We start from the raw sequence: 71,871 nt of genomic DNA on the forward strand, positions 1-71,871 counted from the left end.
CTGGACCGTTAGGGGTGAGGACAGCAAGCTTGGAAGCTTGACTCGAGACTCACAGTTTTGGATCGGTCTGCAGACCGATCCGGGCACACACGGTTGATCGGCCTGCAGATCGATTCAGTTCTGATCGATGCGGGGACCGATCGAGCAACACTCAGCACATCGAGTGTATCGATCGTCCGGGACCGATCGATAACACTCGAAGCACATCGAGTGTATATCGATCGGGACCGATCAGATAACACTCGAGCACATCGTGGATACCGATCGGTCCGGGACCGATCGATGATCCTCGATGGCCGGTGGATACTGATCGGTCTTACGGACCGATCGGTGAGAATCCTGATCGGTCCCCGACCGATCAGATCCGCTGACCGATTCGCGTGAAGGGGTGGATTGGTCTTGGGACCGATCGAGACAGCACTGATCGGTCCCCGCACCGATCGGTGGCGATAAATAGCGTGGATCGGCGACCGATCCACAAGATGGCTTGTTTTGCATGCGCTTTCTCTTATTGTTTCTGATTCGCAATTGCTTTTACCTATTTCGTTTCTAACCATCTGCTGCAAGTTTTCTCGAAGTTTCAGGTTACAGATTACGATGTTGGGTGAATTCAAATTAAGGATCATTAGTAGAAGGCAACAAAAATCTTTTGCTGGGTCTCGCTGCGGACAAACCAGTTTTGGTAGCAACGTCTCGTTTGCGATCTGGTGGCAGCCGTTTGGTCGAAATCAGCTTGACTTGTGCTGATAGGTTCAAGCTCGGAGGTACCAGTGGAAACGAGGATGCCATTGGTGGGGGCGGAGACAATCAGACAAGGAAGAAGTGTGATTGGCGACGTCGTGGACGGTTGTAGGGATTTGCTGCAGGTTTGGCAGAGATCCGTTACAGAGCAGAGAGGCATATGAAGGTGGAGAGGAGAGGCTCTCATAACAATGCTTTTTGTGCTCTTGCTGTGAAAAACACTGCGGAGAAAAACTCTCTGGAAGATTGAAGCAGTGTGCTTGTTCTTCGCTGATTGTGGCTGTGAGCTTCCTTTGATCATTTCACTTGAGCCACTACTGTAAGTCTTGTGCTTAAGTTCTTACTGCTGTTAAAGACTTTGTGGGGAGGTTACTCCATCGAGAAGGAGAATCCTTTAGCCGGATAGCTTCCGGGGTGTGATCTACCGAAAGATCAAGAGGATTCGTCCACCTTACGGACACGCCGAGGAGTAGGGGCAAGTTATCCCCGAACCTCGTAAATCTCTGAGTTAGTGTGCTGTGCTTTCTTGTTTAGTTTTCTAATTCCGCTGTGCTAACAAAGTTCTTGAAGAAATTGTTGTTTAGTAGTTTTCAAAGAGGCTATTCACCCCCCTCTAGCCATCTAAGGTCCCAACAAGTGGTATCAGAGCCTGGTGCTCTTCATTTCGGCTTAACAACCCGAAGAGCAAAACAATGGCCATGAGGGAGGGATTTAGCACCAACCGTCCACCTTACTTCGAAGGAGCAGATTTTCAATATTGGAAGGGCCGCATGGAGTACTACCTCAAAACCGACATAGCCATGTGGTTCTCAGTCAAGGAAGGTTTCACACCACCAAAGGATGAAGAAGGTAAGGAACTCGAGTCGTCAAAGTGGTCTACCGAACAACTCCGCAAAGCACAAGCCGATGCCAAGGCTATGGTCACCTTGCAATGTGGAATCGCCAAGGACCAACTCGTCAAGGTAGGTCCGTTCTCAAGTGCAAGAGACCTATGGAACAAACTCATCGAGCTCCAAGAGGGAACTCGAGATTCTCGGATTGCCAAGAGGGACCTATTCTTGAATCAGCTCCAAAATCTAACCATGAAGGACAATGAAACGGTGAGTGAACTTCATGGGAGATTCAAGGAGATCATCAATGGTCTCCACTCCGTGGATGAACGGGTAGAAAATCGTGACCTAGTAAGGTACGCTCTTAAATCTTTTCCTAGGAATGCCTTGTGGTCATCCATGGTAGATGCCTACAAGGTATCCAAGGATCTTTCCATTGTTAAACTAGATGAATTTTTCTGTGAGATGGAACTTCATGAGCTTGCTAACAAAGGTCAAAAAGAGAAGGGTATTGCTTTATTTGCAGGACCAAAGAGCAAGGATGGAAGAAGGAAGAAGGAAAAGAAGAAAGAAAAGGAGATTTCCTCATCCACCTCTTCTTCCGAATCCGATGATGAAAATGGATCATCATCAAGTGAGATGGCGAACTTCGTAAGGAGGATTATGAGAAGAGGCCGAAGATACAAAGGAAAAGGTAAAACTAATGATCAAAATTTTGATAAATCTAATGTTACATGTTATGAGTGTAGCAAGAAAGGACACATTCGGAGCGAGTGTCCGAAACTAAAGAGGAAGGAGGAGCGAGCCAAAAGGAAGGAGGAAAGAGCCAAGAAGAAGAAGGCTCTCAAGGCCACTTGGGATGAGTCCTCATCAAGCTCATCGGAGGAAGAAGAGAAGATTGAAAAGAGCACTCGGCAATTGGCACTCATGGCAAGGGAAGAGTCAGAATCCGAGAGTGATGACTCAAGCGCTTCAACCACGGCTTCATCATCTTCGGATGATGAAGAGGTAACCTCTTCTCATATAGAAAAGTGTTATAAAACTATCACTCACTTATCTACATTGCTTAAAAAGTCAAAAACAGAAAATAAATTGTTGAAAGAAGAAGTAAAAACCTTAAGGACCCTTAGGGAAGATGAGGTCGATGACCTACATCTAGAAGTCCTTGAGGATGAGAACAAGGCCTTGAAGGGTGAAATTGAGAAGCTCAAGAAAATGCTTGAGAAATTCTCAACCAGCTCTAAGACCTTAGACATGATTCTAAATGCCCAAAGGGCGGTCTACAACAAGGCTGGATTAGGATACCAACCTAAGGAGTCTAGTTTTATTTCGTTAGTGTCAAGAACCCAATTTCATAGATCGCATGCTTCTAGGGTTCATGAGACTAGGAAGAAGGTAACAAAGGCATGGGTGCCTAAGTCTTTCATTGTAGATGCATTAGGTCCCAAGATTTGGGTACCTAAAACATCTATCTTTCGTGTCTTGTAGGCATTGGTAAAGGGGGAGCGTCTGTCAACTTGGTTTGTTGATAGTGGATGCTCCAAGCACATGACCGGGGACAAGTCACTATTTTCTACCATTCAAAACAAAAGTAGAGGTAATGTGTCTTTTGGTAATAATGGTAGCCTTAAGGTTGTAGGAATTGGAGACATTCATATATCCGAGTGTCTTCATATCAAGAATGTCCTTCTAGTCAAGGGGATGACTTTTAATCTCCTAAGTGTCAACCAATTGTGTGATACGGGTTACACAATTGAATTTCATTCAAGTCAATGTTTGGTTAAACACATTGACACACTTGACACTGTACTAGTAGGCACAAGGGTTGACAATATTTATCAAGTATCATTTAAAAGTGCTACTAATGCTGTGATTAAGTGTTTCATGTCGAAAGAAGAAGAGTCTTGGTTATGGCATAGAAGATTGGCACATGTAAACATGAAGAACATCTGGAAGTTGGCCAACCAAGGATTAGTGCGAGGCTTACCAAGCATCAAGTTCCACAAGACCAAACTATGTGATGCATGTCAAAAGGGTAAGCAAACAAAAGCTGTCCATAAAGGTAAAAGCAATGTAAGTACATCTACTGCTTTAGATTTATTGCACATGGACCTATTTGATTGCAGTAGTGTAATATCATTGAATGGAAGTAGATATTGTTTGGTAATCGTTGATGATTTTACTAGATACACATGGACTTTCTTCTTGAAACATAAGGACCAAACTATAGATATTTTATTTCCTTTTGTAGAAGAACTGAAAATGAAAATCGACAACAATTAAAACCATTAGAAGTGATCATGGTGGGGAATTTCAAAATCATAGGTTTTTAGAGTTTTGTCAAGAAAAGGGATATAGGCATGAGTTCTCTACTCCAAGGACCCCACAGCAAAATGGGGTTGTGGAGAGAAAGAACCGAGTCTTACAAGAGGCTGCACGAAGCATGCTTCATGAGTACTCCCTACCGAGCTACTTATGGGCTGAAGCTGTGAATACAGCTTGCTATGTGCAAAACCGAATTCTGATACATAGGTTTTTAGGAAAGACTCCCCATGAACTTTGGTTTGGGAAACCGCCTACAATTAAACATCTTAGGGTGTTTGGTTGTAAGGTGTTCATTTTAAATACCAAGGACCATCTTGGAAAATTTTCGGCCAAGGCTGATGAGGGGATACTGGTTGGGTACTCGCTCACCAGCAAAGCCTATCGAGTCTACAACAATAGGACTAAATTGATTGAAGAGTCCTCTGATGTAGCTTTTGAAGAAATCCCTAACTCAAATGATCAATCAAGGGCTATAGGAGAAATTCAATTTGAACTTAGAAATCTAAGTTTGAATGATCAAAATGAAGAACAAGTCGAAGTTGACTCTGATGTTGATGAGCAAAGACAACAAAGAACTCAATCTGATCCTTTGCCAGATATTGAGTCCTTGCCTGTGCCTAGTGAGACCACTCATGAGGCACCATCAACACCAAGACAATCTAGGATAGCCTCTAGTCATCCCCAAGATCAAATTGTGGGAGACATTCAACAAGGGGTTAGGACTAGGTCATTCTTCAGAAATGAGTCTAATGAAGTCGCTTTGATTTCAGAGATTGAACCAAAATTAATTGATGAGGCATTGCACGATCCTGATTGGATCATAGCTATGCAAGACGAGTTAGGTCAATTTGAAAGAAGCCAAGTGTGGGACTTGGTTCCTAGACCTAAGAAGACCACCATTATTGGAACTAAATGGGTCTTCAAAAATAAGTTAAACCAAAAGGGAGAGGTAGTAAGAAACAAGGCAAGACTAGTAGCCAAGGGCTATAGTCAAGTTGAAGGCCTCGATTATGATGAGACCTATGCTCCTGTGGCACGATTGGAGTCCATTCGTTCAATGCTAGCTTTTGCTGCACATAGAGGTTTCAAGCTCTATCAAATGGACGTTAAATCGGCCTTCTTAAATGGTTTCATTAAAGAAGAAGTCTACGTTGAACAACCACCGGGGTTTGTGAATACCGAAGCTCCAAACCACGTGTTCAAGCTCAAGAAAGCTCTTTATGGGCTAAAACAAGCACCTCGAGCTTGGTACGAAAGGTTGTCGACTTATCTATTAGAAAAGGGTTTTGTAAGGGGTCAAATAGACCCAACACTATTTCTTCGTCGAGATGGTGAAAATATTTTTGTAGCCCAAGTATATGTCGATGACATAATTTGTGGCTCAAATAACAAGGGCTATTTAAATGAATTTATCACTCACATGGAAAGTGAGTTTGAAATGAGTCTTGTGGGAGAATTGACATTCTTCCTTGGACTAGAAATCAAACAAACTAGAGATGGCATTTATGTCCATCAAGCAAAATACACTCAAGAGATGCTTAAGAAATTCAAAATGAGTGATTCTAAGGAAGTATCCACTCCTATGGCGACGAGCACTCGTCTTGACAATGATGAGAGTGGAAAATCAGTTGATCTAACGCAATATAGAAGCATGATCGGTAGTCTTCTATATCTCACAGCTAGTCGACCGGACATACTCTTTGCTGTGGGCATGTGCGCTAGGTATCAAGTCTGTGCCAAGGAATCTCACTTAATTGCAGTTAAGAGAATTCTGAGATACCTTAAAGGCACAATTAGAGTAGGTCTTTGGTACCCTCGTACTGAATCATTTGACTTGATAGGTTATACCGACTCCGATTATGCTGGGTGCAAATTGGATCGGAAAAGTACGAGTGGGGGTTGCCAATTTTTAGGTTCATGTTTAGTTAGTTGGTCAAGTCGGAAGCAACATTGTGTTGCTCTCTCCACGACCGAGGCTGAATATATTGCCATGGGAGAGAGTGTATCACAGTTGTTGTGGATGATACACACCCTAGAGGATTATGGACTTTCTTATAAGGGTGTACAAGTGCTATGTGACAACATTAGCACGATCAACCTAACTAAAAATCCAGTCCATCATTCTAGGACCAAGCACATTGAAGTGCGTCATCACTTCATTAGAGATCACGTAGCTAGGGGTGACATTGTGCTCACATATGTGGAGTCAAAGTCAAACCTAGCCGATATCTTCACAAAACCCCTTCCGGAGAATGAATTTAGTCATTTAAGGAGGGAGTTGGGAATGTGTTTGGCTCCTTAGGTCATTAGAACTTCACCATGATCAATGAGGACTATTAAAATGACAAGAGTAATTGGGAAACTGATTTGGGCAATTTGGGGACATCTCACACAAACGATAAGGTTTAACAAATTGTTTTTGTTTGCTAGAAATGGGGTGAGATGCTAGGAACAACCAATTTATTCAAAATGTACTATGCATCCCTTGAATAAGTAGGTTGAAGAGACATAAATTGAGTATGGGGAAGGTCATTACATAATTCATGTGTATTTGACTCCTAGATCTTACTCATATATTCCAACCAAGGAATCTTGGTTGGACTTTTGTCTAGAAATTATCTAATCATGATTGATGTGTTGATTGATACTTTGGATTGGTATCTTTAATGATAAGATGAGTTGATAATGTAAGAATAGTAATTTAGGATATATTTTGACAAATTTGAAACTAAACATGACAGGGTTGGATATTTCAGGTTTTGAAACTCTGAAATGTCTGAAACTAACTTGTAACTTAATAAAAAAAAACTAGAATGTTAGGACTTTCAGAGCTTGCAATTAGGAAATGTTCTTGTTCGTAGATGTTTAGGTTCCGTATTACGAATTTGAGAAGTTCTGAATTTTCAGAATTCTCGAGAGAAACGACTGCGAAATCAGTTGCTCGAATTCAGATATCAGAAATCTAAATTATCAGACACTGATCGGTCTCACGACCGATCAGGAGACTCTCTGATCGGTCCAGGGACCGATCAGGAGGATCTCACGCGACGATTCACATCTGATCGGTCCAGGGACCGATCGGGAGAGTCTCAACCACTTCAACCTCTCTGTTCGATCTCTGATCGGTCCAAGGACCGATCAGCTCTCTATGGTTCGCAGGAAGGCCCCTGATCGATCCGAGCACCGATCAGAGGGTTTCCTGATCGGTCAAGGGGACCGATCAGACCCTTGTTGTGTGCGTTAAAATCGATCCTGATCGGACAGCCGTCCGATCAGATTACACTGTGCGCTACCCCTCATTAAATCCTCCTGATCTCCTCTCTTCCCGATCTACTTCTTTCTCACAACCCTAGCCGACCGACGCCCCGACGCCCCCTTCTTCCTCCCGTATTCTCGACCCATCGTCTTCTAAAAGCCGAAGGTCAAAATGGCACCGAGGTAATCTCTCGATCTCTACTTGTCTTTGGCAGTTCACGTTATCATGTTTCTTACGGTGACTGTGGTTTGTATTTGGTGGTTTGCCCATGGCCGGTGCTCTCTCTTTGTTTCTCATTGTCCAAATGGTTAGGAAGAAACCCACTAGTGGTGAGGGTACCTCTAAGGAACCAACCGAGAAATCCAAATCCAAGTCCAAAGCTCCTGCTACCTCCCGACCTCAACCAGCTAGTTCGGGGAGATTCCCCAACCAACAATTTGAAAAATCATTTAAGGAGAGGACTTTCAAATTACTCCCTTGTCGATCTGTTGATAAGAAGTTCATGCAGGAATCTTGTCCCTCTATTTTAGAAACCATTGCCTACTACAAGCTCGATTCTTTGGTGTTTCTAGAAAGGGACATCAACTTTGATCTAGTATCTAAATTCTATAACAACCTTCATCAGACTCCTGATGGTAGTCATAGAACAAGAGTGGCTAAGCAAAACATTGATCTCGACATAATTGCCTTCTTTGGGTATTTAGGTTGTCGTTTGTGTTCGGGGACGGTGTTCTCCATCTATCCTGTTTTGCCTGAACCCGTACCTCATCCTCTTAATGTCTCTTCTGACTCAATCTATGAGTACTTCTTTGGTCATCCGAGACTGGATGGTTTAGATGAGTTAGATGACGACTTTCCTACATTTGCAGCCCTTAGACTCTCTGCTCCTGACTACATTCTTTTCAAAATTGTCACACAATGTCTTCTACCTATCACCTCTAAACCGTTGGCAGAAATTCGACCATATCACTGTCTGATGCTTTATGGGTTACGTCGACGTCTAGATTTTGATATTATGTCGAGTGTCTATATGTCTATCATTTCCCATAGCGAACCGAGCGGCGACAACATCTATATGCCTTTTGGGCATATAATTACTGATTGGCTCGAGTCCATGGGTATTGACGTCTCTAGGGGGAGGATAGTGAAGATGGTCAGGCAGGATTGTCGACTTGGGAAACGTGCGTTTTCCAAGTCCGGAATCCTAAGTCAGGATGGGACGGTTAGGTGGAAGGATGGGAGGGCACTGGGTGAGCTACCACTTCCACGACAGGTTGCTCGTCCTCCTGCTGCTGCATATGGCGAGGAGGATCCAGATCTGCGCTGGCAGATCGCTGAGCTGGAGAGCCGGTTTGACCGCCACGAGGAGATGGTGGCTGCAGAGTTCGATGGCCTGCGCCTCCAGATTGATCAGCGCTTCGATACTCTACAGAGACAGCAGTTGGCGACACATCAGGCATTTCTAGGATGGATGGCCGGCCATCCACCTCCTCAGCACTCTGCGGGCGAGCTACCCTCAGGCAGCAGCATGCCTCTTCAGGATTCCACTCTTCCAGCTGATGCTGCAGATGATCCTCTTGATGAGGATGTTGGCTGACATTCTCTATGTTTTGATTGTTTTGTTGATACTATGTCTTTGATACATTTATCTGAACTAGATGTTAGCTGTGTTTCTTATATTCATGCTATTTATGATGCTTCACTATTCATGATACACTTATGATGTTTCATATGCCATTGTTTTTCATATACCGTTTTTTTTGTGTGGATTAAGATTGAGGCGTTATTGGTTAAAAGGGGGAGGTGCTTGTCAGTCTTATTCATTATTTTACACCTTTTCGGTGTTTGACAAAGGGGGAGAAAATAATTAAGTTTAGAGACGATTTGACCTCTTTGAATCAATAAAGAAAAAAAGAGAAAGTAACTGAGTTATATCCATCTTAGGGGGAGATCTTAATTTCCCTGAAATTATGGATATGAGAATTTTTCTGATCTAAACTTAAATTGTGTTGTCAAACAACAAAAAGGGGGAGATTGTTTGACCTGGATGTTGTTTTGATGTTGACACTGATTTAAGTTTGAATCAGATATTAAATTAACTCAGACTAATTACTAATCAAGGTTGACTTGGTTAACCTGATTGACCTGATTGGGAAAAGTCCAAGCGAGGAGCTTGGCACGGGAAAGTCCTGGTGAGTGAAGCCAGGCAGTGGGAAAGTCCTAACTGAGATGTTAGGCATTTGGAAAGTCCTGGTGAGTGAAACCAGGCAATTGGGAAGTCCAAGTGTGGAAGCTTGGCATGTATGGTCGGAGAGGGTTCGGTAGCACGCTCTCTGGACCGTCAGGGGTGAGGGCAGCAAGCTTGGAAGCTTGACTCGAGACTCACGATTTTGGATCGATCTGCGACCGATCCGACTAATGCGGTTGATCGGTGCGAGGCCGATCCGGTTCTGATCGATGCAGGGACCGATCGGGCACTCGAGTGTATCTTGTCGATCAGGGGACCGATCGAGATAACACTCGTAGCACATCGAGTGTATCTTGTCGATCGGGGACCGATCAGATAACTCGATGCACAGTGGATACCGATCGGTCGGGGACCGATCGGATGATCTCGATGGCGAGTGGATCTTGATCGGTCTTACGGACCGATCCAGCTGAGTTCTGATCCCCGGACCGATCGGGCTTCGTTACCAGATTCGCGTGAAGGGGTGGATCGGTCTTGGGACCGATCGATAAGCACCTGATCGGTCCCCGGACCGATCGGTGACGATAAATAGAAGCGTGGATCGTGTCTGACCGATCCACAGTATGGCTTGTTTTGCATGCGCTTTCTCTTATTGTTTCTGATTCGCAATTGCTTTTACCTATTTCGTTTCTAACCATCTGCTGCAAGTTTTCTCGAAGTTTCAGGTTACAGATTACGATGTTGGGTGAATTCAAATTAAGGATCATTAGTAGAAGGCAACAAAAAGCTTTTGCTGGGTCTCGCTGCGGACAAACCAGTTTTGGTAGCAACGTCTCGTTTGCGATCTGCTGGCAGCCGTTTGGTCGAAATCAGCTTGACTTGTGCTGATAGGTTCAAGCTCAGAGGTACCAGTGGAAACGAGGATGCCATTGGTGGGAGCTGAGACAATCAGACAAGGAAGAAGTGTGATTGGCGACGTCGTGGACGGTTGCAGGGATTTGCAGGGATTTGCTGCAGGTTTGGCAGAGATCCGTTACAGAGCAGAGAGGCATATGAAGGTGGAGAGGAGAGGCTCTCGAAACAATGCTTAGTGTGCTCTTGCTGTGAAAAACTGTGGAGAAAAACTCTCTGGAAGATTGAAGCAGTGTGCTTGTTCTTCGCTGATTGTGGCTGTGAGCTTCCTTTGATCATTTTCACTTGAGCCACTACTGTAAGTCTTGTGCTTAATTTCTTACTGCTGTTAAAGACTTTGTGGAGAGGTTACTCCACCGAGAAGGAGAATCCTTTAGCCGGATAGCTTCCGGGGTGTGATCTACCGAAAGATCAAGAGGATTCGTCCACCTTACGGACACGCCGAGGAGTAGGGGCAAGTTATCCCCGAACCTCGTAAATCTCTGAGTTAGTGTGCTGTGCTTTCTTGTTTAGTTTTCTAATTCCGCTGTGCTAACAAAGTTCTTGAAGAAATTGTTGTTTAGTAGTTTTCAAAGAGGCTATTCACCCCCCTCTAGCCATCTAAGGTCCCAACACAAATTTCCTGGACTGGTACAGGAACCTAAGAATCGTTCTCACACAAGAACGTAAACTGTACGTTCTGGAGCAGCTTATTCCGGAGGCACCTCCTGCCACTTCCACGCGAGCTGACCGTAATGCTTACAAGAAGCATCAAGATGACACATTAAATGTGTCATGTCTTATGCTCCCGACCATGAACTCTGAGCTTCAGAAGCAGCATGAGTTGATTGGCGCTTATGATATGGTTGAACATCTTCATCAACTATATCAAGGACAAGCGAGGCACGAGAGATTCGAGATCTCTAAGGCACTGTTTCAGTGCAAGATGCAAGATGGGACTCCCGTAGGCCCATATGTACTCAAAATAATTGGGTACATAGAAAACCTACAGAGGTTGGGATTCCCACTTGGCGAAGAGCTGGCCACTGATCTGATCTTGCAATCCTTGCCAGATAGCTATAGTCAATTTGTTCTAAATTATAACATGAACGAAATTGACAAGCCACTGCCCGAGCTGCTTAGCATATTAAGAACTGCTGAAATCAACCTTAAGAAGGTTAAGCCCAACTCCATTTTGATTGTGCAAAAGGGCAAAGGCAAGGGCAAGCCTAAAGGTAAGGGAAAGTCCCAAGCCAAGGGCAAAGGCAAGGCACTGAAACTCAAAGGAGGGGTCGCCAAGGATGCTACCTGCTTCCACTGCGGTCAGACCGAGCACTGGAAGAGGAACTGCAAAGTGTACCTGGAAGATCTTAAGAAGAAGAGAAGTGAGACTTCCACTTCAGGTATCTATGTTATAGAAGTCAATCTATCATTTCTTTATCATGGGTATTAGATACCGGATGTGCTTCTCACATTTGTACTAATGTGCAGGCGCTGAGAAATAGCAAGGCATTGACAAAGGGCGAGGTGGACCTACGCGTAGGTAATGGAGCACGTGTTGCTGCTGTTGCTATAGGAACTTATCATCTATCTCTGCCTTCTGGGCTTGCATTAGAATTAGATGAATGTTGTTATGTATCTACTTTAACTAAGAACATAATTTCAGTTTCTTGTTTGGACAAGAAAGGTTTTTCATTTATAATAAAGAACAAATGTTGTTCAGTTTATTTAAATGATATATTATATTGTAGTGCACCTCTGATGAATGAACTCTATATTCTAGACCTTGAGAACCCTATCTATAACATAAGTACCAAGAGATTCAAGTCAAATGACATGAACCAAACCTATCTCTGGCACTATCACTTAGGTCATAAAATGATAAATGTTTATCCCAGCTCCATAAAGATGGTTTGCTGGACTCATTTGATTTTGAATCATATGAGACATGCGAGTCATGCCTTCTAGGCAAGTTGATCAAGACTCCCTTTAGTGGACACAGTGAGAGAGTGACTGACTTGTTAGGTCTTATACATAGTGATGCACGTGTCCCTTTCAATGTCACTGTTAGAGGTGATTATAGGTACTTCATTACATTTACTGATGACTTCAGTAAATATGGTTATGTGTACCTGATGACACATAAGTCAGAATCCTTTGAAAAGTTCAAAGAATTCAAGAATGAAGTACAAAACCAGCTTGGCAAAAGTATTAAGATACTTCGATCAGATCGAGGTGGTGAATACCTTAGCCATGAGTTTCGTGACTATCTAGCTGAGTGTGGGATTCTATCTCAACTCACTCCTCCTGGAACACCATAGTGGAATGGTGTATCCGAAAGGAGGAATCGTACCTTATTAGATATGGTACGATCTATGATGAGTCACACAGATCTTCCTATGTATCTTTGGGACTATGCTCTAGACACAGCAGCCTTCATTCTCAATCGAGTTCCATCTAAGGCTGTAATAAAGACACCATATAGGATATGGACTGAGAGAGATGCCCAGGTGTCTTTTATGAGGATTTGGGGTTGTGAGGCTTACGTTAGACGTCAAGTCTTAGACAAATTGGGACCCAAATCCGACAAGTGTTAATTCATTAGATATCCTAATGAAACGAAGGGATATTACTTCTACATTCCCAGTCAACACAAGGTAGTTGTGGTTAAGACTGGGGTATTTTTAGAAAGGGACTTTGTTTCTAGAAAGACTAGTGGGAGTACGTTCGATCTTGAAGAAGTTCAAGATGTGGACCATAGCACTAAAGCCTCGATGGAAGTTGAACTGGAACCACAAAGTATTGTGGATGATGTTGTTCCACAAAGAGTTGAGGAACCACAACCAGTTCAAGTAGACCTATATCTTCGCAGATCTGATAGGGTACGTCGTCAGCCTGAGAGATATTTATTTCTCTTATCTGACCATGATGAGGTTGTGCTCATTGAGGATGAGCCTACCTCCTATCAGGAAGCTGTGATGAGACCAGATTTCGAGAAATGGCTAGAGGCCATGAGATCCGAGATGGAATCCATGTACACTAACCAAGTATGAACTTTGGTTGATCCACCTGAAGGGGTCAAACCTATTGGGTGTAAGTGGGTCTTTAAGAGAAAGACTGACATGGATGGACTTATTTATAAGGGTCGCTTGGTAGCTAAAGGTTTCAAGCAAATTCATAGTATTGACTATAATGAAACTTTTTCTCCAGTAGCGATGTTTAAGTCCATTAGGATCATGTTTGTTATTGCAGCGTACCACGATTATGAGATCTGGCAGATGGATGTCAAAACCGCGTTTCTGAATGGAAACCTGCTCGAGGATGTGTACATGACACAACCTGAGGGTTTTGTAGATCCACAGCATACTGGCAGAGTATGCAAGCTGCATAGGTCCATTTATGGACTAAAGCAAGCTTCTCGGAGCTGGAATCTTCGATTCGATGATGCAATCAAACAGTTTAGTTTCATCAAGAATGAAGATGAACCTTGTGTCTACAAGAAGGTTGTAGGGAACACAGTTGTCTTCCTTATATTGTATATGGATGACATACTACTCATTGGGAAAGACATTCCTTTGCTGCAGTCTGTCAAGACTTGGCTAGGGACTTGTTTCTCAATGAAGGACTTAGGTGAAACATCCCGCATTCTAGGCATACAGATCTATAGAGATAGATATAAAAGGTTGCTTGGCCTAAGTCAGAGTACATATATTGACAAGGTACTCCTACGGTTTGCCATGCAGAACTCCAAGAAGGGATTTCTGCCGATGTCACATGGCGTGAGTCTTTCGAAGACTCAAGGTCCCTCTTCTAGAGAGGAGAGAGACCGCATGGATCAGATCTCTTATGCCTTAGCCATAGGATCTATCATGTACGTCATGCTATATACTCGTCCTGATGTCTCGTATGCTTTGAGCATGACGAGCAGATACCAGTCAAATCCAGGTGAAAGTCACTGGATAGCAGTCAAGAATATTCTTAAGTACTTGAGAAGGACTAAAGAATATTTCTTGATATATGGAGGCGATGATGAGCTAGCTGTAAAGGGTTACAATGATGCTAGCTTCCAAACTGATCAGGATAATTATCGATCGCAGTCAGGGTTTGTATTTTGCATAAATGGTGGTGCTGTGAGCTGGAAGAGTTCGAAGCAGGACACAGTAGCTGATTCTACAACAGAGACCGAGTATATTGCTGCATCAGAAGTAGCAAAGGAGGCAGTTTGGATCCGCAAGTTCATTACCAAGCTTGGGGTGGTTCCTAGCATAGCTGATCTCATAGAGCTCTATTGTGACAACAATGGAGCAATAGCATAGGCAAAGGAACCTCGCTCACACCAGCGGACCAAACACATACTACGACGCTTCCATCTCATTCGAGAGATTATCGAGAGAGGAGATGTGAAGATTTGCAGAGTGCCCACAGAGGCTAACATCGCAGATCCCTTGACCAAGGCTTTGGCACAGAGAAAACATGATGGTCACACTAGGTCATTAGGCCTTAGAGCCTACACTGATTGACACTAGTGCTAGTGGGAGATTGTTAGTTAGAGCCCTAGAGTCAATCATTTGATGATTGTTGTATGGACTCGTTGTATCATATTCTTGTATATAAATAAAGACATTTGTTTTTTGTTATTATACTTACTTGTATTGGTGCAAATAACTAAGTATAATAGCGTCCTTGAGTAGAAGGTTCTTACCTATATCAATCGATTGGTTGAATCGATAGTGAGATGATATAGGGAATACTACTCTTAATCATTCCTAGTCAAGTATTAACATTCAGGGACAATGTTAATGCGACGAGACTAGCATGTAGGTCAACTCGATGACTTGATCTCACAAGTCATGGATATGGAGATATCAAGTTGACACATGGGTATGCAATAGAAAATGTATACTGAATGACCCACCATGAGAAAGTATCATGGATCGTTATATGAGTATCATATACTTTCTCATGTGGCTATTAGTATGACTATTAGTCCTTGGACCTGAAGTCACAATGGTTCCCTACATAAGGAGTTGCATACTTTAGCTTCGTCAAACGTCACCTGTAACTAGGTGGACTATAAAGGCGATTACTGGGTATGTAACAAATTATGCGGAGATATATGAGTGATGTAGATGGGATCTATCCCTCCTATATGACGGGAGTGACATCGATATTCTTGATAGAGTGAGACCACGAAGTGTATGACCATGCTCAAATGAGTCAATATGAGATATTGAGCTCATTTAATTGAGTGAGTCTACTTGGGATTCAAGATTTAGATTGATTAGAGGATGACACGGTCTATGTCTCACATTGATCAATCTAGATGTCAAGGATAGAAGGACACTTGTCATATATTGTGAAGAGTCACAATTAGTAGTCACAAGGTGATGTTGGATCTCAATATTCTTATAACTTGGGTAGTAATGATGTGTTGCTAGATACCGCTCATTACTTATGCTTCTAAATGGGTTTAGGAGCATTGCCAACGTTATAAGAACCTATAGAGTCATACACAAAGGGCAATTAGATGGAGATTAGGTTCATTTGATGAACCTAAAGGAGTAGGTTCATGTGATGAACCAAATTGGATTAAGAGTAATCCAAATTGAGCTAATTGAGTTGGACTCAATTTGGTTCATGTGTTAAGTGAGTCTAATTTGAACTTAGACTCATTTAATTAATTTAATTCAATGAATAGAGATTTATTAAATTAAAATTGACTTGAATCAATGGTTAGATTAGATCAACCATGGGAGAGAAGTGGTCAAGTTTGACTTGACTTGAGAGGAAGATGAAGGGTCAAGTGTGACTTGACCATTTGCCACCTCATTGGTGAGTTGGCATTAAGTGGGCCAATAATGATGTGCCACATCATCAAGACTAGCACATGTGTGTGCCACCTCATAAGGGAGACCAAGAGTTGTGACTCTTGGTATCCCATGGAGGTTTAAAAGCCTTCTTTTCAATGTAGCCGACCACTTAATTCAATTGGAAGTTTTTCATTTGGTGAGTAACCTCCATCATCTTCCTCATTGCTGTCTTCTCTTCTCTCCCTCTCCTCCTCCTTGCCGAGACCATCAAGGGTGTTAGCACATCCTAGTTGTTTCTCTCCATCTCTTGCTTGTGTGGATACACATAGGGGAGTATCTACTTTGATACTCTCGAGATCCGGCGAACCTTGGACGAGCGGGATTTAGCGAAGGGCTTCGCATCAAGGGTAACCTCTTTTTCCTTTGTAGATCTAGTGTAGATCTAGGTTAGAGAAACTCGTACACGAAATTTTGTTTTATAAACTTCGCACGAATCCGTGGCATGGGAATTTCGGGGTTTCCGCAACGCAAAAAGCGGTTTTTGCAGCCCGAAAAACCCAACAATCTTCACCAAATCGTCGAGCGGCAACCTTAAACTCAAGAGAGTAGCTGAATGTTCCGCTCGCTCGGGGCCAATTTGTTAAAGGCTTCGCTAAAGGCAATGAGAGATTAGCACTTATCGTTGACCGGAATGAGCAAGGGCAAGCACATAAGAATTATAAAAAAGAAAGCTCGCTGAACAGGCGAATATCCATTAACTAAAAAGGGAGCATCGCCGAGCGGCTGACATACATTCAGACTTGAAAAAGAAAAACTTTTACAAGACTACCTCACTCAAGATAATCGAAAACGTCGTTGGGCATCGAATTATTCAGCTAGCTACGGTTGATGATGCCATCCGTCAGGGCCTCGAGGAGGTGACCGCTCGCCTTCAGCTGACCAAGCATCCCGTCGATCGCCAGCTCGAAGGCCCGGATGATCCGATGGATGACTTTCTCGGTAAATGTGTTCGAGCGAAGGTACTTCTGCTTCATCATTTCAAACCGGCTCGGCTCAGCCTCCTGGTAGGTCTTCAAAGCAGCGCGGGAAGCCTCCAGAGCTTCTTCGAGGGTCTGCACTTGCCCTTGAAGAGTAGCTTCCCAAGCTGAACGACTGTCTCACTCAGTGGCCAGTAAGTCTTCCGCCTCCTTGAGCTTCTGACCGAAGGACCGGGCCTCCTGATTTTTCAACTCCAGGTCGTCAATGGCACGATTTTTTCTGGTTGTGGCCAACTTAATCTTCCTGTCATAGGTCTTAATCTGCCCTTCGAGCTGACCCAACATGATAGCCTGATTGGTAGAATTCTTCCGCTCGGCTTCCAAGAGTTGGTTGGCCTTGTCCAAATTTGCCTGCAGCTCGGTGAGTGAAGGCCCCTGGGAAGAGGACGCGCCGCCTGAAAGCTTGAGCTTCTTCAGCTCTTCCTTCACAAAGGCGAGTCGTTGGCACATGGTCACGCTCTCCACCTAGTACTATTAGGGAACAGAAAAATATTAACGCTGAGTGGAGGAAAATTATGAAGTGATGAAATACGTACCCTAGTGGATATCTACAGATGACTGTTCCCGAGCGCTTCGAGCGACATCGTCGCCGCTCGGGCCCGCGCTTCCTCCCAAATACTGACAAGTGGCTCGCGGATTAGGATCTTATGCTCAGGGATAGTCGGACGGACGCACTGCTCCAGGTAGTCTTTTGTTGGAAGGTTGAGGGTCGCGGTCACCGATCACCGGTCGCTCGGGTCCAATGAGCAGGAAATCGCTGAGCCGAAAGGAGCAGCAGTCGACGCTGGGTCTATCCTGGACCGTAGTGGCCTCCGTTGGGTTCAAGACGGAGGTAGAGACGCGATCGACCGCGCGGCGATAGGATCCGTCGGCAGATCAACCAAGGAGGGTGTCCGATTGGGTCGATTCTGGACCGCAGTGGCCTCCGTTGGGTTCAAGACGGAGGAAGAGACGTGATCGACCGCGCGACGATAGGATCCGTCGGCAGATCGACCAAGGAGGGTGTCCGATCGAATGAAGTGGCCTCCACTGTTTCGGGGATGGCAGCAGGAGATGATGTACCCCCTCGCTTGGAATGCCTCATAGCCGAGGTGGTGAATCGTGAAGTCGTGGTCGTGCGGCGTCTCTTGTGCCTGACGAGCGACTCGCCATCGCCGGAAGACTTCGAGCCTCCGGCCTGGGTGGCAGGTTGTGCTACGGAGGGGAGTGAATTTCCCACCACCTCTATGCTGGTCGTACGACCGGTGTTGCCTTCGCCCACGGTAGGCATGCCCCGCTCTCCGCCAGCGTGCCCTCGTGGGAGTCGATCGGCGTCAAGCCGAGGCTAGCCATTTCCTTTACCGCAGCAACCTCGATATCAGCATCCTTGAGTTTGGTTAGACCGGCCGTACGTACTCGCATCATGATTTTAGCTACAAAAGAAAAGAAGAAATCAGTTAGATTCTAGGGAAAAGGGTAAGAAATCCCATACCTAAGCCGATCGGGAGCCTCGCGCGGATCGGACTCAACCCGAAGATATACATAACACCCTCCAGCAGTAGCTTATGGATGTCGTATTTCTGGCCAGCTAGCATATTCGCTGCATGAAGGTAATCCGGTCGGCTCTTATACTTCTTCATATCCGGCTGAGGGGGTAGTCCGACCTGCCAGCGCGTCCAAAAGCTCGGCCGTTCGGGAAGTCGCAAAAAGAAAAAAATACTCTTTCCAATGCTTATTGGAAGAAGGCATCTTATCAAAAAATACTAGCCTGACCGGAGACTGAAAGAGATAGGTCCCCAGCTCGGACTGTTTGGGGTAGTAGAAATAATGAAAGACTTGGGGGATCAAAGGGATGTCGTGCAGTTGGAACAGGACAACAACGACGCACAATAGACGAAAAGAATTTGTTACTAGTTGGGGGAGAGGGACGCGAAAGTAGTTACAAACTTCAAGGATGAAAGGATGGATTGGGAAGCAGAGACCGGCCACAAATTGGTCTCTGAACAGACATATTGTGTCGATCGGCGGATCATTGGGTCGGTCAGATAAAGAGGCCAAAATGATTTTATGGTCAGGGGGATTTCGAAAGCGTTTCGAAGGCTCTCGGTGTCGCCCTCGTCAAACCTGATCTTCATGGTGGTATACCATAGACCAGGAGCGGGGTCGGACGACCAGGAAGAGCTCGTCATCGCCGGAAAACTAAAAACAAGAGGATCGGCGGAAGAGATGGACGGAAAACGTAGAGGACACTGGAAGGACGCGAGAATATGAAGGAATAGTAAAAAGTCGCAAAAAGCTTACAGAAAGAGGAGAGGAGGTCACCGTCGAGGAAAACAAAGGGTTGTCGAAGCACTGGTCGCACAAGGAACTGCCTGCAACTATCGGAGAAGAAGACGCGAGGCGAGAAAACGGAGGTAACGCGACGGCTTTATAAAGATTTGGTTCGACCGACCGGAGCCGTTCGATCTAGGGTGCAGAAGCCAGAGCGTAGATCCAACCGTTGAATTCAAACCGCCGAATGTCACAACAACGTCTGTCGCTTCGGAAGTGCGATGACAGTGGCAGTGACACATGGCACACGCCTACAGGGCGGCATTTAATGGGCGCCATTAACAGGCATGGGTGCGTGCTCGGCTTTAATGATCCTGATTTACACTAATTCCGAGGGGATTTGGGTGACATCAACGTTGATCACTCTTGCCCAACGATACAAATTGAATTTCTTGAAGTGCAAATATACGGAGCGCTGATCAGCCTCAAGGAGCAGTCTCAGGGTCGTCCGACACCCTACGACAAATTGATCGGAGTCCAGACCAGCATCACGGTTGATCGGCCAATCTAACTCAGACTACTTGTCCAGTCAGTCGGACTTACAGCCTCCTTCAACTAGACTTGAGGGAGAGGCATGTGATCCGGTGGTAAGGCCGGGCCTGCTCAGCAGAAGGGTTAATGACACGATGGTGGTCAAAGTCAAGACGGTCAACACCCCGATAGCCATCGTCCGATCGGAAGTAAGAGAACCTGACCGGATATGAATACAGCTCGGCTCCAGACCGAGCTTCCGACGCTCAGAAGATCAAGTATTAACAAATCCAAATGTCGAGCGGACAGTGGAGGGATGACCGAGCGGCTCTCCCTCTCGACCCAAGGGCAAGGTCGCCCGGATGAATGAGGGCAGGCCGAGCGACTCTCCCACTCGACCCCAGGAGGGGCAGCCATCCGAATGGACGAGGGTCGACCGAGTGGCTCTCCTGCTCAACCTAGAAACAGACAAAGGGAGTAGATGGTGATATCCTTCTGGGAACCAGTGCCACCGACAGGTAGCATGGTTGACGGCATGGTCAGGCAGAGGATCATCAGACGGAAGCTTCCACTGTCTTGTCAGGAATATATTTGGGTTGTTAAGGTAAGATGTCAGAGACGCTTTTTTGACACGTCTTTTCAGGGTATGCTTTGAGAAGTGTGCATGCCTCGAGAAGCGTACACGTGCTCTCCGGGAGTCATATATAAGGACCCCCAAGCTTCGACGGAGGGAAGGGGATCTCTACTGTAGCTACTGTTACGTTGTTGCTTGCACTTCTCTTCTTTGCTTGTTTATTGCTACTGTCCGTGACTGATTTGAGCGTCGGAGGGCCAACGTCGGGGAACCCTTCCCTGGCTCGGCACTGACGTATTGTGGTTACAAGCTCATCCCGTCAGAGGCCCACGCACATTCAACAGGAGTGCCACGTCTCAAGCACCCATCGCCTCGACTCTTAGACAAGATCAACACCCATTTCAATTCCTGTGAATTTTTTAGTTACAAAGAGTTCCAAAATGTTATCTATTGTTTATTTCGACTTATCGGAAGTGTTAAATGTAATAAGAAAGAATCGATAAAAATCTCTACGTTGAGTATGATATGAGGCTCAATGTATGCATGATATGAAATAGAGTACATAGGGTATAGAGTATAGGTTTAGGGTTTAATTTAACTAATCTAATCAATTCAATTTACTTATCTAAGTCAACTAATTAATTTAATTCAACTAATATAATAATTAGATTAATTAAACAAAATTAGTTAGATTATTTAGATTAGTTAGTTTAATTCAATTAATTATAATAGTTAGGTTAATTCGTTTAATTAGATAGGTTAAAATGATAAGTTTAATTTCATTAATTAGAATAATTGAATTAGATTAATTAAAATAGTTAGGTTGATTAGGTTGATTAGGTTGATTAGGTTAATTAGATTAGTTATGTTAAGTTGGTTAATTAGATTAATTATATTGAATTAATTAGATTAATTAGGTTAGTTAAGGTATCATTATATGAATTAGATTAGTTAGTTTAATTAGATTAAATAAATCGAATTAATTAGATTAGTTATCTTAATTTGGATAATTACATTAATTACATTAAATTAATGAGTTAAATTAGATTAGTTAGATTATTTAGATTAATTAAATTGAATTAATTAGAATAGTTAGATTAATTAGGTTAGTTTGGTTAATTAGATTAATTAGATTAGTTAGATTATTTTATTATATTAATTAAATTGAAATAACCCCTTAATACTAGAATTCCATTAATCTCTTTAACACCAGAATATCTTAAATCATCGTGTAGGTCCAACGTCATTTATTGATTATTTTAACTTCTCAAATATATTAAAATATTATTAAAAAATCAACTAAATTATAAACTTCAGGTCTGATATAATTTGCATATTATATCTATGTTATGCATGCATATAAAAAAAAATGGAAAGAGAAGAGAAGTGAGGAAAATAAGATTGATTGTCTGCATAGGAGAAAAGTAATTTTTAAAAAAGTGAGAAACAATAGAGAAAAAGAAAGAAAATAAGATTTATAGACATGCACTTGAAAATATGTGCTCTTTGATAAATACTAAAATAGCGTATGTCTTCTGATAAATTTAGAAATTTATATGTGTCTTTTAGTAAATTGTCATACTTGATATGAATGTTCCTCATTTATGCCGGAAATCATATCGATAAAAATTGTTCCTCGATGGAGTCTCCAAAAAGGATCTTTACTTACAATTAAATCCTGTTTAAATTTTACTAAACAAAATAAATTAGCTGCAAATAATTTTATAATGATTGAATATGAGAAAATAAAATGAGAATCCACATGATATAAAGATTGAATACAATATCAAATACTAATAGCTCTGACCAAGAATGAAGCTAAATGAGTCTAAGTTGGGCAGAGTTAGATCGAATTACAGCTTAGTGGAGTTTAGTTTGACTGAACCATGAGAAGCTATAAAAAAAATAAATAAATCCAATTAATGTTATTGATTAGTCCTGAGTGATCCATCTATTCTGATGGAATTTTTTCACTGATTAGTAGGATAAATCAAAAAATGTTCATGGCGGATATTGATCAAGAAGTTTAATATTTTTTAGTTACATGTCTTATTTAGAAGAAATTTTCTATAAATTCATCATAAGAAGAAAATTTTCTATAAATCCATCATAGTTGGGGATTGAACCGTAGATATCTGGTGCGCCGCTGCATCAATCGTGTTGCTATCAGCATTCAGCGCTGCATTTTTTTTTTTTTTTTTTTTTGTAGTGAGTATATTTGCTTTCAATAAGTTTGTCGGCGTTATTTTAATTTATTGTGAAATACACAATAAAGTATGTGCAATTCTTTCATTTTAGATTGTTCATGACTTACGAGAAGGAGAAAAGTGAGGATTTAGAATGCATCTATTCGGTTGCTGTTTGTTATTCCCTGTCCATTCTTTATAATGTTGATCAATTGATAAAGTGGAATGAAGAGCGAGATTGTTTGTCCCTGGCTATGGCTTTTCAAATTTAATCTGTAAAATATGGTGTACATTCTTCGAAGCGGTCATTAGTTTTAAATTTATTTGAATACCATTAAGAGCGCATTTGTAACCAAGCTAACTGTCTTCATCGGTTTCTTTTACTTGGTGGCAAAAGGCAAATATGTTCGCTCCCAACGTCCCTGTCAATTCATCCCAGGACTAACATTTAGTAGGCAAATTACGGACGGCTACTAGCCTTTGGAATAGTGACTAGCACATAAGGAAGACATTTACCTCGACTTTGTCAAGATCTAAACCCATCGGTTTCTTTTACTTGAACATATATAAAGTCGTGTAACCATGATTAATGTTTCTTGATATTTAACAAATGCACAATCGTATTTTATAGCAATAATCTTTGTTTGGTTAAGCTGCAGAAGTTTATGATTTTGTTTTCCCGAATGAAGTTTATCTTATTTTGATGACAATTTTTTTTTTGTTCTTTCACTTTATGTAAATTTACTTAGTTGTTGTTATTGTTTCACTTTATGCAAATTGTAAACATTTTGCAGCTCTATGGTTTTATCTATGCTGGACCTTCAGGCCACTTTCTCCATATACTTATGGAAACAAATTTTAAGGGAAAGAAAGGAAAGGAAACTGTTGCCAAAAAGGTAGCTTATTTTATATGTTCTCATCAAGTAATTTGATATCCTGATTATTTATCTGAGCTTTTCTGGATTTTCATTAAGAAACTTATCCGATCAGGTAATTTTGGAACAACTAACGGCCTCACTGTGGAATAACATGTTTTTTATGGCATACTATGGATTAGTTGTTGAAGGTTTGCATTCTATGACCTTCCCTATGTGAAGTTATGCCATAGAACTTTTCCATAGAAATTAATTGCTCTTGGTTTTAAACCCTTTTTTGTTAGAATTTTATATGCTTGTTACTAATTACTCTGTTTTCCTTTAACTCACTTTTGAATCTTATTTTCTTAATAAACTTATTTCTATCTTTTTCCTAGATAGCTGATGGTCATGCTGTGTGTCTGTAACTCCCAATTTTTTGTCAGATCAAAAACCTCTAGTTGGCTAATACGTATTGAATGTTTTTGTTAGCTTTTGAAGATATGCAATTTCAGCAGATTTATTGAGATAGCAAATAGATACAGCAAATACTAGATACGATAGCAAGTCTGTTGTCAATCCAACCATGCGATTCAAAAGTTCATGCAACTATAATAAAAGCTCAAACATAATGGCGGTGGGGGAGCTTGAATGGGTCGCCAAAAGCTCCAACGTTGCCGGGACGAGAGAGCACAATCTGCATCATTCAAACATGAACAAGAATCAGTGATTTGTAACTTAAAGTGACTCTTTTTTAGTTTCCAAGCATTTGTATATATGATTTCAAATACCTGATAAAGTTCCAACGTGCACGATTGAAAACCAGCAGCACAGTAGAGGAAATAGTACTCCCAGGTACGCACGAACTTCTCGTCGAATCCCAGAGCAATAATTTTGCTGAAAAATAGAGTGCCAGGAAAGTATCTATAGTAAATGATATGCCGCGAAGATTTAGATAGAAGAAAAAACTAGCCAGCTATCTGATGAATCCAGAACTTTGTCCTCTACCGTGTGTTTTCGGCAATTGAATAGTTATGTTTAGTTTACTCTGGATAACAGATAATAAAGGGCTGAATCATACTTAGGGGAGGGTAGCGGGCGGTGAAGGAAGGTCAAGATTTTAGGCCAAAAAGTAACTGAAAATGAGAATTTATGCTTCATTCTTCGGTAATTTTCACCCTTTTAATGATCTATCCTCCGGAGTAAAGTGAGCATTAGTGTTTTTATTCATCCTTTGTCACTAGTGTTTTGGCTTTCCCGTTCATATGAAGCAACTAATCCATCTCCATTTTAGGTTTGATGATAAAATCAGTTATAAGATATTTTGCTCCTCACAAGATATGGTAATACACTAGTGATTGTTAAAGTATGTAGGTAGCAAGGTTTAGAATACCGTTTCGTGCCGGGCGGCATGGACGATTTTTACCGTTCCGTCGCCTGGCCGAAACCGGCACTCGACACGCAGAAGTTTCGACGCGTGATATGCGCAGGCATGGCGCTGTGCTTTCGGCGCGTGATACGCTCGTTGATGCGCACCAGCACGCGCGACACTCGCGATCGAAAAAATCGAGCGACGGAAGGAATCGAATCGATTCCTTCTGTCGCGCGATCGATTACAGAAGGAATCGATTTGTTCTGTAATCAATCGCGCGACAGAAGGAATCAATTCGATTCGATTCCTTCTGTCGCTCGCAAAAATCCTATAAAAATGTACCAGCGATCGATTAGCAGCGGCGAAGGCAAGCAGCGGCGAGGCGAAGCGAGGCGAGCAGCGGCACGAGCAGCGACAGAGGTACGATTTCGCCATCTCGTATGCATCGCAGCGCCGCCGAAGGAGGCGCCGTACGCCTTCTGCGCCGCCGGACCCCTGCGATCCGTCGCTGCCGAGCGGCGTGATCGTGGTTGCTGCCGGCGCCCGTGCCGCGTGAACTAGGTGAAGGAAATTAAATATAATTTAAATTTATAACAATTCCTAAGGTTGGTATGGTATTCCAAACAGATTTTTCTAAATCCTAATTAAATTTTCTCAATAAAAATTAAAATATATAAAAAGTATATTTAAAAATTAAAATTTTAATTAATATTCTGAAAAATTAAATTTTCAATGTTTTAAATTGTATTTAAAAATTTTAAAAAAATTATAAAAAATCTGTTTAAAATTTTTAAAAAAATTATAAGAAATCTGATATATATTCTAATATTTTTTATTATTTAAAATTTAATTTAATTTTTTTAAATAATAATAATAATTCAGATTTATATTCTAATATTCTAAAAAAATTCTAAAAAAACTAATAAATTAAATTTATATTTTGATATTTTTATTATTTTATATTTTTACAAATAATAATTAATTAATTAATTTGTATAATTATTATATATAAAGTAACATCTTTATGCTAATTTATATATTTATTATAGATAATATTTTTTTATCTTAGAATTAATTTAAAATTTGGATTCATAAATATTAATTTTTGTACTTTTGTAATATGTCTAGAAATATTACAAGTCTTTTATTTTAAAAATTTGGATATATTCTTAACGTTATAAAATGATGATCATTACTGGAAATGTGTATTATTCTTAATCTTGTGCAATTCTGATCATTCTTTATAATTTTTTTATAATGCATAGGCAATGACACCCAAACAACAATCTCATGATCCAGCTTGGAGACATGCACGTCGATTAGAAAATCGATTCCATTGGCAATGTTTGCATTGCGATATGATTGGACGCGGCGGCGGAGTCACACGCCTAAAACAACATCTTGTTGGTGGATATCCGAATGTTTCTAATTGTCCAAAAGTTTCTCAAGAAGTTCGTCGTGCAATGAAAGAGGAACTTGATGGCAAAAAAACATTAAAGTATAAACAACAACGAAAGCGTGAACTTGTTGATAGCCGAAGCTCTAAAGAACTAATCTATGATGAAATGGAAGGTCGTGGTGAAGTTCCAAATGACGAAGACTTTTTAGCAGCTCTCAATGCCTCTCGAACTCAATATAACTATGAGCAAAATATGCAACATAGAAGTGGCTCTGGTGCTAGTGGAAGTGGCTCAACTACTGCATCAACATTAGGAAGGAGTGCAAGTGTTTGTATTACTTCAACATAAGGTGGTATTGGTCGTTTTTTTTTCTTCTATAGGACGAAGACGTACAGTTGATATTGCTGATATTGATCCACTAGCATTTCCAGACCAAGCTAGCAAACAGACTAGGATTGATGATGCATATTCAAAAGAGAAGAAGAAATCAATCGGTAAAAGTATTGCTAAATTTTTTTCATTTTAATCATATTCCCCCTAATGTAGCAAACAACACATACTACCGTAGCATGATGTCCAACATCCAAAAATCTTGTCCTGGTATTCAACCTCCGATTGCATATGAAATTGTCGGTCCATATTTAGATGAACAAGTGGAGGAGATCAAGACTTGGATCCTATCATGCAAGAAACAATGGAGCTTATATGACGTTACGTTGATGTGTGATGGCTGGACAGGACCTACACGGATGAGCATCATCAACTTTCTACTATACTGCAATAGAAAGGTGATATTTCATAAATCTATTGATGCAACTACAGACTATCATGATGCACCCTACATATTTCGTTTGATAGATAGTGTAGTTCACGAAATAGGTACAGAACATATAATACAGGTGATTACAAATAATGGTGCCAACTTTAAAAGGATTGGAGAGATATTGGAGCAAAGGTATCAAACATTATTTTGGACACCATGCGCAGCACACTGTATCGATTTAATGATGGCGGATATCAGTAAGCTTGATATAGTGAAGAAGGTAATGAAAAAAGGTCAATCTTTAACAAAATTCATCTATAATCATCATTGGGTTCATAGATTAATGAGGAAATTTATTGATGGAGAGATTTTGCGACCAGGAGCGACTAGATTTGCCACTCACTTTCTACTGTTAAAATCGTTGAATCAGAAAAAAGTCGGATTAAAGGCCATGTTCTCTTCTGAGGATTGGGAAGCCTCTCGATATTCGCCTCTTGATATTCTAACACGACTGAAGGTAAGGAGGTGCAAAAAATTATTATGTCTGTTAGATTTTGGGATTATATCGCAGATATTCTTATAGCAGTAGAACCATTGTACGTTGTTCTATGTAAAGTTGATATGGACAAGAAGCCATAAATGGGCAACGTTTACCGCCTAATTCATGAAGCAAAAGAGGAAATTAAGAGGTGTCTACAATCACCAACCAAGTATCAACATTACATTGATATAATCACTACAAGATGGGATGATCAAATGGGAAAACCTATTCATTTGACCGGTATGTATTTTTTAATGATAACGAATTTTTAATATTGTTATTAATAATTATATATGTTTAATTATTATAGGCTATTATCTCAATCCGGCATATCAATATCGTTATAATCTTGGCACAAATGATGATTTATTAGTGACCCTCAGATATGTAATATCAAGACTGCATACAAACACAGAATCAATTGCTGAGACTATTAATGAAAGTCGATTATTTCGAGAGGTATATGGTTCTTTTAGTGATCCTATTGCAGCTTCATGCAGATATAAAATGGATGCAGGTAAATATAGTAAAAATTATTAATAATTATTTTAATTTTGTTCTTATTTATCTTACAGCTGAGTGGTGGTTACAATATGGAGGATCAACTCTAAATTTGAAAAAGATTGCAGTACGAATTCTCTCACAGACAACGTCTTCAAGCGGTTGTGAAAGAAATTGGTCAACTTTCTCTCTCATTTATACAAAAGTACGAAATCGTCTTTCTTATCGTCGCTTGGAGAAGATGGTCTACGCTCATTATAATATGCGTCTTCAACTAAGAGCAATAACAGAAGAGAATGAAGAACAGGAGTCTGGTGATGTAGACCCATTTGATATTGGATTTGTCCAAACTGAGAATGATCCAATGATGGATTGGTGGAGCGCTGTTGAGGCTGAGAATCCATTACTTGATGAAGCAGGAGACCCACCACGACCATCTCAATTTCTTACTCAACAGATTGAAAAAATACAAGCTAGAGGAGATATCCGCGAGGAAGAAAATGATGAAACTTTTGATCAAGAATTTCGATTTTCTGGATCTCGGTCTAGGCGTTCTCAAACATCACAAACTCAACCAAAGTCCATAGATAAAGGCAAAGGCAAAGCTCATGCAATTTTTACTAAAAAGAAAGAAAAAGGTAAACCTCCTGCTTTTACTGGAAGGGGTCCATTGAGCATTAGAGAAAATCCACTCGATGCAATTGATGAGCAAGAACATAATGACAGTGATGAAACTTCATCACCTTCAGACACTGTAGTCCGACAAGAAGTTCGAAATGAGGATAGTGATGTTGATAGCAGTGCAAGTACTCATAGAAGTGATGACAGTGGTGACGCATCTAGTGGTAAAAATTATGTTCTCCCTGCTCTAGCACCGGAGCCATGGACATGTGAGATAAATTACACACATGCAACTCAAGATGATGATCATGGAGCTAGAAGTAACCCTATTCAATATCAGCGTCGATATAAGGGTGACAAACAAAAGAAAACTCATAATTATCGAGATATGCGGGAGAGTTTAACTGAGATTGATTCTGGTCGAAGTTCATCATACTCGCAACCTTCTTATTATAACTCTGATGCATCATATGGTGATCCGTCATACCAGAGTTCGGGGACGTATGCTTATCCTTATCCTTATCCTGTGCCTGTACCTGTACCCGTTCCAGTTTCAGTGGTGTCAGTTCAAATCCAACATCCAGTGATGAATCGAGACACGCTGATGAACATGTGGAGAAATCAATATCAATATTACATGTCATGGGATGCTTATTTAATCTGGTCATTGGAGAACTATGGAGTTGACCTAAGCAGAATGTCGCAAGAACCAATGCTTCCATCTGATTCACGCCACTCCTTTTGGTATTAATAAGGTAACATATTATGATATATCAATTTTAATTCAAGTTATTCATAGATCAATTTTTTTTAAAGAAAACTATATTTAATTATTTTTTCTAACCATATTAAATTGTTCAATAATTGAAAATTTATATAAAATTAATATACAATTTATTTTTAAATTATACACAATAAACATATTTATCTAATAATTACTATATATAAATAAAAAATACCGAAATAGTAACGGCACGATACGATACCGAAACCGTATCGTTCCGGTCCGGGACCGAAACCTCGGCACAGGTCCAGATTTTAAACCTTGGTAGGTAGGGTACTTGTGAAATTCTATTCTTGGCCTCTTACTCTAATATCATGTCTATACTTGTGAAATTGGGTGTTGCCACAATGAGGTCTGAGGTTCGAATCTCGGTAAAGTCGAGGTAAATACCTCCTTTATGTGCTAGTCATTATTGCAAAGGCTAGTAGCCGTCCGTGATTTACCTCCTCCGTGTTGGCTTTGGGACGGGTTGGCGGGGGCGCTGGGGGCGAGCGTATTCGCCTTTTTTGCCACAATGTTTAAGTCAAATGGGGTCCCCTCAGATGGGTCTAGTGGCTAGCGCATGAGGTGTTGCCACAATGAGGTCTGTGGTTCAAATTTTGGCAAAGTCGAGATAAATATCTCCCTTATGTGGTAGTCACTATTCCAAAGGCTAGTAGTCGTCCGTGATTTACCTTCTCCGTGTTGGCCTTGGGACGGGTTGGCAGGGGCGCTAGGGGCGAGCGTATTCGCCTTTTGCCACAATGTTTAAGTCAATTGGGTCTCCTCGGACAGTCTAATGGCTAGCGCATGAGGTGCTGCCACCATAAGATCTGGGGTTCGAATCTCGACATAGCCGAGGTAAATGTCTCCCTTATGCATCAATCACTATTCCAAAAACTAGTAGCCAACTGTAATTTACCTCATTCGTATTGGCCCTAGGACGGGTTGGCAGTGGCACTGGGGCGAGCGTAGTCGCCTTTTACCACTATGTTTAAATCAATTGGATGTCCCCTTGGGGCGGTGCGGTGGTTAAGACATAGGGTATTACCACATGAGGTCTTGGAGTTGAAACTCGATGTGTTTGAACATGTCTCCCCCATGTCTTGGTCATCTACACTAATGGCTAGTAGTCACCCGTGATTTACCTCCTCTGTGTTGGCCTAGGGACGGATTGGTGGTGGTGCTGGGACAAGCGAATCACCTTTTTACCATATGTTTAAGTCAATTGGGTGCTCTCGAGGTAGAATTGAGTTGGCTAGTACGAGACAGAATTGCTACCATAGAGCAAAGGTTCGAATCTCAACAAAGTCGAGAAAAAAAAGTCCTTCCCGTACGGGCTAATTACAGCTTCCTTTATCTCGTTTTTACTTCAATATAAGTCAGTTGGCTAACCAATTCTCCCAAAAGCTTGAGATATAGTAAAGGTATTGTTAACACTGATAAACGATAGGCACTTACTCCTTATTCGCAAGTAAATTGTTCCTCCAGCTTGTGAGTGTTTGATAGTACTGGTTGCCAATGTTCTCAAGTTGTTCGATGCTACGCGATGAAGGCACACATGAAAACCCAAAAGGATATGGAAATCGCTATATACACAAAAACTTGTTACCAGAATTTAGATGAAGCCATCATATTCATAGCTGTTATTCTGCTCAAACTAGGAACACATAGTCCAGGAAACATGTACTCCTTGAGGAAATCAGAGCTTCTCCTGTATTCATCGTAGCGTTGATCTGGAATACTGCTGAACTGCAGTGCGACCATTATATCAAAAATGAGTTGATCTATTTTATATGATTAGCTCGATAAAAATTATTATAGTTGATCTATTTTTTATATGATGAGCTTGATAAACTAGAACAAAAATAAAAATGTCTAACAGTGAGGATAACTAAACAGTCAAATGATCATTCTTGCACAAGATAAAAAATATTACTAAAAATAATAGCCATTCAGTGAACCTGGAGCACAAATATGCCATCTTCAGCCAGAACTGAATCACAGCAGCTGAAAAACTCATCCATGAATTCGTGACCTACTGCTTCAACCGTCTCACTGTAACTAGTATTAGTAGGAGTAATACGATATGTCAAGATAATAAGTTCTGAGTGAACAATACCAAGAGATGATACGGTCATATTTGTGAATTTTTGGCAGATGACGATAATCCATCAGCATGAAATTAATGGAATCCTGAAAGTAGGCCACCGCTTTGGTAAAGAATATGTATTTGTTCAAAGGAATCTATATGCTATAGAGTTCTAACAAAGACAGGAATCATTATTGTTTGCCTAAAAGAACATGTTCTATAATCTTCACATTTTTCCTGTAGAGAAAGCCTTCATCATAAATGAATTAACAAGTTACAACTAAGACTACAAGATTTTGTATTAAAGCAAGCACCCATTAATTCCATAAGATACCTCTTATGCCATGAATACTTTTCGGTTTATACTTTGGGACTATTGTCTACTTTGGTTTTCGTCTTCCTTAATTACATTTACACCTAGTGCTCATTTGAGAAGCTTTACTATAAAAATCATATCATCCTGGACTAGTAACTGAACAAAGCATACACTGTAGTACAAGTTGATGCTGTGAACCATTTATCATTTTATTGGTTGCCTTTGTGAACCTTAGCTTATCTCATCTCCCAAGCAGAATGCCATGATACCCCCAATACAAATCTCGTGTCAAATATTTATAAGTGCCCAGATGAAGAATACAAACCTCGAGTCCTTCGTCTTTAGCTCTTTTCTTTGCAAACTCCAGTTGTTTCACAGATAAGGTGATTCCTGTGTATCTGCAGCCAGTTTGCTTAACAACCTCGATTGCAAAACCTCCCCAACCACAACCAATCTCCAAAACTTCATGCGTTCCATCAATTTGAGCCTTGATGTTAAAGTAGAACGATAAGAATTGAGCTAACAATGCAATGAGACACCTAAGTGCTCCAACAACTTGCTCACCTTTTTAATTAAAAGAGAGATTTTGTGAAGCTGTGCTGTTTTCAGGTCCTCATTCAGTGTCTGAAAAATTGTTTGGGAAGGAATTTTAGAATCTAATAAATGAGCCGCAAGTTGTATATAATGTTAGAAAGAATAATGCAAAGCAAACCAAGCAAAATAGAAATTCTGAACCTTGAAAATGGCACAGGAGTAGCTCATTGTCTCATCCAAAATCAGAGAAAAGAAATCATTACTCTGTCATGAGATGAAGTTAATTACCAGATTAAACCAAAAAAGAGATTCCACTTAATATAGATTTTCATTCAATTATTAGAGTTACAATAATGAAAAAGTTTGCAAGGAGTTTGCATAGCAGCTAAAGTCTAACCAGATCATAATGATTGGAGATGTTCTGAATTGCTTGTTTTATAGTGTTTTGTCTCCACATATGCTTAAAAAAGTATCTTGCTGATGCAAATCCTGCTGTTGCAAACATTGGTGTCCACCAACCTCTGGTTATTTTGTCAGAAAATTTTTAGCAGTAGAAACAAGTTTCATATTTGTGCATAGTATCAGTAATGCATTCAGCAAAACCAAAAAAAGATCAATGAAAGGAGACACCTAAAATACCTTCCAAAAAAGTTCCTCAGTTCCCTGTTAGCTATAAGAATCTACCAAAAAAAAAGGAAAACATTAATTAAAATTGCAAGTTGAGTGACAGAAACTGACATCTAATCTTTCAGCTTGCGCACTTACCAAAAGAAGATCCAGAAGACCTTTTTCTTTATCAACAAATGAAAAGTACCCATTTATATATGCATCTGCAAGACCTAAATCAGCTTCAGTGGCAATCTGTCAAGATAGATATGATGGGTAAGTTTTTGGCCTGGTGCACTTGTACTTGGTATTCAAACTAGGACTGTTCATAAAAGGCAAACAAATGGACCTTCCAATAGAACAAAGGATTATGAACTCTAAGAATAGCCTTTTTCGTGTTTTGCTTTCTCGTTCCCTTGAACTCATATATATTGCCACCTTCTTCTAGCAATCTGCAATTATGATGTAGCATGGATTCAAAGGAATGTTGCATGTGAAGCCTAAAATTGCAGACACTGGATAGTTTCTAGAGAGCCTAATGCTTGACAGATATCCATCTCAATTGCTTGCTCTCAGGTTATATTAAACCATGTATTAGTTAATTCCTGAAAAAAAATGATGTTCTAACTTGTAAGTATTGGTAATTGTGTGATTTATACCCTTTCTTTTAATTTTGATGTCTATAATGTACTCCACATTGTTGCCATTGTACTATGATCACAACTTACAGTTTTACAAGCACCAATAAGCAAATGACCTTTTCCAAGGTGAATCTAAATATGCAAGCAAATCAATGCACTTACGTTAAGTAACCAGTTGAGATATAACTCTCAAGAAATCTAATCACAAAATGTCTTGCTCCACGTTCCATTAATGATGGTACCATATGTATTGGGTTTCTCAATAGAACAGTATCTTTTCCAAGCACACTGTTGGCCGCCATAATGCCTGCCTGTAAAAGAATTGTGATTTGCACATCAAGCATTTCATTTCGTTGATGTTTAATGATTGTAAAGCATTCTGTGTTTAAATCCAAATGCAAGAAGTAGTTCTATCACCTTCAGTCCATCCTCATGGGAGCCATAACCTGTGAATCACCATCCAAATAAGTGAGAATTTCAATTTCAATTTCTAGTTGAAGTTTGATTCAATTCGAAATTTATCCCTTTCAATTAAATTTTTCTTAACTTGGTTTTGTCAATTCATGTTTTTTGGTTTCAGTTAGCCCTTTTCGCGCAACACCCGCTAAAATGTTGGAATGAAATGGTACCAGAAGAAGACTCTCAATTTGACACCAAACTCTTGATTACTACAACTTCCACAGCTTACCTTGGTATGCTCCAGAAAACCATATTGCTCTTTTCCCCTGTATATCTTCTAGCTCCAAGGCTGCTTTGGAGGCAGCAACAGATGGAAAAGAATGGCTGGTGCACCATTTAAGCAAGGTGTGTTTTGGAACACGCGGAGGGTTCAGAGTTACGAGATATGGTAGCTTGGTTGAACCTAGATTCTGCAGACATATTTGCACCATATCACTGACAGTTAGTAATCTTTCAAGAGATATTCTTCCTAACAAACCAAATTTAAAGAATGCATGATGTTAAATTAATGATATGTGCTTAAAAACTAAAAGGCACAGCAAACCTGCAACACATTTAGCCAATATGTGACACACACTCCATCGTGTGTTGCCCCAAGATAATTACAAGCACTCCATGCTGCTGGATTTTTAGGCATCAAACTTTTGTCATGATGAAGATAAATATCACTGTACACAGAAACACACTATACTTCAGTTGGTGAGGGAATGAGAAAATGTAAAGTAATATTATAATGACATGTATGTGTGAGCTTTCCTCAAGTTTAATATTTGAATTAAATTTGATAACATTGTTATCCAACAAGACCATATTCATGAAAAACTAAAGAAAAGGTTGTTTCCTGTTCAAAAAGCTTCACTCTCCAGCTCAATATAGACCTCATTTTCTTACAACTTAGTGATAAATTAAAGATCTAATTCAGCTGCTCTATATCAAATGAACAAGTAAGTATTATGTAGAGATAAGCCTGATTTAATGACTCTTGAGCATATAATCAGATGTGACATCTATGAATTGGTTAGATGCATTTAAATGATAACCCAAATAATCAAAAGTCATAACTGAAATCATACTTAGTTAAAACTAATAACTATCATCTATATGTACTAATCTCTTAAACTAAGAGGTAGAGTTTAATATTCTCTTTCTCACTTGTTACGCTCAACATTGATTCTAATATCATGTTAAAGTCATCATCGAAGTCCAATCCTACCCAAAATGCCAAGGCACTCCAATGAGCGACATCTTGGTATTTAAATACGATTAATAAGTCTCACTTAACAATGCAAGACTTAAAGGTGGAGTTTCATGTCTCCATCTTACTTCCTACTCTGTTTAGCATGCCTGTTTTCAACAACAGCAACATACCTATATACATATTGGAAGGCACCAAGTATCCTTGCCTCCTCGAAGGTTGCTTGTTCTCCTAAAAGCTTCAAAGCATCCGGGGCGTGGGCGCTAATTATGCACTGATCATACATCTCTTTCGAGCAATCTGCTCCTACCACACAGCATCCTGCCAAAGAGCCATATTGTATTTAACCAAAGATGATCATAAAAAAATCTTGATCTGTGAGTTTATCAAAATAAATTTGATCAAGAGGATCCAATTGATACCTCTGGTCAATGATCAGCAATCATATACAAGAAAGCACTTTACCTCCATCAGTACTAAAAACTGATTGCACAGCATATCCTGTTCTAATTGTGCATGATCTTCTCTCCAGTTCTTCTCTTACCTGCTTATAATAAGCATCGAGTTAAAAATATAGCTCTGACCAAATTTATAGATACACAAGTTTACAAGGTTACCCTGCCAATATAGTTCTGTGAACGTGACTTGACAGTATGCCACTGTGGGCCACCAGATAGCTGACATGTGTTTGAGAGCATCATACAGATCAAGAAGATAAAAATGTGGTACGGAGTGAAAAGTGTTAACTTAATAATACTAAAGAGGCTTGTAGAGCACTAGTTAGAATGAATAACAAGATGGATGATCACAAACAAAGTAGAAATAACATCAAAGTTAAGGCAGAAGAATATTAACCTGAAGAAGGTGACTATTACGGAAAAAGGAAAGGACATAATAAGCTGGGAAATGCAGTACTGCATTGGGAGGGCATGACCAGAAAGTGGCACAAATTGGAATCTGTAACCTCACAAAATTGTTTGTACAAACCAAACATCAGTTACTACAATAACATCGAAAAAGAATATAGGTTCTAGTGATTAATCTCACAAGATGACCCTTCTGGAACAACTCAGAGTAACCATGAGATTTGATGAAGTGCTCCAGCGTCTCATTGCGATCTACATCTGGATCGCCTTCCAGCTTCTCGAGGTACCTTTCAGAATTAATGGTTGGTTTTCCAAACATATCGAGAACAATATTAAGGGTTTAGCAAACCTTTTCTAGGAGGAAATCGATTGCATGCTGTGACTGTGAGAAAACATAAAAAAAAATAAAATAAAATAAAATAAAAAAAGCTTACTTGAGGACATCTCCCTTAAATTTGAGGAGTTCTTGAATCATTCGCCAAAAGTATGGATTAAGAAGATTGGCCTTTTGCGAAAATAAGCTAGAGAAACCATTCCGGCCTCCCCATTCATATCCTTTGCCGTCGTCCAAGCTTATAGCAAACGACATGTCTGAAACCTCCGTCTCCACGCCAAGGCTCTCGAACAACTCCATCATATTGGGATACGTCACTCGATTGAAGACCATGAAGCCAAAGTCAAGGAGAATGCCATCGAAAGAGACTGTCTTAGCATGGCCGCCCAAGTAGCCTTCCTTCTCGTAGACCACTACCTCCGCACCGGCCTTCGCCAATGTGTAGGCCGCAGCCAGCCCACTGATCCCCGCGCCCACCACCGCTACCCGCATAGCGACCGGAATGTTGCCTCGGTCAGCTGCCGCCGATCGACGTGAGAGCCCCCGATTGGAGTGAGTGGAGAAGGGAGCAAAGAGCCCGAACAAAGCAACTGATGAACTCTGGGAAGGAGATGGTTAAAAATAATGGACATTGGGCTGAGGAGTGAATAAGATAAATATGAGCTCGTTTTTCTTCTTTTTTATAGGAGAAAAAAAAAACGAGCTCGTATATATTTTTCTTCTTTTTTTTTCTTTTTTTTCCCCCTTTTTCTCGTGTTTCATATGGACCAGGTCTCCATTATTGGAGCAATTATTTTGAACTGTTTATGTTATCTAACGTAGCAGTAGCTGATTAGATTGGACGAGTCTCTAGTCACCGTCAAATTAATAATTAGTAAATTTTCAAAATAATAATAATAATTTTAAACTCGAGATAGATCTTTAATTATTAATAGTTCAAAATATATATATATATAGAGAGAGAGAGTTATGCTGCGGAACAATTTTTACGGACCGTTGTGGACTGCAGACCATTGCGGACTGCGAACGTGGCAGCTGCCGCGTCATAAGGCAGGGTGATGAAGGATTATTTCGCCTAAGCCCTAACTTCGTCTCGACAACTCTGCAGGGTTACTTCCTCCTCGCGTCGTGTCGGCACATAAACCAGGCCCTCGTGCCCTCCCTCGCGCCTAGCTTCTCGTGACCACTGGCACCTGACTCCTCGCCGTTGCGGACCTTCTCGAATAAATTTTCAGATAAATTAGACTCTTTGACTTTCCGAAACAACTATCAAAATATAAAGAATGTTATTGTAAATTCTACAACACCTGATGATTTTGAAAAGTCATGGGAAGAAGCTATCAAGTGTGGTAACTTAGAGAATAATGATTGGTTGTCTTTGATGTATGAATTGCGACACAGATGGGTGCCAATATATTTCAGCCATATATTTTGTGCTGGAATGTCAAATAGTCAAAGATCTGAAGGCTCACATGTATTTTTCAAGAGATACGTCTCAAATAAGAACTCATTGATGGATTTTATCACCTGTTTTAATAGAGCACTAAGACACTAAAGATACAATGAGTTGGTTGTAGACCATATTGATATGAATGAGCATCCTAAGATTAATACAAACTGGCCAATGGAAACACAAATGGTTAAGGTGTACACAAAAAAGAAATGGCTGGAATTTCAAAGTGAAATGACCGAGAGTCATGGTTATTATGTGCAACATGCATTTACATGTGTTGACTTAGTGGTTACCATGTGATGAAATTTCAAAGTGCTTCTTCCTCCAAATCAAGGGTGCTCACACATGATAAACAAAGGGACTACATATCGTGTAGCTGCACGAAATTCGAGTTTGAGGGCATTCCATGCAGACATATGTTAGTTTTTTTTCGTATCAACCAAGTGTTTCATTTGCCTGATACATATATACTTAAACGATGGACAAGATATGCAAAAGTTGGAGCAGTATATGATTTGGGTGAGCAAAATTTCATCGATGATCCAGATCCAGAAAGGTTTTTGATGTCGAGACACTCAAGGTTATCTTATAAAGCTTCAGTATTAATTGATGATGCATCTTTGACTAATGAGGGAACAACCTTCTTGGATGAACAATTTGATTGTATATACAATAAAATTCAAGAGATAAACATTAGTAGAACATCCAGTGATAGAAGTCAAAGGAAGAAATCCATGGATGAGGGTCTTGGTATTTGATCCTGTCCGAACCAGGAGTCAACGGACACTGGGCACGTGGCGCTCTCTGCTGGATCCTCGAGCGCTCCGGCGAACCTGCAGCAAAACCGAGCCGGGAGGGGTGTCCCGGCGACGGCCCTCCGACGCTCAAGTCAGGCGAGGAATAACGAATAGGTGGCCTCAAGATGAAGATTTTTTCCCCTTACCTCCGGTGAAGAAATGGAGGCCTTATATAGACCTCTCGAAGAAGCCTGGGCGCGCCAGTCGAAGCAACCACCTGCCTTTGACCATGCCCAGGTATGGGTCTGTCAGAAGGGCCATGCCCAAATATGGATCTGTCAGGCAGACGTCCATGAGACCATACTGCTACTGTATCAACCTGTCCATGATGTGACGGCAAGATCCTCCATCGTGCGATCTTGTGTACGGCCTAATCATCCTTCTGTTAATATCCCATATCCCGAGCTGAGCGCATAGGCCGCTCGGCCACCCTTGTACCCTCGCCCCTATCCTGGCCGAATGGACCACCCGATCGGCCCTTCGGTCCCAGCCGAGCGGACTTCCGCTCGGCCCTCCGATCTTCCTGCCTTGGCGTCGGAAACCCAAGCCCATGGATGGGTTATCTCTAGCTCCGCTCGGACCATTACCCGCGTGGCCAACCCTCCATCCGTCCTTAGGTTGGGACCCTTCAGAAGGTGGGCCCCGCATTCTTACCGCCGGATCAGTATTATTGATCATTCTTTAGTAAGAACCAAGAGATGTGGGAAGAGGTTGAAATCATCGAAGGAGAAATCAACCTCAAATTCGAGGCTATGTCATGGATGCGGACATCGAGGAGTGTCGCATGACAAGCGTAATTGTTCAAATTTACAGTAAGGGTATGTGTCGATTAATTCTGCTAAATATTATAATTTTAATTGCAAGCATAGATTATTTTTATTACATTTTCTAAATATGACAATGTGTTAATTATCAGGTCAACTCAAGATAATTATCATAACAGTATTGACGACACATATCAACCAGATTTGACATCTATAGCTGGTACTATCAAAGTTTTAATATATTAAATTATAGTGGTTCATTGATAAAATAAAATTAATAATTATTTTTATTGTTACAGGTTCTAACAACATGCGTTAGGATGCATGTAATTATCTATGGTTGGTATTCATTTTTTTGCTTTGTTTATATGTTTGTTTGGTTTAGTGCATCTTTTCATATGGTATGCTTATTGCTATTTGGTGGAAATTTTGGTTTCATGTGCCAGTCATGTTTAGTGTCATTATGTTTGATTGGTTTAGTGCATCTATTCATATGGTATGCTTATTGTTATTTGGTGAAAATTTTAGTTTCATGTTTCATGTGCCAGTCATGTTTAGTGTCATTATGTTTGATTGGTTTAGTGCAACTATTGTTGTCATTATGTTTAGTGCAACTATCTGAGCATACTATTTTTATGATTAGTGTTGATAAGATTAGTGTACACTATTTTTATGCCAGTTGTTAAGGCATAATGTTGCCTGAAATTTTGTATTTGGGTTTGGACTCAACATTATCATTTTAGCAAGGTAACACATGTGTGTTAGAGATAGTACTCATATGTTTTATTGTTTATGTATCTATTTTGTGCTCATATCTTTGATAGCTTATATTGATTTTTATGGTAGTTTTTGCTACTATGCTTGTGTTAATTCAGACTGAACAAAAAAAGTAAGTTGCTTGTGACGTTCTGTATCAGTATTCTCAATTTATTATGCTTTTTATTTGGGGAAGAAGTTCGGCCAAGTGATCTCGGGTTACACTTAATGAAGGTATATATTCTGTTGCATCATTTTCACCTTCCCCTCTTATATCTGCATTGATAACTTCAAATACCATAACCAAGTTGTGCAAGAGAGTTTTAATCTTTTATATTCATTGGACATTCTAGTGAACCATTCGTGTAAAGCAAAGAAAAATCGTAAACTATTTTCAATAATCTATTATCATGAGAACAACCTCAGCAAGATAATGAAATTACTTTATGACACTATCAAATATTCATTGGTTTAGTGTATCTATTGTTGTCATTATTGTTTAATTCCACCGATCATTCTTATACTATTTACTTTGTTTATCCAATTAGGCTGATATTTTGCTGTGTGGATATCTTGGTTGAAATTCACAGCGTGGTGTTCAAGTGCTTGAAATTTTTTTCCCAAATGTAATTTTGTGTAATAGCCGCAGAAGATAGCAGTTTGGTAATTGAGTTTGCAATGGGAGTGAACAAAAAGTTTAATTTCTGTTGCTTCAAAATTCCTATTGCTTCTTTTTCAAATCACGCAGGAGCTGTATTATTAATTTCTGTATTATCTGACATCTTAAACTATTCTCTTACTCTTCTCTTCTAATGATTGTATGTATTTACTTGTGGATGATGGATGCAGTTCATGGACAAGTTTTAATCAATTAGAGGGTTACTTGAATAAGTTGCTATGATATACGATATGGCTGAGTCGACTCAGCCGGAGCTTGGCAAGTTCAGAAGCAACCCAGCCTATCTTCATGCGGCGAACTGGTTGTCCGGTCAGCGATACAAGATCGACCAGTTGCTGCTCAAAGGGGTGTTGTATATTTTCGGATTGTCTCCCGTTCGGGCAAATCTCCCCTTCCGCATGAGTAAGGACCCTTTACTCCCTTGGTCTTTTTTTGTCTAATTGATTTTAATTTCTTTTATTGCAGCTGAAGTCATGTGGCGCTCCAAGGCTACCGCTAACCTGAAATTGAAGTCCGTGGAGATTGAAGCGGCTACGAAAAAAGAGCTCGCTGAGCGGGGATTCATCCCCAGCCGCCCGGCGGATGCAGGAGAGGGAGGGGCGCAGTCCGCCCCTGAAACAGAAACTGCCCCATCCGCTTCAACGGAGGTTGAGGCGGATCCTGTTTCCTCGGCCCCCGCCGAGCTGGGCGTTCCCCAGGTTGGAGATCCACCATTGGAGGTTCGGCGGAAATGTCGAAGAGACCCCAGCCTTCCGCCGACCCAAGAGGGGGAACCACAGGCGCCGATCAGCGTAACTTCGCCTGACCGCACGCCCCCGCAGATCGGGACCCCTGTGGCCTCGCCTATCGCACAGCCCTCCGGAACTCCCACCATAGGGGAGTCTTTGCATCAGGCGGCCGCGACTGAAGAAGCGCCGTCCGGCCACCCTACCATCAAGACTACCCTTCGATTCCCGTCAGAGGAATATTTACTGTCTACCGATCGACCATCGAGCCCCGTTCACGAAATAACCCTGACTGGTCCGCTCGCCAAGCTCTTCGAGGACGCCCAGAGCCCAAGCAGCTCGGCGATAACAATATGCAGCAGGCCACTCAGGTAAACCCATCTTCATTCTCGTGTCATGCTGTTGTTTGATTCCTGATATTATTATTTCCCTTACATCGCTGGGCTGAGCAAATTGCCACGAGCCATTGGCTAGCCGAGTTGGAGGATCTCCTAGAAAAACTCCAAGTGTCGGGAGGTCCCACGGCCGAGCGGGAGAAACAAGCTCTTGAGGCCGAACAGAAGAAGGCTGCCGATCTGGCTGCAGAGGTGGTCCGACTCGATGACTTGGTGAAGAAGCGGGACGGGGACGTGAAGCGCGCCAATGGTCGGAAGAGGCGGGCAATTGCTGATCTAGATAAAATGAAAGTCGAAGTCCGGGCCCTAGATCAGCAGTCTAAGAAGCTAGGGGCCGAGCTGGATGCCGAGCGAGAGATCCGTTCGGCCGAACGCACAAAAGCTGAGATGGACTTGAAGGCTGTCTGAGATACCTTAACCGCTTCCCGAGCGGCACTCAAAAAATATAAGGAGGGCGAGCCAAGTCGGCTAGCAGCAGCGCGCCAGGAATACCTCCGCTCGGAGCGCTTTGGCGAAAAGTTTGGTGGCAGCGTCTCCTCAACCTTCCTCGAGGCGGTCAAGGTCACCACGGCGTACTTCAAGAAGGGGGGGCATCTTCCTGCTAACCTGAGCATTCCCCCTCCCGAACTGGCGGCCATGATTGACGACATCCCGGACACCTTCTTTAACTTTGAAGACCTCGAGTGAGGCGAGTTTTTTGAGTGCTTTCTGTGTTTCATCCGCTCGGCGGATGTAAAATTTTTGTATGTGCCGTTCGGCATAATTTTTCTTATAATGAAACGATGTCCCTTTGCTTGTCTTCTTACTCATTGTCCACAATATTCTTCTGTTTGGTTAACGTTGATGCTTAGCGTCAGTCATGTTCTTAAGCATTCTCCCTCACGCGTCTCCGATCGGCTTGGCTCATTGCATAAAGTCCGAGCGAGGAGGCCTACTCGCTCTGCACGTATCCTGCCTGCGTGAAGTCAACAAATGCCGAGCATCGAAGGACCAACCCCCAATCGGGCCTGAATGTTTTAATATTTGTAGTTTCCGCGGTTTCTTACTCTGATATTCGTTCTTCGGCGCGGATGTTTATAGCCGATCGGCGCGGATGTTTATGGCCGATCGGCGCGGCTCTCGATTTTTAACGACGGTGCTCGTCGGCGCGGATGTTTATAGCCGATCGGCGCGGCTCTCGATTTTTAACGACGGTGCTCGTCGGCGCGGATGTTATAGCCGATCGGCGCGGCTCTCGATTTTTAACGACGGTGCTCGTCGGCGCGGATGTTTATAGCCGATCGGCGCGGCTCGATTTTAACGGCGGTGCTCGTCGGCGCGGATGTTTATAGCCGATCGGCGCGGCTCTCGATTTTAACGGCGGTGCTCGTCGGCGCGGATGTTTATAGCCGATCGGCGGCTCTCGATTTTAACGGCGGTGCTCGTCGGCGCGGATGTTTATAGCCGATCGGCGCGGCTCGACGGTGCTCGTCGGTGCTCGTCGGCTTCCGCTCGATTTTATAGCCGGTCGGTGCGGCTCTCGATTTTTAGACGGTACTCGTCGGCGCGGATGTTTATAGCCGATCGGCGGCTCGGATTTTTAAGCGGTGCTCGTCGGGCGGATGTTTATAGCCGATCGGCGCGGCTCTCGATTTTACACGACGGTGCTCGTCGGCGCGGATGTTTATAGCCGATCGGCGCGGCTCTCGATTTTTAACGACGGTGCTCGTCGGCACGGATGTTTATAGCCGATCGGCGCGGCTCTCGATTTTTAACGACGGTGCTCGTCGGCGCGGATGTTTATAGCCGATCGGCGCGGCTCTCGATCTTTAACGGCGGTGCTCGTCGGCGCGGATGTTTATAGCCGATCGGCGCGGCTCTCGATTTTTAACGACGGTGCTCGTCGGCGCGGATGTTTATAGCCGATCGGTGCGGCTCTCGATTTTTAACGACGGTGCTCGTCGGCGCGGATGTTTATAGCCGATCGGCGCGGCTCTCGATTTTTAACGACGGTGCTCGTCGGCGCAGATGTTTATAGCCGATCGGCGCGGCTCTCGATTTTTAACGACGGTGCTCGTCGGCTTGCCGCTCGATTTTTATAGCCGGTCGGTGCGGCTCTACGGTTTAACGTCTGGGCTAGACGACTTTGGCTAATTTTGACGCTTCCGTTCGGCGAAGCTTTTGCCCTCCTTTTTATCACTTTTGGTTCCTTTCACCCAGCTCGGATAACGTACTCTTGGCTGAATGGCTTAGGGTCTGCTTCATCAAGCATCTGGGCTAGGATAATATACCTCCGTCCGACTGGTACGGGGCCTTCAATTTTAGAGCGCTTGGCCCGACCCATTTACCTCCGGCCGAGCGGCTCGGGGCCTTCGTTCTTTTGTTGGCGATGTCTTATTTGTTCTCTTGATTTTTCGTTTCTGCATTTCAAGTATTCAGTCGAAAAAAAGTACATAAGATGATTTACATAGGCACACCTTTCACCCTGCCCGGTAAGGCTGGAGGTGGTTCGCGCTCCACGGTCTATCTAGCTGTCGACCTTCCTCATCCTCCAGATAATACGCGCCCGAGCGGAGCTTTTCGATGATTCTGAAGGGACCTGCCCATGGAGCTTCAAGCTTGCCGACGTCGCCGACCGGCTTGACTTTCTTCCAGACAAGGTCGCCGACCTGGAATGATCGGGGAATGACGCGCCGGTTATAGTTTTGCTTCATTCGTTGTCGATACGCCATCAGCCGAACGGACGCCTTTGCCCTCTCCTCTTCTACAAAATCCAGCTCCATGTTTCTCCGTTCGGCGTTGTCCTCATCGTAGCTCTGGATCCGGGCGGACTCCACGCCGACTTCAACCGGAATGACGGCCTCGCCACCATATACCAGATGGAATGGTGTGACTCCTGTCCCTTCTTTTAGCGTTGTTCGGATGGCCCACAAGACGTTCGGCACTTCATCCGGCCAACTTCCTCCCAAATGGTCCCGGTTGGCCACTTCAGCTTGACCGTTGCTCTGAGGATAGGCCACGGATGTGAAGTGTTGCTCAATGCCGTAGCTCTTGCACCAATCCTCTAACATCTTCCCTGTGAACTGCCGCCCGTTGTCGGACACTAGTCGGCGAGGGATGCCGAACCGACAAATGATGTGTTGCCAGATGAATTTTTTAACCATTTGTTCAGTGATCTTTGCTAGCGGCTCGGCCTACACCCACTTGGAGAAATAGTCTACCGCCACTAGTAAGAATTTCCTCTGCCCAGCCGTCATCGGAAATGGACCGACAATATCCATTCCCCATTGGTCGAACGGGCATGAAACGCTTGACGCCTTCATTTCTTCGGCCGGTCGGTGGGAGAAGTTGTGATACTTCTGGCATGAAAGACAGGTAGATACTGTCCGAGCGGCATCTGTTTGTAAAGTTGGCCAAAAGTATCCGGCCAAGAGGATCTTCTTGGCCAACGAGCGCCCGCCCGGATGACCCCCGCATGATCCTTGATGTACTTCTTGGAGGATGTAAGCTGAGTCCTCCAAGCTTACACATTTCAGCAACGGGCGCGAGAATGCTTTCTTGTAAAGCTGATCTCCGATGAGTGTAAACCGGCCGTCTTCCGGGCCGCATATTCATCGGAGGGTGTGGTGCCCGAACGGAGAAATTCTATAATAGGTGTCCTCCCGCTTGGAAACGTGAGGCCTTGCATCCGATCGACGTGCGCCACCAGCAGTACTTTTTCGTTGAATGGCAACGGGTGTTATTGAACTCACGAGTTTGGCTAACTCGTCTGCTTGGTTCTCCGTTCGGGGATCTTCCGTATAAGAACCTCTCGGAAAGTAGCTTTGAGCTTTTCAAAGGCCTCAACGTAGAGTTTAAGCCGAACACTATTGATTTCAAAGGTGCGAGAAAGTTGTTGAGCTGCGAATCCGAATAGAGAGTCACCGATTGGCACCGTGCCGACTGCAATCCGGCTATGAGGGCCTCATACTCGGCTTCGTTGTTAGTCCAGCCGGACCGATAGGTGCATCTTTTCTTCCCGAGGTGAGAGTAATACGATCCCACTTCCAGCCGAGTGGAGGATCCATCCACATATATTCTCCACATAGCTTCTCGCTCCGGTTGCACTTCGATCACAAAATCAGCCAAGGATTGGGCTTTGATCGCCGAGCGGGCTGATATTGGATGTCAAATTCACTTAATTGCCGTCCACTTGATGAGCCGTCCGGACGCTTCGGATTCAACAAGATTCTTCCGAGTGGACTGCTCGTCCGGACAATGATGGTGTGAGCCAAGAAATACGGTCGGAGGCGGCTAGAACCAAAGCAAAGGCCAACTTCTCGAGGCCCGTGTAACGAGATTCAGATCTTTCAAATGTGGCTTAAAAGTACACCGCTCTTCGCTCGCCTTCACAAGTGCCGAGCCTACAGATGCTCGATTGACGACAAATAAATATAAAGTAACTCACCCCGATCGGCTACTGGCAGAGAATTAAGATATGTCTTCAATTCTCCGAACGCTCGGTCACATTCTTCGTCCCACTGGATCTTAGTAGCCTTGCGCAGGATCTTGAAGAATGGAAGGCTCTGGCCGGTGGTTTTGGAGATGAATCTGGACAAAGCAGTTATCCGACCGGTCAGCCGTTGTACTTCCCTTGTATTTCTTGGGGGCGGCATGTCTTGCAGAGCTTTCACCTTGTTGGGATTTGCTTCGATTCCCCGCTCGGTCACTATGTACCCCAAGAAACGCCCTCCTTTTGCTCCGAACAGGCACTTCTGGGGATTTAGCTTGACTCCATATTTGCGCAGTGTTCGGAAGGTTTCTTCCATATCCTTGAGAAGATCGGCCTCTCGGACAGACTTAATGAGAATATCGTCCACATAGACTTCCAGATTACGCCCGATCTGCTTCTTGAACACTTTGTTCATCAAGCGTTGATAGGTGGCCCCGGCATTCTTCAATCCGAACGGCATCACATTATAGCAATATGTGCCGTCGGCCGTTACGAAGCTTACTTTTTCTTGATCTTCCCGGGCGAGCGGCACTTGATGATATCCTTGATAGGCGTCAAGCATGCAAATTAATTCGCAGCCGGCCGTAGAGTCCACCAACTGATCTATCCTGGGCAGGGGATAAAAATCTTTGGGGCATGCTTTGTTTAAGTCCCGAAAGTCGATGCAGACTCTCCACTTGCCGCCCGGCTTGGAGACTAATACTACGTTAGCCAGCCAGCTCGGGAACTGCACTTCTCGTATGTGGCCGGCCTCCAGAAGTTTCTCTACTTCCGCCCGGATGATGGCGTTCTGCTCGGCACTGAAATCCCTTTTCCTCTGTTTCACTGGCCGAGCGTCCGGTCGGACATGCAATTCATGCTGCGCCAGGCTTGACGAAATTCCGGGCAACTCATGCGTCGACCAGACGAAGACATCATGATTTCGTTGGAGGCATTGGATCAGTTCCTCCTTTTGCTCCTCCTTTAGATCAGAGGCGATAAAAGTCGTGGCCTCCGATCGGGTCGGATGAATCTGAACCTCCTCCTTTTCATCATAAATTAAAGCAGGAGGTTTCTCGGTACTAGCATTTACCTCGATTCGAGGCGCCTTCCGAGCAGAGGTGGATTCTGCTCGGACCATCTCGATATAGCATCGCCGAGCTGCTAACTGATCCCCCCGTACTTCTCCCACTTTGTCTTCGACGGGGAACTTCATCTTCTGGTGGAAGGTTGAGACGATGGCTCGGAATTCGCTAAGCGCCGGTCGTCCCAAAATGACGTTGTAGGACGAACGAGAGTCGACCACCACGAAGTTTATTGTCCTGGTCCTTCTGAGCGGCTCCTCTCCCAGCGAAGTAGCCAGCCGGATCTGTCCAACCGGCTGGACCTCGTTGCCCGTAAACCCATAGAGCGGGGTGGTCATGGGCAGCAGCTCGGCTCGATCAATTTGCAGCTGATCGAACGCCTTCTTGAATATGATGTTGACCGAGCTCCCTGTGTCAACAAATATGCGGTGAATAGTGTAATTTGCTATTACCGCTTTAATGAGCAGAGCGTCGTCGTGGGGCACTTCAACTCCTTCTAAGTCTCCGGGCCCGAAAGTGATTTCTGGTCCACTTGCCCGTTCTCGGCTACAGCCGACTGCGTGGATCTGCAACTGCCGGACGCCTGCCCTTCTGGCTCGGTTGGAGTCTCCTCCAGTCGGCCCACCAACAATAACGTTGATCTCACCTTGGGAAGTATTGCTTCTATTTTCCTCTTCCCGCGCGGACGGCCGGGACCGCTCTCTGGACGCTCGGCGATTCTCCTGTCTTGGGGATCGGTGCCGATCGGGCGTCTGGTGATGTTGCCTCTCGGTGCGGGTCCGGTCAGCTTCATGGGTCCTTTGTCTCCTGTCGATGGGAGGAGACCGTCGTTCGGCTTTCCTGGGAACGGGATTAGCCACGAAGGGAAGACTTCGACAATCCCTCGTGTTATGCGTATCCGTCTGGTGGAAGGAGCAGAACATAGGGGTCCACCTCTTCTTTGGTTTGGGCCGAGCGGCAGCCACTTCTTGTACATGCGATCTGGTGTGGGGGGATCGGATTGCTTCGGCCCTCGGTCCTCGTGGTGGCTGCTGAGCGGCATGCTGTTTCCGCTCGGCCTGAACAGGTGCCCGCTCGGTTGGAGTTTCCTTTTTCCGAGCGGCTTGCGCTTCTTCCACATTTATGTATTCGTTGGCCCGATGCAGCATGTGATCATAATCTCGGGGCGGCTTTCGGATGAGCGACCGGAAGAAGTCCCCATCTACAAGGCCTTGCGTGAAGGCATTCATCATCGTCTCCGATGTGGCTGTTGGGATATCCATCGCCACTTGGTTGAACCGCTGAATGTAAGCTCGAAGCGATTCTCTTGGCTCTTGTTTGATGGCGAACAAGCTGACACTTGTCTTCTGATAACGCCGACTGCTAGCGAAGTGGTGGAGGAAGGCCGTTCGGAAGTCCTTAAAGCTAGCGATGGATCCGTCCGGCAGCCTCCGAAACCACCGTTGAGCCGATCCCGAGAGAGTTGTAAGGAAAACGCGGCACTTTACTCCATCTGTATATTGATGGAGTGTAGCTGTGTTATCAAACTTACCCAGATGATCATCCGGGTCCGTTGTTCCGTTGTACTCGCCGATCGTCGGGGGCACGTAGTGCTTGGGTAGAGGTCTCGTAGAATAGCCTCAGAATTGGCGATTGATCCGCTCGGGAGATGAGTCCGGGGAGCTTTCCCTTTTCTATCATCCCTTGGCATTTCGTTTGAAGAAGAGCCTCTATCTCTCCGAGCTGGTGCGAATTAAGGGGTGGAATGGAGGTGCTTCCGCTCGGCCGCCTGACGCAGATGTTGCTTGTTGCTCTGCCCGCTCGGCTGTTCCACAAGTTTGGCGGCCCTTATCTCGACTAGAGCTTCGAGTTCTTCCGTCGAAGTGCCACCGTGTGTTGTCGTCCAGCCTCGTCCATCGTTCTTGTTCGGATGCAGGTGCGTTCCCACAGACGGCGCCAATTTGATCCTGTCCGAACCAGAAGTCAACGGACACTGGGCACGTGGCGCTCCCTGCTGGATCCTCGAGCGCTCCGGCGAACCTGCAGCAAAACCGAGCCGGGAGGGGTGTCCCGGCGACGGCCCTCCGACGCTCAAGTCAGGCGAGGAATAACGAATAGGTGGCCTCAAGATGAAGATTTTTTCCCCTTACCTCCAGTGAAGAAATGGAGGCCTTATATAGACCTCTCGAAGAAGCCTGGGCGCGCCAGTCGAAGCAACTACCTGCCTTTGACCATGCCCAGGTATGGGTCTGTCAGAAGGGTCATGCCCAAATATGGATCTATCAGGCAGACGTCCATGAGACCATACTGCTACTGTATCAACCTGTCCATGATGTGACGGCAAGATCCTCCATCGTGCGATCTTGTGTACGGCCTAATCATCCTTCTGTTAATATCCCATATCCCGAGCTGAGCGCATAGGCCGCTCGGCCACCCTTGTACCCTCGCCCCTATCCTGGCCGAATGGACCACCCGATCGGCCCTTCGGTCCCAGCCGAGCGGACTTCCGCTCGGCCCTCCGATCTTCCTGCCTTGGCGTCGGAAACCCAAGCCCATGGATGGGTTATCTCTAGCTCCGCTCGGACCATTACCCGCGTGGCCAACCCTCCATCCGTCCTTAGGTTGGGACCCTTCAGAAGGTGGGCCCCGCATTCTTACCGCCGGATCAGTATTATTGATCATTCTTTAGTAAGAACCAAGAGATGTGGGAAGAGGTTGAAATCATCGAAGGAGAAATCAACCTTAAATTCGAGGCTATGTCATGGATGCGGACATCGAGGAGTGTCGCATGACAAGCGTAATTGTTCAAATTTACAGTAAGGGTATGTGTCGATTAATTCTGCTAAATATTATAATTTTAATTGCAAGCATAGATTATTTTTATTACATTTTCTAAATATGACAATGTGTTAATTATCAGGTCAACTCAAGATAATTATCATAACAGTATTGACGACACATATCAACCAGATTTGACATCTATAGCTGGTACTATCAAAGTTTTAATATATTAAATTATAGTGGTTCATTGAGAAAATAAAATTAATAATTATTTTTATTGTTACAGGTTCTAACAACATGCGTTAGGATGCATGTAATTATTTATGGTTGGTATTCATTTTTTTGCTTTGTTTATATGTTTGTTTGGTTTAGTGCATCTTTTCATATGGTATGCTTATTGCTATTTGGTGGAAATTTTGGTTTCATGTGCCAGTCATGTTTAGTGTCATTATGTTTGATTGGTTTAGTGCATCTATTCATATGGTATGCTTATTGTTATTTGGTGAAAATTTTAGTTTCATGTTTCATGTGCCAGTCATGTTTAGTGTCATTATGTTTGATTGGTTTAGTGCAACTATTGTTGTCATTATGTTTAGTGCAACTATCTGAGCATACTATTTTTATGATTAGTGTTGATAAGATTAGTGTACACTATTTTTATGCCAGTTGTTAAGGCATAATGTTGCCTGAAATTTTGTATTTGGGTTTGGACTCAACATTATCATTTTAGCAAGGTAACACATGTGTGTTAGAGATAGTACTCATATGTTTTATTGTTTATGTATCTATTTTGTGCTCATATCTTTGATAGCTTATATTGATTTTTATGGTAGTTTTTGCTACTATGCTTGTGTTAATTCAGACTGAACAAAAAAAGTAAGTTGCTGGTGACGTTCTGTATCAGTATTCTCAATTTATTATGCTTTTTATTTGGGGAAGAAGTTCGGCCAAGTGATCTCGGGTTACACTTAATGAAGGTATATATTCTGTTGCATCATTTTCACCTTCCCCTCTTATATCTGCATTGATAACTTCAAATACCATAACCAAGTTGTGCAAGAGAGTTTTAATCTTTTATATTCATTGGACATTCTAGTGAACCATTCGTGTAAAGCAAAGAAAAATCGTAAACTATTTTCAATAATCTATTATCATGAGAACAACCTCAGCAAGATAATGAAATTACTTTATGACACTATCAAATATTCATTGGTTTAGTGTATCTATTGTTGTCATTATTGTTTAATTCCACCGATCATTCTTATACTATTTACTTTGTTTATCCAATTAGGCTGATATTTTGCTGTGTGGATATCTTGGTTGAAATTCACAGCGTGGTGTTCAAGTGCTTGAAATTTTTTTCCCAAATGTAATTTTGTGTAATAGCCGCAGAAGATAGCAGTTTGGTAATTGAGTTTGCAATGGGAGTGAACAAAAAGTTTAATTTCTGTTGCTTCAAAATTCCTATTGCTTCTTTTTCAAATCACGCAGGAGCTGTATTATTAATTTCTGTATTATCTGACATCTTAAACTATTCTCTTACTCTTCTCTTCTAATGATTGTATGTATTTACTTGTGGATGATGGATGCAGTTCATGGACAAGTTTTAATCAATTAGAGGGTTACTTGAATAAGTTGCTATGATATACGATATATTTTCACACTACTGACAACGTACAAAAAAATCAAATTGAATTATGCATTAAGATACGTTATATTTTCACACTATTTTGCAATAAAATTTTATACAGTCTGAGAGTGCCAAGACCATTCTGCCTTCTCGGTGACTTTAACAGACTCAGAATCCATATTTCATTAACCAAGCCACCATCTGTGTCACTGACCAAGCTTGATGCAGTATAGCTCATGAGTCAAGGTGTCTATTTCTTCAACTGATTTTCTCATGGATTGAAGAATCTTTTATGGTTCTTCTCAATTCGCAGTGCTCGTGGTGGTCGGAGGCGGAGGTTTAATATCTTCCACTCTGTGGTGAAACAACTTGCATACGGCTCTCCTTTCGCAGTCCTGCATTTGAGTATATCGAATCTCAGCAATGTATTAGTTTCTTTTCGAACCCTTCTGTGAGTTAATTACTGGTTTTCGACCATAATTTCAGTAAAGCTTGAGCCTTCTGGTACAATTGCAATGGGTAACACAACATGTTTAACTGACTGAATAACAAGTCAAAAAGATTTTGGAAGTACTAATGATATTTATCAACCAAATATTGGTTTCTTTCACACTTTAAAAGTAATTTCTTTAATCGTTGATCCCAGAATAAACCAAGGAGCCACAATAAAAATTTTCCTCCTCCTCATAAACCAAGGAGCCACAATAAAGCTCACCCAGAATGTATTACACTTGGAGAGTTACAAAATTTTATCACAATACACCATCCACTAGGATACATCTATATTTCTAAATTTACTACCAAGAATTATTTAGATCTAAACATGTATAGAGCAATTCATAACTAAATATGTATAGTGGGAAAAGGGTAGACATCAAAGACGGAGTACAGCAATTCATAAAACTAAATATGTATAGAGCTACTCAAAACTATTGATCCATTACAACTTCCAGAATATAAACAAAATACAAGTACATGCTTCTAATTTCCCATCTAATTTCTTTGTCACATTACAATACTAGTACTACTTAACTAAACCAACTAACAAACAAAACAAGTATATAGCTAAAAGAATTAAGTTCACTATCACTAATATCCAGACCATAAACGGTACATTCCAATTTCTCATATTATGGCAAGGATAAGCAACATGTTCACGTCTTACTCTTGACTCCACTCTTGCCACCATCCTAAAATATATATCATTGGTGTCTACATTTTGTCCAGTATCGGAACTCACCCACTTTAACCATCCATGTTGCCTACATCCATAATATAGTCTTCCTGGCTTCTTGATCGATCTAGAGACTAGCACAAATGCTGTTAATCCACAGTCCCTGCATCGTACAGTTTCATATTTGGTATGGTTGGTGCTGCTGTTACTTGATGATGTCATTCAATAACAACCTAAACAGAAAAATTTAACAAAATTAAGCTATACAATGACATTTTGCACAAGTATTAAAAACTACAATAGAAACTGCAAGTTCCTTATACACTCCGAAGACCAAATTACTGTCTGTTGTTACTTATAGAAACTGCTGCTGTTACTTCGAAGACCAATAACATTATAAGTGTTAAAAGAAACTAACAACCTAAACAGTAAAATTTAATAAAATTACGCTAAACAATAACATTTTATATAAGTGTTAAAAACTGCATTAAAAACTGCAAGTTTCAAAAGAAACTTTGAAGACCAAATTTTTTATAGCAACTGATGCTGTTACTTCAAAGAGCAATAACATTCGAAGACCAAACAAAAACCACAACAATATGTCGTATAAAATCAAGACTGCCAAACTGAACAAAATCTAATTTGATGAGTCGAACGGAACAAAACACTGCGATCGAACATCAATTAAACTACTGATTTCTTATAAGATCAAACCTGCAATAGAAATAGAAAGAAACAAATGAGGTTTTACCTGCAAGAGAAACCCTAGATTCTTTGGGTGAACGTGTGAGGGAGGCGCCTGAAACCCTAGATAGGCCGAGAGCTTGGGCAGCCTAGCTTCGTCTCGCCGAGCCTCACAGCTTGTTTGTAAGCCTTGTTGCGGCACGGGGTCGTCTGTCGCGAGGGTGGAGGCCGCGAGCAAAGCTTCCGAGGGAGGGAAGCCGAGGGAGGGAAGCCGAGGGCTGGTCGTGGCGGCAACGAGAAGGTCCGCAACGGCGAGGAGTCAGGTGCCAGCGGTCGCGAGAAGCTAGGCGCGAGGGAGGGCACGAGGGCCTGGTTCGTGTGCTACCGCGACGCGAGGAGGAAGTAACCCTGTGGAGTTGTCGAGACGAAGTTAGGGCTTAGGCGAAATAATTCTTTATCCCCCTGCCTTATGACGCGACAGCTGCCACGTCCGCAGGAGTTGTTCCGCAGCAGAACAACTCTGTATATATATATATATATATATATATATATATATATATATACAGAGGAGTGATCTCCTGCGCACGCGCACAGTCGCGTACTGTGCAGGCGCGCAGGAGATCACTCGTTTTTTTAAATTTTTTTTTAATATTTTAAATTAAAAAAATTAACATTTTCTTATATAAATTTCTAATGCATTAATATATCCCCTCAACATAGTATAGTACTTCATACTTCCCAATTGAATTATAATTTTTAAGCTATTTTTTTAGATTTTATCTCTAGGGTTCAGGTTTTCTAATTAGGTTATAGTGTTTGGTTTAAAAATAATTAAAATAGAATAAATTTAAGTATTTATTGAGTATTGTAATATGTTGAGGGGATATATTAATGCATTATAAATTAATATAAGGAAATGTTAATTTTTAATTGATTTTTTTAATTTAAAATATTAAAAAAATAAAATTTTTTAAAAAACAGTGAGTGATCTCCTGCGTACGCACACAATCGCACATTGTGCGAGCACGCAGGAGATCACTCCTCTATATATATATATATATAACTTAGCAATAGAGATAAACAGAAATAACACCCGTATTAGTGGGGTTAAAAAATATATAACTTAACAATAGACAGAAATAACATCTACATTAATGAGGTTATAATACCCACTATCTCATTAAAAGGATGTCAGATCTCTTTGTTTATAAAAAAAATATATTAAAAGATGCCATTTATAATTACAATCGAATTGTGATCATGATCCGATCGTAATTAATTGTGATCCTTTTCTGGATTCACTATCTCCCATAATATAGTTTGGGTCGAGATGGATGGTTAGAGGCCGCCCTGAGGCCGTCAGTAGTAGGCAAGTGACTAGACTGCCGAGTGCCCAACAGGGGACGACTTTCGAGCAGCCTCCGGTCCCTCATCCCGACCCAAACTATAACTTGGGGGATGATAAACCCATAGAGGAATCACAACTAATTACAGTCGGATCGCGACCACGATCTGATTTAAATTGTAAGTGATTCATCCCCTTGTTCATTTATTGACCAGAGAATCTAGTCTCTATTAAAAAGTGTAAGAATATGTCACATACATATTATATTAATATCTTCATTCTCTCATAAATTTTATCATTAACACTTATTATCGTGGGGATCCACATGTCACATGCAAATTATATTAACATATTAATTTTCTATGTTAATTTGAACATTAACACTTATTATTTGTGGATCCCATTGTCCATTCATTTATCTTTATTCTTATTTTATATTAAATAAATATAAATTTTATTTTATTTATCTAATTTAAATGATTATTATTTAAAATAAATAATAACAATATTTTTAAATATATTTATTGCATAAAATAATTTCATTTGTTGGTTTTTAATTTTTAATTTTTTATTTTTTAATAAAAAAAATATGGGAGGGCACCCATGTGACCCTCTCATATTTCTCTCACCTAGTGCACGCATACAAGCCTTATGAAATAATTTTTTAACGCGTTCAATTCAATTCACACACCACGTGAGAATTTTATTTTATTTTTTTTTATAAAACAACCGTTGAACGTGTTCAATTACTTGAATACGTTCAATGTCTCGTTGGCATTAACACCATCATATATTAGTTTTAACACCAATATCGTAGTTCCCAAGGTGTATCACAGACGATGGGCAAAAGACATCTCTGACGTAATGGTCAAGGGTCGATTCTCAGGAACTGACGACCTGAGATTTATCCCACTATGCGTCTGATGTCTGTGTACCTGCATGTACCTCCCTCTATATTCGTAGAGCCAACACTAAGGGGTTGCTAATATAACGAATCTACTTTAACACCAATATTGAATTATAAAATCCAATAACTTTCATCAATATGGAAGCCCTCAGCCAATTTGCTCACTTGAAGTGTTTCTCCCCATAATCAAATGAAGAAAGTGGAAGGACATTTAATTTAAAAAGTAAATCATCCTAATCCATCACAAGTATTAACAAGACTTAGGTGACGTTTAGGGTTTAGGGTTGGTCGTCACGTGCGCTTCTCGATTTATCCTGATTATCGGTCGGAAAATTCCGTAGGACTGGGTCGATCACTCCCAGAGATAGTCAATGAGATTAACTAAGATTATCAAAAAAAAAAAAAAAAAGACTTAAGTGACGTTTGACTAAGGAGTTTAAAAATAAAAGAATTGATTCATTCCTAAATCTTGTATTTGGTCGATAGGAATGGAATCAAGATTTTGAAATGAAACCCAAAAATTTGGGTATTAATGAAACTCACCTCTTCCCTTGAGTTTTGATAGGAATGAGAATGAAAATTAAGTTTTGGACAAAAATACTCTTAATATATTTATTCAATTTTTCTTTTATTTCACTTTCTCTCTCCTTATTATCGCTCATTAGACTTTCTCTCTCCTCATTCTCTCATTATACTTTCTCTTTCAATATATTTTCTTTCTCATCACACATTCTCGATCTATCATTTTTTCCCTGCATTCTTTACCATCACACATTCTTTCTCTTCATTCTCTTTCATCATACTTTCTCTCTCATTACACACTCTTTCCTTATTTTTTTCATCACACTTTCTCTCTTCTCAATCTCTCCTACCATACTTTCTCTCCTTATTTTCTTTCATTACACTTTCTCTCTCTTCATTCTCTCCCATCAAACTCTTTTTTCTTATTTTCTTTCATCATACTTTCACTCTCTTCATTTTTTCATCACACTTTCTATCTCCTCAATCTTTTATAATTTTCTCTTATCATATTTTTTTATCTTCATTTTTTCCCATCACACTTTCTTTTTCATCGTATTTTTTCTTTCACCAATCTCTCCTATCACGCTCTCTCTCCTCATTTTCTCTCACCACACTTTCACACTCTTCGTTTTTTCCCATCGTATTTTTTATCTCATCACATTTACATTTCTCATCATTCTCTCTCATCATATTTTTCTCTCATATTCAACTTTCTATAACATCTAATTTTTTCCTTTATTTTTCTTTAACGTTAAAAAAAATTATATTCGTTCCCATTAAAAATATTCAACTAATCAAATATTATTTTTAACAATGATATTTAAAATCATATCCAACGCCATCTTATATTTAAAAGCTTAAATAACGCGGGAAACGGAGGAACACAAGAAAAACTTTAAATTGGGCCGTTATCCATCGGCCCATGGGGCAACCCCTTATCAGTTATCTCGTCTCGCTCTTGTCCATCCATTCCATTCCATTCCATTGCCTCGGCTCCTCCCTCCTCCACTCGCCTCTCCTCGGGTTTCCTCCGCCGGGACAACCGCAACGCATGGCGGCGGCGGCCATGGCGGCGCCTCCGACGGCGCTTTTCTTCGCCAGGGCGCACCGGCACACACTGCTTCCTCCTTCCTCGTCCGCCTCCAAGCTTAGGGTTTCCTCCGGAAGCTTCTCTCCCGCCACGACTTTTTCCGCTGGAGCACTAGGTTTCGGCAGGTCCCAGTTGGTCGGCTTCCCTGTCATCTTCACCACCAGTCTCCCTTCACTTCGGGCTCCTCACAAGCTTCCAATTGGCCCCGTTGTTGCTCGTAATGACTCGCCTCTTCCGATTAGTTATAGTTTTATTTGGGCGATTCGTTTCGAATTCCTAACATTATAGATATCCATGGATAAAGGACGAACATTTGGTTAAAACGTGAAGCTTGTGGCATGCCATTTAATAGACTACGCCCTCAAGAGCCAACTTAGGAGTTGAAGTAGCACCCTGTTTCAGATTTATATAAGATTTGTCTCGTTGAATGGCTTTTTGCTTTCCCTCTCTGTTTAGTACGCAACCTCAAACCTAACGTTGGCTTTGTTTACAATGCCTATAAGCAACATCTTAGTCGATTCATGAGCAAATATTTGCAAATGGTGACTGTTTTTATTCCCAATTTTAATTGTTGAATTTTCTATCTCTTTGATCTCATTGTTCTTAAGGTATTCATATAGCATTGCATCTTGCTTTACTCTTCTTAATCTTGAATACTTCAACATATCTAATGCTTAAGACAGAGAGTGATGATGGTTGAAGTTTTGTATGCATTGGTTCGACCCTTCTTTGAAGGTCTGATGGGATTGTATTTGCCTCCAAGCTTGCACTTGAAAGAGATGAAACAAAGGGATGCCCAGAATTGCCCAGCAGGGTCACACTCCAACAATCAAGTTAAATTAATAGATGTGTCCCTTCTTGTCACATGTTATGTGCGTGAGTTTGATTGATCATTGCATTCAATGATCCATAACTATAGACCACTCTTGGATCCTTTTTAGGTCTTTTTTCACAAGTGACTTCCATGGTCAGTCAGTATCTTAAATAATTTGAATTGACTTTTGTCATGTTTTGACCACATCTGCTACTAATCTACTAATTATGTTGTTGGAAAGAGACTCACTGACAAAGTTTGTGGGAATGCCATTGTCTTATCCGATGAGTTCGCTAGATTCAGACCAATACAGTCAGTCTCAAGCCATTCCAAGAGCTTTGATCAGATCCCTATCTGGTTAGGCGATTTACTTTGAGGTTGTTAGTTTGTTGGTTTATTTGAACGAAAATTGTTGTCTAGATAATTATATCCTGCTATCATTTACATGTTGGTTATATAAGCACATTTCTTTCAAATTCGTCTTCTAGTCTATCCCATGTGATTTATTTTACAAACTAATACCAGCGCGAGTTATTAATTTTCTCTATTTAACACTGCAATTGAAGTTATTTCTTCGAGCCAAAAGTGAATTACAAAAGCCAAGTGTTACTGTGGCACCTTAACCTGGTATCCCTCGTGGATAATTTGGCCCTACATTCAGATGACAAATGAATCTTCCTTGTGCTTTCAGGGCGGGTGTGCCCTTTTACCGGGAAGAAGGCTAACAGAGCAAATAAAGTCTCCTTCTCAAACCACAAGACAAAGAAGCTCCAGTTTGTCAATTTGCAGTACAAGAGGATCTGGTGGGAAGCAGGGAAACGATACGTAAAACTACGCTTGTCAACAAAGGCACTGAAGACCATTGAGAAGAATGGTCTGGATGCTGTTGCTAAGAAGGCTGGAATTGACCTCCGAAAAGAATGAACCTGAATTACCAATGACCATGCCTTTACTCCCTTTTATGGCTTAATAAAATCGTCAAGGTGATTTTCACTTCTTAGTTCATTGGCTGTTGTCATTTCTACTTCCAACTGGCTGTAAATTTACCAGGACAAAAGATTTCAAAATGCTTTGTGTGATGCATGTCTTACTAATTAGGATAGACATTATCTCTCCAGAGATTGTTCCACACAAGTACAAATAGTCTAATTCAGATTCAGCTACTGAAACATGTCTGGAATAAATTTGTAGAAGCATGTTTTACATTGTAGTTCAAATGACATCACTGTACAAGGATGAGTTCAGTGCTGCTTGGTTTGTGTAGGGTATTTTTCTTGGCAATTAAATAAAACATCAAAATAGATGTTTTTTTTATGTTTTCTTTTGTTGTTGTATTTGTTGATATTGTTGTTGTAGGAGTATAGTTATTGATGTATTTGTTTCTGTGTGTTTGTATATACAATAGGTCTGATATCCATCAGAAGGGTCAAGGAAAAAGATCTTGTACAATTGATGGAGTATTTCTCTGCTTGTGTGTGTATCTTTAATATTTGTTTGACTAATACTGATTAAGTTATAGTGTACTTATCAAAAGATATTATTCAATATTTAAAAATTCTATTAAAAGTTTCTAAATAACTATAAAATTAATTATCTCAATTTTTTTTTTTTTCTAAATAACCATAATGGTAACAAATCAATCCTTCAATTTTTTGATATTATATATGCAAATAAATAATAATATCGCCTAACCTTCTCAATCTCACATTCTCACCTGCCCGTTTTAATATTTTATTTCCTTTTCCAACCGTCCTTGCCTCAAATTTCATTTCAGTCCAACTAATTTACCATTTTGACAATATCAAAAAATTACCTCCCTTGAATTTACACACCCTACCATTAACACTTAATTTAGTTTAACATATAGTTTCCATACATGAATAGAAAGAAAGAAAAATAATGACTTTGGAGATGAATCTTTATTATTTTGATTTTGAGGGAATCAAATCTTGATTGAAAGTCGATTTATAAATAAATTATGAATTCATCCTTGTAGTAATTGTACTTATAAAGAAAATTTGATCCATTTGATAGTCAATACCAACAAGTTAGATTATGGAAGATGATTCCTAATTTAATATGTGATTTGATTTTTTTTATGAGTACATATTTATTATTTTATTAGACAAATTAAAAGCGTTAATGTTTAGCATGAAATGACAAGGATCATTTTGACAGAGAGAAGCGAACTTACAGGGGCAAATTAAAATTTCCCCTTTCTCTAAGTTTCACTAGTCCTTTAAAATTCCTCTCTTTCCTTGACTTTGCCGTATTTCCCCTTCGCTTCGCTCCATCGCAGCCATGTCGGAGATCGTGCTCGTGGCATGGCAGCGTTACCTTCGGCAACTACAACTCCATCCCCTCAGAACGAAGGTACGGGTTGCTGTCTCAAACTTTGTTCCTTTTTTTTGATCGGTTTTGTTCTTCTTATCATCGTGTTTGATACATGGCAGGCCATCACTTCAGGGATCTTGGCCGGGTGTAGCGACGCGATCGCGCAGAAGATATCCGGGGTCAAGAAGCTCCAGTTGAGAAGGTTGCTTCTCCTCATGGTAAATGATTTGTTTTCCCCCCTTTTTTTCATTGGATTTGTTTTTGTTCTTTGGTAAATTAGGGACTTCTGTTCAGAAGGGGGAAAAAATATATCATTTAATATCATTTTGAACTATAGGCATCCTGAAACCTCATTTTATTGATTCTGTGCTCTTATGTTCCATCAGTAGTAGAAGTGAGAACTTGTTTGTTTTATATCATTTTGCAAATTCTACTAGTTTTGCTCTCTGCTGGTTTCGTCGGGAGTAGTTATATCTGTCTCAAATTTTAATTTGCTGATGGATGAATTCTGTGGACAAGTTCAATTGTGCTGCTATCAGCATTCAGCGCTGCAATTTTTGTAGTGAGTATGTAGAAAAGTATGCAGAATTTTTTCATTTTAGATTGTTCATGACTTACAAGAAGGAGGAAAGTGAAGATTTATAATGCATCTATTCAGTTGGTGTTTGTTATTCATTGTCCATTCTTTATAATGTTGATCAATTGATAAAGTGGAATGAACTACGTCTATGTGTAGAAAAAAGCAGTAGAAAGTGAAGAGCAAGATTGTTTGTCACTGTCTATGGCTTTTCAAATTTAACCTGCAAAATATGCTGTACATTCTTCAAAGTGGCCGTTAGTTTTAAATTTATTTGAATACCATTAAGAGTGCATTTGTAACCAACCGAACTGTCTTCATCAGTTTCTTTTACTTGAACATATTTAAAGTCGTGTAACCATGATTAATGTTTCTTGATATTTAATAAATGCACAATTGTATCTTATAGCAATAATCTTTGTTTGATTAAGCTGCAGAAGTTTATGATTTTTTTTTCCCCCAATGAAGTTTATCTTATTTTGATGGCATTTTTTTTTGTTTTTTCACTTTATGCAAATTGTAAACATTTTGCAGCTCTATGGTTTTATCTATGCTGGACCTTTCGGCCACTTCCTCCACAAACTTATGGAAAAAATTTTTAAGGGAAAGAAAGGAAATGAAACTGTTGCCAAAAAGGTAGCTTATTGTATATGTTCTCATCAAGTAATTTGATGTCCTGATTATATATCTGAGTTTTTTTAGATTTTCATTAAGAAATTTATCTGATCAGGTAATTTTGGAACAACTAACGTCCTCACCGTGGAATAACATGTTTTTTATGGCATACTATGGATTAGTTGTTGAAGGTTTGCATTCTATGACCTTCCCTATGTGAAGTTATCGCCATAGAACTTTTCCATATAAATTAATTACTCTTGGTTTGAAACCTTTTTTTGTTATAATTTTCTACGCTTGTTACTAATTACTCTGTTTTCCTTTAACTCACTTTTGAATCTTATTCTCTTAATAAACTTATTTCATCTTTTTCCCAGATAGCTGATGGTCATGTGTCTATAACTCTCAATTTTTTGTCCAGATCAAAAACTTCTAGTTGGCTTATACGTATTGAATGTTTTTGTTATAAATAATGTGACAAAGATTATTTATCTTTTAAGCACAAATTCTCTGCAGTTGAACAATTTCCAGCTCTAGTTAATAGTGGAAAACTATTTACAAGAGTAATCAACTAGGACCTACTTTGATTTCAAGATGTTATAATAACTACCCTCTTTATGCCTTTTAATTTAAATTACTGTTTCAACAGCAAGTTTATGCATATTATTTGACTTTTGGACGCATGATTTTCTTTTGCTTCAAGGAGCCCTTTTATTTGCTATAGTTCAGTATTAACTTGAAGTTCTTTTTGGTGTTTCACACTAACTACTTTTTTGGACGTTTACTGTTGAAACTTCTGAAAACATTTGCTACTTTGTGAAGTCTATTACTTAGTCAAGCCATTTCTTGTTCTGCGAGTGCAGGAAGAACATTCAACCTATTTAGGTGATAAGTGGTGATTTTTTTTTTCATATCAATGAGGTGATAAAAGTGAATCTATCTTTTATGATGTCAACATTGAATCATTTTCATATCAATAATGTGACAAAATGGATCTACCTACAGTTAGAAGAAATCCCCAGCAGTTGAAGATCTACCAACTATAGTTATTGCTGGAAAACTACAAGCATACAAACAAATAACTTAGAAGAATAATCCACTAGCACTTTTATTTCATGATGTCAACGTAACTACTCTCTTTATTTCTTTCAATTCTTGTAACTGTTTCAAGTGCAAATTTATGCAGATTATTTGATTTTTGGATGCATGTTTTTCTTTTACTTCAAGTAGTCTTTTTCATTTGCTACAATTCAATATCAACCTAAATTTCTTATCGGTGTTTTTATTTGAATATTCTCATTATCCATCTGCAGCGTTATTGGGTGTTTACTATTGAAACCTCTGTGAACATTAGGTACTTTGTGATTTCAAAGATGAACTTAGTCAAGCTTTTACATGTTTTGCAAGTGCAGGAAGGTCATTTAGCCTAGTGAGCAAGAAAATAAGGAATGATTACCCATCCATCCAATTGACTGCATGGAAGGTATCATCCTTTAGAATTGTATTCTTTAATATGCCGCCATGTCTCATGCTCTTACTGTATTTCTTATTGGATTTTTTATTTGCATATATACAGTTTTGGCCAATAGTTGGGTGGATAAACTATCAGTACATGCCTCTCCAGCTACGCGTCCTGTTCCACAGCTTTGTTGCTTCCTGCTGGTTTGTGCTTCTTTATCCATAAAATTAATATACATCTACTTAAAGAGTTCCTGTTGTAAATGTTTGATCATCATGGATCAAAATGATGGTTTATTAACTCTAGCAATCAAAGATCCCAAAACGTGTAGCCATTTCTTTAATGCTCAATTCGCTTCTACTAATAGTGTGCGACCGAAGTCCCACACAACTCTGTTTATGATATGGTGACATTTGTTTGCTCTTTTGCAACTTGCATTGTCAGCAAAGAGATTGCACTTTTAGTATGTTCAGTTCTATTTTGGGCTCCTTAAGTCTTTGGTGTATACCTTCACTACTCAATTACACATGATTTTGTCAATTTAGTCAAAGAATGCACATCCTCCAAGCTCTACAATAGGCACAGATGAATGAAATAGCTTGCTGGGTTGTCAAAGTGCTATGTGGATGTTAAATCACTGTTTTGATCGAAACTAGATGAATTACCGACAAATGCTAAATTTAATTATGAAACTTAAATGTTGTGATAGGCTAGAAAAAAAATTGTAACAGATTTGATGAAAACTTTAAAGTTATATTACATTTATTAATAAATATCTCATTCTCCTTTCAATTCTGGATGTGACACCAAAAAGTTCCCCATGAAAGTTTCCTTTCATTACTTATAGAGTTTTGCATTTGCCTTGGCTGTTGAATCTCTCCCCTGTAACTTTACCTTCATTTCAACATATTCTTGTCTGGGTTTTGCCTTTTAATTTACTTGAAAGCACAGGGATTAATTATAAATCATAAAATTGTTTTACCTTGCCTCCTTTGTTGTGTTTCTTCTACCTTTCTTTTGGCAAAAAATATAAAAATTGTCTTATCTATTTTTGATGTCATATTATAATCGAGGTTGATTTTTATTCTTACATCTGTTTTTGCAGGGGTGTTTTTCTGAACCTAAAAGCACGATCAGCTGCTACTGTAAAGAAGGCATAAAATTGGATCAGAAGGTCGACTTCTTGTTTACAACTTAATTTTCTATCTATTGTAGAATTATAATAGCTTGTGTTATGTCTAAGCTAAGGTAATCTTCCTTTAACCTTGATTGAAAATTGGGTTTGAGTTGGATGAACTCCGGTCGACTAATGGTTGAGTGGAGTTTAGTTCCCGAACAGGATTCAAACAACTGATGCGACTCGCTATATCTTCAGGTGGTTCAGTCAAGCTAAACTCCACTAAGCTATAATTCGATCAAACTCCAACTTAGACTCATTTAGCTTCATCCTTGGTCGGGGCTATTAGTATTTGATATTGTATTCGATCTTTATATCATGTGGATTCTCATTTTGTTTTCTCATATTCAATCATTATAAAATTATTTGCAGCTAATTTATTTTGTTTAGTAAAATTTGAACAGGATTTAATTATAAGTAACGATCCTTTTTGGAGACCTTCATCAAGGAACAATTGTTATCGATATTGTTTCCTGCGTAAATGGGTAACATTCGTATCAAGTATTTTGGATTATTACAATTCGATATCTTTGTTCAGTGAATATTTTCGATTTCAGTATCGATTTTCTTTCTTCTAAAATATATTATTATATTATTTATTCAAGTAAAAACTGTACTGATTCTGTTACTAATAATTTCTTATTTCTTTTCAAATATATTTGGGTAAAAATCAAATGGGCATTCATCATTTGTGATTTTATTATATGGGCGTCTCGTTTTTTATGGATGTCTCATTTTTATTAAAATCAAATTAACGTCTCATTTAAAGTGATGCGTCTAAATATCGTTATATTATCTCATCATTTGGTTGGGTAGAAGTTAATAATTAGTTTCTATAATACATTATTTGATTATTCGGCCATCTAGAAGTTAGTATTTAGTGTAAGTTGTTAACTTTAATAACAGTGATTTTATCATTTTGATTTTATTTATTTGAGTGATTATTTAATTAAAATAATATTTTAATAAGTAAAATAAATGATTTGGATTTTATAGCACTTATTAATTTTAAAATGAATATTATTTAATCATATAGAAATTAGCATACAATTATATTTCTAAAATATGTAAAAATTAGTTAATGATTTTATATCATTTTAATTTTACTCAATGAACAAATTGAACTATAGAGATTTTATGATATTTAAATGAACCTAATTTAATCATGATTAAGATAAAAATTAGTCTGTAACTTCTATAATATTCATTTAATTTATTTTTTTTTAAAAAAGTACGCTAGTACGATGTTATCATTTTGATTTTTGTCCAATGTTTTTTTTCAAAATTTAAAAAAAAATCCTTTTAAATGAGCTTATGAACTTATAAAATTAATACATATTGAAAAGTGAACTAATTAATTACATGGTTTATTTTATTGTTCTCAACATCAACAATTCAATTTATTCATGAGTTTCACCGATAAAGATTTATTCTCAAATATCTCATCATTCATAAACATTTTTTTTTATTGTATTTCTTTAAATTAATATTCATAATACAAGTCTATTTAGACTAAAATTCATTTTACGCATTAGTTTTTATGCCAATATTATTTGAATCATGTAAGGAAATATTATACTAACATTGTCGATATTCGTGACTAATTTGTATTTGAAAGCATTATTTTAAAAAAATTATTTTAGACTTTTAGATACAAAATTAATGTACATATTTGGTTTTTTTCTAGAAAAAATGTATTTTTGACATAATTAGATAACCCATCAATTGCAACCTTTTTACTTGGCATGGGCTCGTGTTAGATTCGAACTTGGCATGGCTCAATTCAATCACATGCTCAATTTTATATTTCTTAATTGATATCAGATATTCAACTGATTGGTTATTCAAATTTTTTTAACGACAGACTAAATTTAGGTGTGCTTACTTATGACAAATGGAGTTTGAGTATAAATACGTTAGGCATTTATGGGTATATACAAATATTTAAATTGGTTTAAATATCCATGATAACTCACAAAAAAAATCTAAGAACAATTAAAATTATAATAATAGAATAATTAATCTGACACAAATTAATTTTATTTAAGATATAAAATAAAACATTTTGTCACTTACACACAAGTGGGGTGGTGGCGCAGTTGGCTAGCGCGTAGGTCTCATAGCTTATTTGAGAAATCCTGAGGTCGAGAGTTCGAGCCTCTCTCACCCCAATTTTTTATACTAGTCAATTTTTTTTTTTGTAGGGAAATTATGTCAGCCAGAATGAATATATATATTTTGTTTTACCAATATAACTTTGTGCCAGAAAGTAGAGAGTTTAAGGTCACAAAATTAATTAGCAAAGATTTACTTTTATTTTTTATTTTTTTTTTTTATGCCAAGCGTTTAGATTTATTTGGTCAAAATGGATAAAAAGATGAAGGAAAACAACAAAGACATCCAAACTTTACTGTATCCGATTTATTTTCACGAACACCCCTCTACTTAATCCATTTCATTTATCGTATTGTTTTCACAAATACCCCTCTACTTATTTTCACGGTTCAAACCTCAGCTACAACGTATTTGTATAAATTTTTCTTCTAAATAAGAAACGTAACTAACGTATTTACAGAAATTTTTCTTCTAAATGGAAAGCGTAATCAAAAGATGCTGGGTTTCTGGATTGATCGTCGCGTGCGTTTCCCGATTTACCCTGATGATTGAAAATTTTCATAGGATCGGACCGATCATTTTTAGAAATAGTCAATGAAACTAACTACGATTATCATTTGATTTTTTTTTTAATCAAAATTTTTCACTGACTGACTAAATTTAGCTGTGCTTACTTATGACAAATGGAGTTTGAGTATAAATACGTCAGGCATTTATGGGTATATACAAATATTTAAATTGGTTTAAATATCCATGATAACCTACAAAAAATATAAGAACTATTAAAATTATAATAATATAATAATTAATCTGACAATTTATAAATTACAATTTAATAATATTAAGATATAAAATAAACATCTTGTCCATGATAAACAAGAGGGGTGGTGGCGCAGTTGGCTAGCGCGTAGGTCTCATAGCTTATCTGAGAAATCCTGAGGTCGAGAGTTCGAGCCTCTCTCACCCCAATGTTTTTTACTAGTTAATTTCCATGTTTATTTTGTAGCGAAATTATGTCAGCCAGAATGAATATATATATATTTTTTTACCAAAATAACTTTGTGCCAGAAAGTAGAGAATTTAAGATTATAAAATTAATTAGCAAAGATTTACTTTTATTTTATTATTTTTTTTGTGCCAAGCGTTTAGATTTACTTGGTCAAAATGCCCAATTTGGTCAAAATGGATAAAAAGAAGAAGAAAAACAAAAGAGACATCCAAACTTTACTGTATCCGATTTATTTTCCCAAATACCCCTCTTATAAATATATTTCATTTAACCTATTGTTTTTTTAAATAATAGTTAGCTAAAGTGGATTGATCCGGCTCAGATCAGGGATGGGGTAGGTCACGGGTTTGTTTAAGCCAAGTTCTTCGGGTGAATCGAGGTTAGGATGGAACGATGGTCTGCTACGGACATAGTGATTTTGAGTAGGTGGGCGATGAATCGAGGTAGGCCGGACTCTGACAATGACCAATGATTATGGTGCGAATTTTCGGTGATGATGGGTGATCTCTAAATATTAATTATCATTATGTTTGATTTAAATTATCATATATAATTTTAATTATGTGATTATCAAATAATCATATAATTAAGATTATATGATATAAAACATAATCAAATGTTGTTTGGTTCAACTCTAATAAAAATTTATTTATTTGAAGGTTTTAATTAATAATCTAGTTTAATATTTTACTATATTACCCATAGTTATAAAAACAACCATATATCATTATTATTATTATTATTATTTTTAAACTCTAGTTTATTTTTATTTTTTATTTTTCATGTTTTTCTTTATTTTATGTGTTTTTTTATTTTTATTTTTTTAAAATTTTTTAAAGTTTTTTACTTTTTTTATATTTTTTTTACGTTTTTTAAATTTTTTTACGTTTTTCTATTTTTTCCTATTTTTATTTTTTATGTTTTAATGTATTTTTTCTATTTTTAATATATTTTTAAATTTTTTATGTTTTTTTTATTATTTTTTACGTTTTTCCTATTTTTATGTTTTTTTCCCTTTTTTTTATTATTTTTGATTTTTTATGAGGTTTTTACAATTTTTTTATTTTTTTAAAAGTTTTTTATTTTATTTTTTATTTTTTATATTTTTTCTTTACATTTTTCTTTTTTATCATATTTTTCTCTTATTTGAGTGTATTTTAGGTAAAAAAATTTCGTTAACTCCAGAATCAAGAAAAACCTCAGTTTTCGGAGGTCTTTTGATTCCGAATTGCATGCCTCTTTTGTTGACGTGTCAGGCATGGAACGTTACTCGAGAATCATCGATTACCTAAACCAAACAGGATTTTCATTGATAATCTTGGATGGATAACCAAGGTTATCAAGGATAACCCCCAACCAAACACACCCTAAGAATATCAAGAAAAGATTAGGGAGAGAGGAGGGGGATCGGGGAGGACCTTGCACTACAAAAATTCATGTAAATAATGAGGGGATCCCTGTCTGAATTTTAATTTTAGTTGGTAATTATCGGATGAAATAAATTCAGTCGGCAAATCCATAATACAGTGGGTGTGGTTTCGGGGGTTTTCGACAGAATTGAAATTTCGTCAAAAATTACCGACTGAATATCAATTTCAGTCGAAAATTACCGACTGAATATCAATTTTAGTCAGTAATTACCAACTAAATTTGACATTCAGTCGGTAATTGCCAACAGAATTGAAATTTTATTGGAAAACCCAAATAGAAATTAGGGCATGGCTTGCTTTCTCATGCGAACGCGAACTCCTCTCCTATCTCCACAATCGGCGAACCTCTCTCCCCATTCTCGACGATCAGCAACCCCTCTCCTCTCCCGTTCTTGGCGATCGACAACCTCCTCTCCTCTTCCCGGCAACCGACAACTCGGAGTATATATGCTCCTCTCCTCCTCCCTCCACTCTTCTTGTGAAGTTCTCACACGCATGCGAACCAATCTCAGGCCTGCTCGCTGTCAATTGTCGTAAGCCTATTCGCGGCCGATTGGCTATTGCAATGGCCTGCTCACGGGCGACCAACCGTCACTGTGTCTGCTCGCGACTGGCCGACCGCCGCAGTGGCCTACTCGCGGTCAACTGGCCGCAATGTCCTGCTCGTGGCTAGTCGCAGGGCCTGTTCACGGCATCGACTGGCTACCGTAGGAGCCATCTCGTGGCCACAATTGACCGCTGCAGGGGCCTGCTCAATGCCGGCTATAGGCGCTTGCTTAGCTGTAAAGGTCCTTAATTGTTTCATTGCATATTTATGGATAATATCTATTTGTTTGAACCTCTTTAAACTCATGCAGAGGATCTCAAATATTTGAGATAAACAAAACTTAGGTGTCGTTTGGTTTAGAGGTATGGGAATGAGGGAATGGATTGATTCCCAAACTTTGTATTTGGTTGATGGGAATGGAATCAAGATTTTGGAATGAAATCCAAAAACTTGGGTATGGATGAAGTCCACTCTCTCCCTTGAGTTTTGATGAAATGGGAATAAAAATTAAGTTTTGGATAAAAATACCCTTAGTATATTTATTCAATTTTTCTTTCATTTCACTATCTCTCCTTATTCTCTCTCATCATACTTTCTCTCCTCTCATTCTATCATCATACTTTCTCTCTCCTCATTCTCTCATCGCACATTCTCTATCATTTTCTCTCTGTATTCTCTCTCATCCACACACTCTCTCATATCATTTTCTCTCTCTTCATTCTCTCCCCATTTTTCATCAAACTTTCTCTCTCATCATATTTTCTCTCTCCTTAATCTCTTTTACCATACTCTCTCTCCACATTTTCTCTCATCACACTTTCTCTCTCTTTATTCTCTCCTATCACACTCTCTCTTCTCATTTTCTCTTATCACACTTTCCCTCTCTTCATTTTTTTTATCACACTTTCTCTCTCATCACATTTTCTCATAATACTTTCTCTCCTCAATCTCTCTTTTCATTTTTTTCCCATCACTTTTCTCTCTCAGCACACTTTCTCTCTTATCATATTTTTTTTCTCTTCTCAATCTCTTCTATCACGCTCTCTCTCTCCTTATTTTCTCTCATCACATTTTCCCTCTCTTAATTTTTTCCCATCATGCTTTCTCTCTCATCATATATTTCTCTCACATTCAACTTTCTCTTCCATCTAATTTTTTCTCTTATTTTCCTCTAAGGGTAAAAAAAGAAATTTAGGTTCATTTCGATTGAAAATTTTCAACTAACCAAATATTATTTTTAAGAATGATACTCAAGCTCATACCCATTCTCATTCCACAATACTATGATACTCATTCCCATTCCGATTCCTAGGAGAGAACCAAACATCACCTTAGCTGTGATGTTCAGATGGACTTAACAGTTTGCAAGTCCATTGTTTTATAGATTAGATTTGTTTTACTTGCATTATCTTTTATTTAGTAGAATTAATTTCATTATATGTATTGCTATTTCATATAATGATACCCTAAGCAATAACAGGGATTTATTAGAAATTCTAAGTTTATATTGATTCCCTAAGCAATACCATAAAATTCTAAGTTTGTAATGATACCATAAGCAAAACCATTATATTCTAAGTTTATCATTCATTTGCTTTAGTGTAGAGGGGATTTTCGGTAATATTACGAAGATCGTGAGATGAAATTGAACTCATAATATTTTATTTAAGCTTATTTCAAAATTGAACTCATAATATTTTATTTAAGCTTATTTCAAATGATACAAGTTTAATAATGTTTCAAATTATATTCTCATTAGCTAACAATATATATGAACAAAGCTTGGATGTACAATCAATTAAAAAAAAAATTATCAGATATGATTTTATTATTGAAGTTGAATAGTTTGTGAATTTTGCTAAAAGTTATTCAGAATGTATGAATGGTGCCAAGTTACGGTGTCTGTGCAATCATAAAAAATATCAAAATAGAACTTTCCATGATGAGGATATTGTAAAAATATATATATGTAGAAATGATTTTATGTCAAATTACTACAATTGGTATTATCACGGAGAACCTTATTTATATGAATCAATTGGGCATTCTGGTGGTTCGTCATCTAGGACAACTGTTACCGCTCCTGAAGCATCAACTAATA

The 71,871-nt window shown here is 40.0% G+C and overlaps 4 protein-coding genes and 2 non-coding genes across 6 annotated transcripts; 5 read left to right on the forward strand and 1 right to left on the reverse strand.

Moving 5' to 3' along the window:
- Positions 1–18,118: 18,118 nt before the first annotated feature.
- Positions 18,119–23,714, forward strand: LOC121990753. The gene is made up of 3 exons (XM_042544829.1): positions 18,119–18,340; positions 23,414–23,515; positions 23,610–23,714. The coding sequence occupies exons 1-3, from the start codon at positions 18,119–18,121 to the stop codon at positions 23,712–23,714; spliced, it is 429 nt and encodes a 142-aa protein (XP_042400763.1).
- Positions 23,715–23,975: 261 nt separating this feature from the next.
- On the reverse strand, positions 23,976–37,126 carry LOC121991946. The gene is made up of 23 exons (XM_042546032.1): positions 36,578–37,126; positions 36,325–36,430; positions 36,133–36,234; positions 35,895–35,954; positions 35,743–35,821; positions 35,451–35,598; positions 34,627–34,750; positions 34,312–34,492; positions 34,041–34,069; positions 33,786–33,934; positions 33,332–33,434; positions 33,142–33,237; positions 33,016–33,056; positions 32,774–32,897; positions 32,578–32,640; positions 32,407–32,466; positions 32,168–32,329; positions 31,557–31,630; positions 31,399–31,492; positions 31,047–31,186; positions 30,896–30,976; positions 24,265–24,370; positions 23,976–24,170 (listed from the first exon to the last, which is right to left on the reverse strand). Exons 1-23 carry the CDS (start codon positions 36,967–36,969, stop codon positions 24,096–24,098), a joined length of 2,589 nt encoding a protein of 862 aa, XP_042401966.1. The 5' UTR covers positions 36,970–37,126; the 3' UTR covers positions 23,976–24,095.
- A 20,432-nt stretch (positions 37,127–57,558) lies between these two features.
- On the forward strand, positions 57,559–59,821 carry LOC121991948 (50S ribosomal protein L28, chloroplastic-like). Its single transcript, XM_042546034.1, has 2 exons — positions 57,559–57,910; positions 59,199–59,821. Exons 1-2 carry the CDS (start codon positions 57,655–57,657, stop codon positions 59,429–59,431), a joined length of 489 nt encoding a protein of 162 aa, XP_042401968.1. The 5' UTR covers positions 57,559–57,654; the 3' UTR covers positions 59,432–59,821.
- Positions 59,822–60,719: 898 nt separating this feature from the next.
- Positions 60,720–65,045, forward strand: LOC121991947 (peroxisomal membrane protein PMP22-like). Its single transcript, XM_042546033.1, has 7 exons — positions 60,720–60,880; positions 60,961–61,059; positions 61,953–62,054; positions 62,149–62,224; positions 63,446–63,516; positions 63,610–63,695; positions 64,598–65,045. The coding sequence occupies exons 1-7, from the start codon at positions 60,809–60,811 to the stop codon at positions 64,650–64,652; spliced, it is 561 nt and encodes a 186-aa protein (XP_042401967.1). The 5' UTR covers positions 60,720–60,808; the 3' UTR covers positions 64,653–65,045.
- A 1,708-nt stretch (positions 65,046–66,753) lies between these two features.
- On the forward strand, positions 66,754–66,840 carry TRNAM-CAU. Its single transcript is given in 2 exon segments — positions 66,754–66,791; positions 66,805–66,840. It is a non-coding gene; the product is annotated as a tRNA-Met (tRNA).
- Positions 66,841–67,665: 825 nt separating this feature from the next.
- Positions 67,666–67,752, forward strand: TRNAM-CAU. The gene is given in 2 exon segments: positions 67,666–67,703; positions 67,717–67,752. It is a non-coding gene; the product is annotated as a tRNA-Met (tRNA).
- Positions 67,753–71,871: the final 4,119 nt, after the last annotated feature.

This window comes from Zingiber officinale, chromosome 6B (genome assembly GCF_018446385.1).
Source record: "Zingiber officinale cultivar Zhangliang chromosome 6B, Zo_v1.1, whole genome shotgun sequence".
In the NCBI taxonomy this organism is placed as follows: Eukaryota; Viridiplantae; Streptophyta; class Magnoliopsida; order Zingiberales; family Zingiberaceae; genus Zingiber; species Zingiber officinale.

Coding starts and splice junctions, on each gene's coding strand:
- LOC121991946 (XM_042546032.1), bottom strand. CDS start 36,969: ATGCGGGTAGCGGTGGTGGGCGCGGGGATCAGTGGGCTGGCTGCGGCC. Junction 33,238..33,331: donor ATCCTTTGTTCTATTGGAAG/GTCCATTTGTTT, acceptor CTATCTTGACAG/ATTGCCACTGAAGCTGATTT. Junction 32,467..32,577: donor ACTCCTGTGCCATTTTCAAG/GTTCAGAATTTC, acceptor ACAATTTTTCAG/ACACTGAATGAGGACCTGAA.
- LOC121991948 (XM_042546034.1), top strand. CDS start 57,655: ATGGCGGCGGCGGCCATGGCGGCGCCTCCGACGGCGCTTTTCTTCGCC. Junction 57,911..59,198: donor AATTGGCCCCGTTGTTGCTC/GTAATGACTCGC, acceptor TTGTGCTTTCAG/GGCGGGTGTGCCCTTTTACC.
- LOC121990753 (XM_042544829.1), top strand. CDS start 18,119: ATGGCAGCAGGAGATGATGTACCCCCTCGCTTGGAATGCCTCATAGCC. Junction 18,341..23,413: donor CGGTGTTGCCTTCGCCCACG/GTAGGCATGCCC, acceptor AACATTTTGCAG/CTCTATGGTTTTATCTATGC. Junction 23,516..23,609: donor AGGAAACTGTTGCCAAAAAG/GTAGCTTATTTT, acceptor TTATCCGATCAG/GTAATTTTGGAACAACTAAC.
- LOC121991947 (XM_042546033.1), top strand. CDS start 60,809: ATGTCGGAGATCGTGCTCGTGGCATGGCAGCGTTACCTTCGGCAACTA. Junction 60,881..60,960: donor TCCATCCCCTCAGAACGAAG/GTACGGGTTGCT, acceptor GATACATGGCAG/GCCATCACTTCAGGGATCTT. Junction 62,055..62,148: donor ATGAAACTGTTGCCAAAAAG/GTAGCTTATTGT, acceptor TTATCTGATCAG/GTAATTTTGGAACAACTAAC.